Below are 60948 nucleotides of genomic sequence, written 5' to 3' on the forward strand. Positions count from 1 at the left end.
GGAAGCTAGATAACAGGTAATAATGCAGTTATTATTGACTCGTAATCCTAATCCCCGGATTAGTCTGTGAAAACCAGTTGCCGAGTGACAACGTATATATCTTTTATATTCAATTAATATAAACACACCGAAAGTATAAGGTGAAAAGTGAATGAAAATCCACCAAAAAGTACAAGGTGAAATGTGAATATAAGCCCATACAAAAGTAAAAGCTGAAAAGTGATTAAAAATCCACCAAAAGGTATTAGGTGAAAAGTGAAAAAAGTGTGTAACAAAATAATAAAGTATTATTATATTTTTTTCCTTTGGTAAGTATTTCTATAAAGTAAAACAGGATTCATAAATTCGTATCACATAAGTCTCTTGTAGTATGCACTTATATCGAATATCTACTGTACCAAGAGTACTTGAAACAAACACACTGTAACACTTTGTTGCAGTGTTTATATAAACAAAAGGCTCGGTCAAAAACCCTAAGTGGCCGAAACATGAGTCGATCGGCGCGCTCAAAGAAAGTGCAAGTGTCAGCAGTCTGTTGCACACGCCGGCCGCTCAGCCAAACTCAAGTACATACACATACCCTCGCGCTCCAGCCAAAGAGAGCATAATTAAATACACTCTGCCGCCCAACTGTAAGCAGCGCAGCTAATAGAATTAGGCTTACTTAGATCCTAAGGCAAATTGTAAAATCAGAAACAACTTGACGTTGGAAGCGGCATTAACGCTGCTCCTACCATGCAAACCAAATAAATAAAGAATATAATAAAACTACCAAAAAGATGCGTTCTCAATAAATGGATAAAGATTATTAACATTTCCAACACAAGGAGTTTCACACAACATGGCGACCGTGACTTTGGTCCTAGAGGATCTGGACCTGGATCTGGACATGGATCGGGACTTAGAAAAATAAGAAGACAGCAACCAAGGCGACAGCAGCAATCAACAGCAACAAAGACAAAAGCAACAACAAAGGCAACAACAGCAACAACGGCAACAACAACAAGAACAATAGAAGAAACGCAGTGAGTAGAGTGTGATGTGTGCCAAAAGAAGTGGCGTGGTCAAAAGATTAAAAGCCAGAAAGGCTCATCTACTGATGCTGCTTAACCGCGGCAATGCAATACAGTGGAACGACTCGGTAAAAATAAAAATCAGACCACAGCTACAGCCACATCCACCTACCCTGTAATCCAAAATATTTGCAAAAACAAAAACACATTGCCTCCTCCGGAAAAAGTTGCCATCCCAAAACTAAAGAAGACGTGCCCAGATGACTGAGAGGGACCACTGTGCTCCCCGTTCTGCGAGTACACCTGTGTAGCCAGCACCGGTGCCCCACAATGAAGTACACCTGTGCAGCCAGCACCGGTACCAAGGAAGTGTGAACCGACAGCGCTACCAAGAGCGCATAATTTTTTTATCTTTGCACTGCGTTGCAAAAATTTTTTTTTTAATGCACTGCGATGCTTATTTTTTCATTTATTTTATAAAAACAATTGTAAAAATTTTTTTTTTTTTCGTTAATGCTTTGCTATTTATTTATTGAATCTTCTCCCTTTGGATACTAACAATAAGTGTATCAAATCTTAGACTAATTAATCTAACTCACAGTCGTATGACTGATGTTGTGCTAAAGGGGCCCGAAAGTTATAGCTGGCTTGGCAGGTCGTTGCGTTGTAGACGGGATCGGCTGGAAACCCAAGTCAAGCCTCTTGCGAGGCGATTGGGGTGCACAGAGAGTTTTTCGTTGTAGGACGCCTTTTGTTTGTCTATTTCATCTTTATGCAATATACCATGGTGCCCCAGTGATAGTTCGCAGGATTTTCGATTGAGCGCGCTGTATAATGTCTATGTTGCTTCTGCTGGCGTTCCCCCATAGCTGGGAGCCATATGTCCAGATGGGCTTGAGAGTGGAGTTGTAGAGCAAAACCTTGTAGTCCAGACGCAGGGGCGAACGAGCGTTAAGAATCCAGTGGAAGCTGCTGGCCTTTAGTTTTAGATGTACTTTCTTGCGTTCGATGTGTCTTCTCCAGGTTAGTCGTCTGTCAAGGTGGACGCCGAGATACGTTACATCGTTGACTTGGGGAATCTGCGTATTATTCAATAATAGTGGAGGGCATGTTTGCCTGTTGAGAGTAAACGTTATGTGTTTACATTTTTGTTCATTTATTTTAATCCGCCAATCAGTTAGCCACCTCTCTACTACGAGGAGGCTGTTTGCTAGCTGTGTTGTGGCTCGGCCTGGGCACCTCGAGCGACTTAAAATTGCGGTGTCGTCAGCGAACGTAGATGTTGTTAGCTGCTCGTTCGTGGGAATATCCGCTGTGTATAGGAGGAATAGAGTAGGCCCTAGCGCGCTTCTTTGCGGGACTCCAGCTTTGATAATGTAGTCGACGGATGTTGTTGTATTGCACCTTACTGCGAAGGTCCTGTTGTATAGATACAACTCAAGAAGCTTGTGAGTGTAATCAGGTAAGTGTGTTTTGATTTTGTGCATGAGGCCATCTAGGCATACTCGATCGAAGGCTTGAGATACATCGAGGAATATTGCGCTGCAGTATTCCCGATGCTCAAAGGCTGTGCGTATTTCTGATGTTATTCTGTTAACTTGTTCGATTGTTCCATGGTTTTGACGAAATCCAAATTGATGAGCAAGGATAACATTGTGTGCTCCTAGATATGGTGTTATGCGAGTTAGAAGGCATTTTTCGAACAGCTTAGACAGACACGATAATAGACTAATTGGTCTGTAGGATGACGGAATTGTGTGGTCTTTTCCGGGCTTCGGTATCATAATGATAATAGATTTTTTCCATTTTTTCGGATAGTAGCCGAGAGTTATAATCCCATTGAAGAGCTTACAGATAACCTCAATGGCAGAGTTTGGAAGTTCAATTAACCTTTTTGGGGTTATTTGGTCACCGCCAGGGGCCTTTTTTGGTTTCAGTTCCCCAATGACATTCGCGATCTCCTTTGGCTGAAACAATGGTGGTAGGGAAATAGATTCAGATTCGATTTGTGGTAGGAAAAATGAACCAGTGGCAGGGTTCGGCTGGAAGACGTTTCTTAGATGTAACGCAAAAGTTTCGGCTCTATCTTCGTCGCTGCGGGCCCAGATGCCAGATGAGTTTCTTATCGGAGTGACTGTTTCGATTGGAGAGCTCAGATTTGGGTGAGCCCTCCACAGAGGATGTTTTGTACTGGTTGGCGATAGTTTTTTAATGTACTGCAGCTTTTTCTGTTTCTTGCTTTAGAGCTCGATTTAGTGAGCGAGTGGCTTCCTTAAGACGTTGTTTTGATGACGGCGATCTGTTGGTTTGCCAGGCACGTCGCAGGCTCCTCTTTTCTAGGACTAACCGTTCAATTTGCAGATTAGTTTTGAAGTGGTTGGTTTGCGGGTCCGAAAGCGCTTTGGCGCTTATTATATTGCGGGGAATGTTTTTTGTCACCGCAAAGTCTATTAGGTCTGGAACTTTCCTGGGGTCTGTTGGCCAGTATGTGGGGCTGCCAGGGGAAACATAATCTAATTTTTTGTTCGGTTTTATGATTGCATTGTATAATTGCCTTCCTTTGGGAGTCACAAGGCGTGATCCCCAGTGCGTGTGTTTGGCATTATAGTCCCCTGCAGCTATAAAGCGGTCTCCAAGCAAGTTGTAGAAGTCCATGAATTGTCCTTCAGAAATTGTAAAGCGAGGCGGGCAGTAGACAGCGGCTATGGTGAGGTTTCCGTTGCCTGACTGCACTTTGATAGACGTGGCTTGCAGGTAATTTGTTGAAAACCTTTGGTTAAAGTGGTGCTTGATGCGTTCCCTGATTAGGATGCCGGTTCCGCTGTGGGCTTTACCATCTGGATGGTCTGTGCGGTAGAAAGTGTAGCCTCTTATTTGGAAGTTGTATTTGTTTGTGAGGTGCGTCTCTACCAGTAGCATAATGTCGATATGATTTTCATTCAGGAACTGTGTTACTTCAAGGTTGTGCCGTGAAACGCCATTGGCGTTCCACATTTTTATTCGAAGATTTGCCATCTGATTATTTGGACTGCTTAGCTGCATGTAGCTGTAACACCATGTTCTGGTTTTGAACCAGTGTTTGCATGGTCGTTTTCATGAATGACATGAGTTCCATGATACTTTGTTTGCGACTGTTTTTGGATCTGCTGAGCTTTTCCTAGATTAGTCTGGAGTGGGTTTTCCGTCTCCGATCGAAGGGCATCGGCGTATGAGAATCCTTTCTGGGTATTTAGTTGACCAAAGGAGGATCTTGCAGCCGTGCCGAAAAATACTTCCGGCGTCGTACGCGAGTAAGTGTACGCATTTTGGGTATTCTGATGACGCGTTGCTATCACTTTTCGCATGCGGTCCTTCATCTCCTTGTAGACCGGACAGCCCCTGTAGTTTGCCGTGTGGTTACCTTGGCAGTTAACGCATTTTTTCTTTTTGGGTTCTTCTTTGTTGGCAGGGCAGTTAGCCGAATTGTGGAAGTCTCCACAAGCTACACAGACTGTTCGAAGCGAACAGTATGCCCTGGTGTGTCCATACTCCTGACAATTTGTGCATTGCACTGGGCCGTTCCTTTTATGTGGCTCTTCCACGTCAATTCTTCGGTGCAATAAGTATTGCAGATTATAAATGGGGTGCACTTCATTTTTCTTCAAGACCCTGCTGTCTGGCTCCAGCTCGACCCTGAAGAGTGGTTGCGGCTCTTTTTTCCTGTTTATAATGTTACTGACGTTCTTTGCAGAAAACCCTTTTTCCTTGAGAGCATCGATAACTTCCTTGGCGGTTACGTCGGGCTCGATTCCTTTTATTACCACTTGCAGGCCCTTGCTGCTTTTTAGTTGGTACGTGTAGTAGCTTTTCCTAGCTTCCTCCAGGTATTTGGATACTGCTTGGAAATGTTCTTCAGATTTGGTCTGAAGCTTGGTTTCATGGATATCCATTTTTGTGACCGGAACAACATGAAAGTTTCCGTCTCCGGTCAGCGCAACAATTTTGTTGACCAGGGCGTTCGAGATTTTCTCCCTAATGTAAATTGGTGGGGGCTTAGGTTTCGGTTGGGTCTCCTGAGCCCGTCCTGATTCATTTTCTGCTAGAAGCGCAAATCGATTGCTGTCGGATCTCCCGGGTAATATATCTTCTACTTGGACACGGTTTATTTTTGACTTGTTACCTACCGCGGTGTTCTGCGGGCTAAGCTTACGCTTGATATGGATGTAGTCCGGTCTGTATGGGCGGACCCGCTTGCTGAATTTTGTTTTGGTTTTGATTTGTTGTCGTTGTTTTTGTTGCCGTTGTATTAAGAGCTGCGGTTGCAGTCGATTCCGAAATAATAGTCGTAGCTGTGGTTGTCGTTGGTTTTTTTGCCGTAGCTGTAGTTGTTGCTGACAAATTTAGTGCGGATGCAGAAGTTTTACCGTTGCATGTTGTTGGTGCGCCAGGGGTCGAAACTGATGGTGGGGGGGTTTTGCATTGTTGACTCCACGCCATCGGAGTAGGGGTAGCCGTAAGTAAGCATGGTGAGCAAGATCGTGCTCTTTGGCTATCGACCGACAGTAGGGTCGTTTTTTGCACTTCGCTATCACGCGTTGAGACATACGAAAAGTAACCGTCTCTTCGGCTCGCGGATCTGAGTCGCTCTTTATTCTGTTCGTAGCTCATTGAGCTTTTATTAGCGTGGCACTTATTTATTATTATAAGATAAAATAATTATGTGCTAGTTAAAGACATTACACCGATTTTGTGGGTTGAAACCTAAATTTCTTTGGGTTTTAGCGTCTTTTCGCTTATTTGAAATTAACCTGTTTAGTTTTTGTGTTTTGTTTGCATTTAATTTATCAACTTTCTTGCACTTTTCGCGGAGCTCGCACAAGGCACGTCCACTCTCTTCAGCGGACCCAAAAATATTTTGTAAAAATTGAGCGACATAAAAGTTGCCCGATTAGAGTATGGCCTGAAAACCATACACAAAATAGGCAGGAAATTATATGTAAAATATGATAATAATTGGTCAAAAACAAAAAAGTAAAATCAAAATTAATAATATTAAACTAGTTGTTTATGAACAACATTAACAACATTTACGAATTGATTCAAAAATCCAAAGAATTTGACAGACCAAAATATATATTAAGAATACCAACCCCAAAGATGGGTTTAATAGATACAAAAACAGTGGATTCCACTGCAAATGTTATTAATAAGGTAGAGTCAAACCCCATAGACTTAGAATTAATTCATACATTGCTTATAATAATTGTTGTAATAATGTGCGCAAACTGTTTCTATAAACTTTATAAATTGCACAATAAATGTCTTAATAAAAAATATATGAGCCAGGCAAATGATCTGGACAAAATTTAAACATTTTGGCACAAACAACATTATTATAAAAATATTGCTGTATTGAAATTTTAAAAAAATTAAAGAAAATGGAATAAAATACAAATAAATAAATAAAAACAAATTAATTAAAAATGGCTACGCTAAAAGCAATTGCAAACACATATGATAGGGAAATCTATTTTAGAGAAAGAATTCTGCAACTAGTTGCACCAACTTCAGTAAGCATTTACGAGTTAGAAAACTTATATATTGAAACATTTAATTTAGATGCCTCTCAACTAATTCATTGCACAAGCACCCAAAAGGCAATTGTCCTATCAACCATCCCAGGGGTACAGGTTAAATCAGTAGTAGACGAACACCCAATACTAGGTAGAACAATAGTAATGATGGTCTTCAAGAAATAATTCATCTCCACAATATAATGGAAAGGAATGAATTATATAAGCAGCTAAATAACATAAAAGTTGACTTTGACAAATCATATAAGTCACTTACTCAAAACAGGCCAATTCTAAAAAATACCATTAAAAAACATGTGGAAATTCTAGTAAAATGCTTTAATGAAGCACGAATACTAATATATGGCCAGAGGGAAAAATTAAATCAAGATCATTGGTCCCAAGTATCAAAATTTTTAATTTTCAATTAAACAAAAGTTTAAGTTGGACATATCGGTACCAACTATACTTAACACTTTCCTAGAAGTTGAAACTGGTGATGAATCGGAATCAACAAAACAAACTGACAGTGACCAAATAGAATCAGAAGACCTTTCAGAAACAAATCCTAAAATAGAAGAGCAAGATTTAAATAATCTTACTGTACCAGCTGTTTTAATGTCAGATCTAGATAATTCTACAGATTCTGATGATAATTCCATAATAGAAAATAAAATAAGAAACAATATCACAATGGCACAATCTAATATTGATTTCATTAACACAGCATCCAAGCTTATACCAGTTTTCGATGGTAAATCTGAAAACTTAACAAGTTTTATGGATGCATTAGAAATAATAGAATCAATAAAAGGCGAACACGCCAAGGCAGTTTCAATTATGAAAATAAAGCTAAAAGGTGTCGCCAGAAATCTAATCGGAGATGAAACAACAATAGCTGAAGTCATTTCCAGATTAAAAAACAACGTCAAAGGCGAAACTGTAGAAGTGTTGTCAGCAAAACTGATGAGCCTACAACAACGCAATAAAACTGCCAACCAGTACACACAAGAGGTTGAGCAGATGACGAAATCCTTAGAAGGTGCATTTATAACAGATGGCTTATCCCTAGAGTTAGCCAGACGTTATTCCACTCGGCATGCAGTGAAAGCAATGACTAAAAATTGCCAAATAGATAAGGTAAAAACTATAATGCAAGCCGGTACCTTCAATACAATGAATGAAGCCATATCCAAATTTGTAAGCAGTTGCACAGAAGCAACCGGACAGCCAAACACTGTCCTATATTACAAAAATTACCCGCAGCGCGGCGGAAATCGCGGACGAGGTAATAATCGAGGTAATTATAACAATACCAGATATAATCAGAATAACGGATATAATCAAAACAATGGTTATAACAGAAATAACCAAAATAACAATTATAACAGAAACAACAACCGTGGTGGAAACACCAGCGGCGGAAACAGCCGTGGGGGAAACAACAACCACAATAACAATGTTAGAGTGGCGCAAACAAATTCGGGAAACTCCCAAACACCTTTAGATACACGACAGTAAACAACATCAAAATTCACACTTTAAATCTCAGTCAAAATACATTGAAGAAGACAGTGTATTAATTCCGAATCAAGAAATTCAGCATGGTATCTATATCGCAAATACCATAGCAACAGTCCAAAATGCATATATAAGATTACTAAATACTACAAACACAGATCAAGTAGTCTATATCAAAAACATTCATCATGAACCACTTTAAAACTACGACATAGTAAAAACGGACTTAGAAGACAGACAAAAAATTGTATTATCCCAACTTGCAAAAAACTTCCCGCCTCAATTCAATAAACAACTTACAGCATTATGCACCCAGTATAGTGATGTGTTCGGACTAGAAACCGAATCGATCACTACCAATAATTTTTATAAACAAAAGCTGAGATTAATTGATGATGAACCCGTATATATAAAAAACAAGGAAGAACGCTATAGTCGAGTACCTCGACTATCAGATACCCGTTACTCAGCTAAATAGAGATATGCAAGCAGCAAAGCGAGATTAAAATGCGCCACCTACCGGCGGTGTACAGATTTAAGCGTTATGGGCGTTAGAGTGGGCGTGGCAAATTTTTTTTGGATCATTCGATAGGTATTGACGAGACCAATACATTTCAGTTGAAATTTTTTATCTAGCATAAAAATTGTGGGCGTCACACGTTTTCGCGGTTTGTGGGCGTTAAAGTGGGCGTGGCAAACTTTTTTTTAGGTCAATCGATAGGTATTGATGAGAACAATATATGTCAGTTATTTTTATTCTAGCATCAAAACTGTAGGAGCCACAGTTTTGGGCGGTTTGTGGGCGTTAGAGTGGGCGTGGCACTCTGCTGAAACAAACTTGCGCTGCGTAAGAAGCTCAGGAATCTGCACGCCAAATCTCAATAGCCTAGCTCCCATAGTTTCCGAGATCTCAGCGTTCATCCGGACGGACAGACAGACGGACAGACGGACATGGCTAGATCGACTCGGCTAGTGATCCTGATCAAGAATATATATACTTTATGGGGTCGGAAACGCTTCCTTCTGCCTGTTACATACTTTCCGACGAATCTAGTATACCCTTTTACTCTACGAGTAACGGGTATAATTATAGAAATCCTCATAGTCAACAAGACGAAATTCAAAAACAAGTACAAAAACTCATCAGTGATGAAATAGTGGAACCCTCTGTATCACCTTATAATAGCCCACTTTTGTTAGTACCAAAAAAGTCACTTCCAAACTCGGAAAATAAAAAATGGCAATTAGTAATTGACTATCGTCAAATTAATAAAAAACTCTTGTCTGATAAATTTCCACTCCCTAGAATCGATGATATTTTAGATCAACTAGGTAGAGCAAAATATTTCTCATGCCTTGACTTAATGTCAGGTTTTCATCAAATTGAACTGGAAAAAAGTTCACGGGAAGTTCGAGAAATGTAGGAAACACAACTTGAAGTTACATCCTGAAAAATGTTAATTTTTCATGCATGAAGTCACTTTCTTAGGACATAAATGCACAGATAAAGGAATCTTGCCCGACGAACAAAAAATACGACGTCATTCAAAATTATCCAGTCCCACATGACGTGGACAGCGCTAGAAGATTCGTTGCATTTTGCAATTATTACCGACGTTTTATAAAGAATTTTGTTGAATACTCCCGTCACATAACAAGATTATGTAAGAAAGATGTAAAATTCGAATGGACAACACAATGTCAACACGCCTTCGAACATCTTAAATCAGCATTAATAAATCCCACTCTGTTGCAATACCCAGATTTTAGCAAAAAATTTTGCATAATCACAGATGCTAGCAAATACGCTTGTGGAGCAGTCCTAACTCAAAACAAAAATGGACTACAGCTTCCAGTGGCATAAGCATCAAGATCCTTTACGAAAGGTGAACGCAACAAGAGCACCACAGAACAAGAATTAGCAGCCATTCATTGAGCAATAACACACTTCAGACCATATATATATGGTAGACACTTCACTGTCAAAACAGACCATAGGAGCACTGACATACTTATTTTCAATGGTAAATCCAAGTTCCAAACTAACACGAATGAGACTTGAATTAGAGGAATATAATTTGCGGTGGAGTATCTAAAGGGTAAAGACAACTATGTAGCCGATGCGCTCTCCAGAATAACAATCACAGACCTAACAAATATACAAACAAGTAATAAAATTCTGAAAGTCACTACCAGAAACCAAATTAGACAGAAATCCTGCGCAGGAAAAGATCAAATAGAATTGCATAAGCAACCTATAGAAAAAGCTTCAAAGCCCAACGTATATGAAGTCATAAACAATGATGAAGTACGTAAAGTAGTGACCTTGCATGTAAATAATAAAATGTGTTTATTTAAGCATGGAAAGAAAATTACAGCAAGTTATGATGTTTCCGATTTGTATACTAATGGAACCATTGACTTAGGTCAATTCTTTCAAAGGCTTGAAAAGCAGGCCGGTATTCACAAAGTCAGCCAACTCAAAGTGGCAAAAAAATCTTTGAACAAGTTTCAATTGATAATTTTAAAATGATGGGCAATAATATATTGAAATCATTGAGAGTAGCGCTACTCAACCCGGTGACCGTAATCAAAAATAATAAAGAAAAAGAAGCTATCTTGTCTACATTCCATGATGATCCAATACAAGGTGGTCATACCGGCATTACAAAAACCTTGGCCAAGGTCCAGAGACACTATAACTGGAAAAATATGTCCAAAGACATAAAAGAGTACATAAAGAAATGTCCTAAATGCCAAAAGTCGAAAACGACTAAACATACTAAGACCCCACTAACTATAACAGAAACTCCACAAAGAGCTTTTGGTATAGTAATTGTAGATACTATTGGTCCACTTCCAAAATCTAATGATGGAAACGAATACGCAGTAACACTCATCTGCGATTTAACTAAATACTTAGTAGCTATACCTATACCAAATAAAAGTGCAAATACAGTAGCCAAAAGCTATATTTGAAGATTTTATTCAAAAGTACGGTCCCATGAAGACGTTCATGTATGTAAATACTTACATATTAAAAACATAACTTCAACTGCACACCACCACCAGACTGTAGGTACCGTGGAGCGAAGCCACAGAACACTAAATGAGTTCATTCGTTCATACATCTCAGTTGACAAAACAGATTGGGATGTATGGCTACGATACTTCGTATATTGTTTTATTACAAGCCCAACTATGGCACATGACTATTGTCCATATGAGCTAGTTTTTGGTAAAACTTCAAATCTACCAAAACACTTTAATAGCATAGATAAAATAAAACCCCTTTATAATATAGAAGATTATGCTAAGGAATCCAAATTTAGATTGGAACAGGCAATTAAGAGAGCTAGACTAATGCTAGAATCTCATAAGCTAAAACAGAAAATTAGTTACGACAAAACTAGTTTAGATTTCGATTTAAAAATAGGAGATCAGGTTTTATTGAAAAATGAAACAGGACATAAGTTAGATTCGAAATATACAGGTCCTTATAGGGTAGAACAAATAGGAGATAGAGATAACATAACCATAATAAATAACAAAAATAAAAAACAAATAGTACATAAAGATAGATTAAAAATGTTTATTTCATAATTGCATTTAACATGGCCATGTTTAGAAATACTTATGAGTGTTACCATGTTTAGAAATACTTTTACACTCCATGTTTAAAAATACTTTTTCTTTTAATACATATATTATTCCCAATTCCATTCTCTTAAAAAAAAAAAAAATAAGAAATTTAAAAAAAAAAATTAAAAACAAAAAAAAATAAATAATTATTCCTTTAAGTAAAATATACCAACAAAATAACTTCATAATATTATTATTAATAATATTATTTTTCAAAAGGAGGGAGATGTAGTATGCACTTATATCGAATATCTACTGTACCAAGAGTACTTGAAACAAACACACCGTAACACTTTGTTGCAGTGTTTATATAAACAAAAGGCTCGGTCAAAAACCCTAAGTGGCCGAAACATGAGTCGATCGGCGCGCTCAAAGAAAGTGCAAGTGTCAGCATTCTGTTGCACACGCCGGCCGCTCAGCCAAACTCAAGTACATAAACATACCCTCGCGCTCCAGCCAAAGAGAGCCTAATTAAATACACTTTATATACATAAGACATACATAGCCATCTCTCTGCCGCCCAACTGTAAGCAGCGCAGCTACGAGAATTAGGCTTACTTAGATCCTAAGGCAAATTGTAAAATCAGAAACAACTTGACGTTGGAAGCGGCATTAACGCTGCTCCTACCATGCAAACCAAATAAATAAAGAATATAATAAAACTACAAAAAAGATGCGTTCTTAATAAATGGATGAAGATTATTAACATTTCCAACACAAGGACTTTCACACAACACTCTTCTGGTGAAATTCAGGCGGAACATCAATAAATATTTACCAGAATCCCGACCAAAGAGTTTTTGAAAATCTGTGACAAATTATAACCGCTTAACTTAACTTAACTGCGTCACAAATAAGGACTCGTAATGAGCAGCACATTGCCTTGGCACGTACAAGTAATTTGGAGGTAGCAGAATAAGCTCGCTCGCGAAATTCCTCTCGAAATTCCTCTGCTCGCTCTCAGAGAAGGAGAAGCGAAAGAATTCGAGCCAGCGAACGATTGAGGAACACTGACAATCGCGCTACCTGGAGAGCGAACGAGGAAAATCGAGGACTCGAGCGCACACGGAACGCTGAAGCGCACGCAAGCGCCAGGTCGAATCCCGAAGAGCGACGACGACAGCAGGTGCAAAATACTGCTGACCATGCTACGTGGAGATCGATCGAGGAAAATCGAGGACCAGAGCGTGCACGGGATGCTGTAGCGCGCGCAATAGTCAGGTCGGATTCCGAGGAGCGACGACGAGAGCAGTCGCGAAACACTGCTGACCATGATACCTGTAGATCGATCGGGGAAAATCGAGGACTCGAGCGCACACGGGACGCTGCAGCGCGCGCAACGGTCAGGTCGGATTCCGAGGAGCGATGACGAGAGCAGTCGCGAAACACTGCTGATCATGCTACCTGGAGATCGGTCGGGGAAAATCGAGGACCCGAGCGCGCACGGGACGCTGCAGCGCGCGCAATGGTCAGGTCGGATTCCGAGGAGCGACGACGAGAGCAGTCGCGAAACACTGCTGACCATGCTACCTGGAGATCGATCGAGGACTCAAGCGCCAGGTCGAATTCCGAAGAGCGACGACGACAGCAGGTGCAAAAATACTGCTGAACATGCTACGTGGAGATCGATCGAGGAAAATCGAGGACCAGAGCGCGCACGGGACGCTGTAGCGCACGCAATAGTCAGGACGGATTCCGAGGAGCGACGACGAGAGCAGTCGCGAAACACTGCTGATCATGCTACCTGGAGATCGATCGAGGAAAATAGAGGACTCGAGCGTTTACGGGACGCAGCAGCTCATAGGATCACCAGGAACAACCCTATCACTAGGACACAGGAGCAAAGGACCAACACAGTGCATCATCGGAACACAAGACTTCAGCAAAGATTTTGGGAACAACAAATTCAGGAAATGGCTGACGAGCGACTGCAGCAATATTGCTGCAAGAGCACAACTTTTAGAGGATGAACGAGAACGCATGCGACGGAGGAGTCGAGCTACGGCAATGGAACAATATCTTCGTAACGTTAAGGACGGACCAACTAAGTTTTGTACGTGCTGTGGAGGAACGTGGTTTCCATCTTAGGTAAGTGGTTTGTAGTATAATTTGACCCCGTGGAAGCTGTGAAGTAGAGTCCCCGTGAAAGCTGTACATTCCGGAAGCTTTGACGTACACTTTGATCCAGCACACTATGGGAAATTTGACCACTTTTTCTTAGTGCAACACATTCACAATAGATTAATCTCCAGTGTTGCATAACAGAAATATTTATAGATGGCGTCACAACAAAATAATTAGCTGATAAACGCAGCTGTTGAATTTGTAAAGCGCACACGTCTGCAACAATAAGTTTTCTTTGCCAACTTTAAAAGGCCAAAAGTGAAAATCTTTTAAATTAAATAAAAAACGGACGACTCTAACATATAGCTGTCAAAGAACGGTCAGAGAAATAATAAAACAATTATTTTTATTTTGATCGTATTTTCTTTTATTCTGGGTATAGAATATTTTAACATTTCAGGACTACGAAATTAATTTTAAACAAAAATCTGACGACTATAATATTTTGCTGAATGGGGTGGTGTTGGGACACGAATAACATGGATACAGGTGTTCAAACTATAAGGTAGAATAGGTATCCCTATATTATTACCTACCTGGGTAGGCATACCCGTTTTTCCTATTTTAGATTACAGAAATAACCATAACAAGGTTGCCACGAAGCTAGATAACAGGTAATAATGCAGTTATTACGCAATCCTTAAATTAGGTAATCAACTTGGTTTACCCAATTTACCTACGACCTACCTACTTTTTTCCTTTGGTAAGTATTTCTATAAAGTAAAACAGGATTCAAAAATTCGTAACACATAAGTCTCTTCTGGTGAAATTCAGGTGGAATGTATATGAACATCAATAAATATTTACCAGAATCCCGACCAAACAGCAATATAAAGAGAATGCTGTGCATATCTCTTTTATCTCAAGAGCAGCGCCGCCAAGCTGCGCTTACGGCAAGGGAACAATATCTTCGTAACATTAAGGACGGACCAACTAAGTTTTGTACGTGCTGTGGAGGAACGTGGTTTCCATCTCAGGTAAGTGGTTTGAACATACGTACTATTTCTTCTAAATACCCCAATTTTAGTCTAGACAATGCCTTTTATTTAAGCAGAAAGTTTCCGAGTCCGTCCGGCAAATATCAATTTTGCAGTACATGTCGTCAAGGCGTTTCCAAAGGTAGAATACCATCCCTTTGTCTCTCTAATGGCTTCGACTTTCCAGAGATACCTGAATGCCTTAAAAACTTGACATGTCTTGAGGAGCGCCTTATTTCTCCTCGAATTCCCTTCATGCGCATTATATCCCTTGGATATGAAAGGCAATGCGGAATAAGAGGCGCTGTAGTCAATGTTCCAATTTCATTACCTGATACTGTAAGCGTACTCTTGCGCACCTTTGATTCGACCCATGTAATCCAGGTTCATTTAAAAAGAATGTTCCTGAACGGTTGCAGTCTTTAATAACCTCTCATCATTAGGCGCATTATGCCATCTCTATCTTATGTAACAGAATACCGACATACATATATATATATACTTTTTCGATTCTGGCAACGCTGCTACGTTGGCGTCTTTTTGTGAAATTCAGATCAGTATCAAATAGGCTTCGGAACTGGCAAGAATAAAATTACATACAGTCCACATATCCAAGTCGTTTATATTTCTAACCATATTGCTGGTCCATCGTTCCGGATTCTTGGACAGTTGTGAAGTGCTTTGATTCTCATAGTAATTGTTTGCAATGGAACAATTAAATCACGTGTCTTGGCATGGGCTGAACAAACGGAGATTGCTACACACACAGAGATCGACACACGGATAGATCTGACACACCACCCCGGACGTGAGGCAAGACGGTTGTATAGTCGAGTGCGCTCTGAGATTATCTCGTTTTAAAGTCAGTGTAGCGACGGTCGTTACCTAAAAAGTGTACTGTGTATAGTGCGAGACACTCCGGGACTTGAGGTACGTACCAGGGCACTGTTCCGGCGGGGCCTCCGAACGTATCCCCAAGTCTTAAACTGGTAAGGCTGCTGTCGGTTCGTGGGCCAGGGGGGGGATCCTCTCCCGCGCCCATCGAGTGAGAGGCTTTCACCTCGAATTCTCTCTCACGCGCACAGCATCCACAAGCTGCCACCCTTGGCAGAAGGCCAAGGATCGGACTAAATTCCAACCCCTCCGCCGCGGCGGTGTCTATCAAAAGGGGCACTGGGGACCGAAAAGGGGCGGTATATCCCCCATCGTAAGCCTAGGGGAAATCTGTGGCCAGCGCGGGAGCCTCCCTCGAACAAACCGGGTAGCCCGAGATGGAGGAGGCTGAAAACCCTTTCGCGGGCAGACCAGTGGTGGCAAGATCTCCCCGCCAGCCGAGGGAAGATGGGACCGACGGAGTTGCAGCGGCATTTAAGAAGGGCAGCAAGCTCGCCCGCTCGCCGGCACCTTCGACAACCCAAGTCGATGAGCTGTTCGTAGACACCGAGGAAGCTAAGGATACCCCTAAGAGGACGCGTGATCCTGCGAGCCCAGCTAACTCGCAGAGGACAACGCCGGCCAAAAGGAGCAAGGCCTCCCACGAGGCAACCTGTCTGGAGGATCTCTTTGAGCTGGGGAAGCTTCTGCAGGAGGTATCCACCAAGATGATGGACAAGACGGCGCGCCACATAACTGTCGCCACGAGGGAGACGTTCGTGCGCATGAAGGCGCTTCACACGAACATCCTAGAGGCGAACAGAGAGGGCGGCAAGGACGACAGTATCAGGGTGAATGGGCAAGATGCTGCAATTGTGTGCGCGAAATGCTCTCGAAGCCTGCAGAGCGCCGACAAAGAACAGCAGACAACGCCTGTCTGGAGGAGAGATTCTGCAGCGCAAACGGAGCCTTGGCGAAGGATAAGCCAGCCGACTGTGGCTGGAGGAACCGTGGTTCAAGTGGCCCCACCATCCACGCGCCCAATGCAGCAGAAAAGTGCCAAAGCTTCCAGGAGCACCCGAAAGAACCCGCCAAAAGGGCCACAAGAGAGAGATGCGACGCACGCTGGCGCCAGTAAGACTGTGAGCCCCGCAATTCCAGTCGCTGAGTGGGAGGTGGTCAAGAAAAAGCCGAGGGCCACGCGTCGCGCCAGACCCGACGCCGTCGTTGTCCAGGCGAGCGGGAAATCGTACAGCGAGGTGTTAGCCATGGTGACTCGAAGGGAAGATAAACAGCTGTCGGACTTGGGAAGCTGTGTATCCAAGGTACGCCGCACCATTAACGGCAACCTACCGCTCGAGGTGGCCAAAGGCAGCGCAGAAAGTGCAGAAGCCATGAAGGAGAGCATTGCGAGGGTGCTAGGCGACGCAGCGTCAGTGCGAGCCATGTCGGATGAGACCAAACTGCTCGTTCTGGAGATACGAGACATCGACTCCATCGCGACGGAGCAGGAAATCTGCGCTGCGATTGCGAGCCAGTATGGTATCGACGCGGAGCGCATCAGAGTTTGGAGTCTGCGTCGAGGCTACGCGGAGTCGCAGCTAGCTGTGATCAGCTTGCCCTACTCCCTGGGGAAAACCGTCCTCCATCGTGGCGAGGTGCGGATTGGATGGACCATCTGCAGGATCCGCGAAAGAACAGGCCCCCCAAGATGTTTTAAATGCTTGGAATCCGGGCATATTTCAGTTAACTGCAAGAGCCTAGTGGACAGGAGCGATTGCTGCATGAGATGTGGTGAAAAAGGGCACAAGGCAGCCAAGTGCAGCAAGGAGTCTTCATGTTTATTCTGCTCTGCGGCAGGAAGAAAGGAGACCAGGCACCAGGCAGGAAGCAGACTCTGCCCAGCCGCAACCAGCGGGACAGGGAGACCTCGGCCGTCATGCAATTGATTCAGCTAAATCTGAACCATTGTAGGGCCGTGCAGGACCTCCTGAAGCAGACGGTGCGTGAGCTGGGTTCTGAGGTGGCGATACTCAGTGAGCCATACAGAGTGGAAAGCAGCAGCGATTGTGTCACGGATCCCACAGGCAAAGCTGCACTGTGGCTCTGCGGCGTGAGTGTTCCACCAATGCGGGACACGATGGCAGTAGAGGGATTTGTCCGAGCGAACGTAGGCGGCACATGGATCTACAGCTGCTACCTGGCCCCCAGTCTATCACTGACGTCCTTTAGCAGGATCATGGACGAGCTGATCAGCGACCTAAGAGGAAGGAGCAACGTGGTGATCGGAGGCGATTTTAACGCCTGGGCCGAGGAATGGGGCTCCCTCTATACCAACGCCAGGGGGCGCACCATCCTTGAAGCAATCGCGTCTCTGGACATCGTCCTGTTGAACGAGGGCTCCCAGCACACCTTCAACAGAGCTGGGGCCGGTTCAATTATCGATCTATCGTTCGCGAGCAGCTCGTTATCCCGTAGCACACGCTGGAGGATAGGCGAGGTGTTCACGGCCAGCGACCATTAGGCCATCCTGCTGACAGTTGGCGGTCCACCGTGCCAAAGCCAGCCGATGACCGGGCCAAGAAAAGCCTACCGCCAGGACACCTTTAGGACACAGACCTTCGCCAGCGCACTGGAGGGATTGGCTGTATCTGAGCTGGACTCGGCAGATGTAGCAGCGAACAAATTGGCAGCCAGACTGGAGGAAGCCTGTGACCAAAGCATGCAGCAGCGTAAGACCTTTCGGAAGCACCACGCGCCAGTGTACTGGTGGAGCGAGGAAATCGCTAGCTTGCGCAGGACCTGCCTTCGAGCCAGGAGATTAGTCCAAAGGGCGAGAGGCACCGCAAACCTTTCTGCCTGCAACTCTAGCTTTAAGAGTGCAAAGAAGGCACTCAAACTGGCGATTCGGGACAGCAAGAGGGAGAGCTACCTCAAGCTCTGTGACGAGCTGGAAAACGACCCATGGGGAAGAGCCTACAAGACGGTGGTCAAGCGTGTGAGTGCCGGCAACAGGTCGCCTACTGACCCAGCGGTCCTGGAAGGCATTGTCCAAGTGCTGTTTCCAGAGGGTCGCCGCCATTGCATCCCCCGATGGACGCGACAAATTGGGAGCCAGATATGTCCGGTCACGGAGACGGAACTATTGTCTGCGGCAAGGAACCTGAAGAGCAAGAAGGCACCCGGGCCGGATTTGGTCCCGAACAGGGCAGTGAAGACCCTGCTATCCCTCCATCCGGGCGTGGTAGCATCGCTCTACAACACGTGCATGCTGGAAGGGACCTTCCCCGACAGGTGGAAGCGCCAAAAACTTCTGCTCCTGCCGAAGCCAGGGAAACCAGCGGGCGAAGCTTCTTCCTATAGACCCATCTGCCTGCTGGACACTATAGGCAAGGTCTTCGAAAGGGTCATTGCAACAAGACTTAACGCTGCCATGGAGGACGCCGGTGGACTGTCTTCCAACCAGTACGGTTTCCGTAAAGGGAAATCTACACTGGACGCGATAGAGAGGGTCACCAATATTGCTGCTAAAGCCATCGCGGGTACCAGATGGAAAGGTGGGACGAAAAAGTGTTGTCTAGTGGTCACGCTGGACATACGGAACGCGTTCAACACAGCCGATTGGGGGAGGACACTGGAGGCACTACGGTCCTTCAACATCCCGGATTACCTGCTGAATGTGGTGCACAGCTACCTCAGCAAAAGGGAGTTGGTCCTAGATACCTCTGTGGGCCCCAGGACGTACGAGGTGACAGCCGGTGTTCCTCAAGGCTCGGTACTGGGCCCTCTGCTCTGGAACACGATGTATGACGGTGTTTTGAAGCTCCCACTGCCGAGCAGCACCGACATTGTGGGCTTTGCGGATGATGTCGCGCTGGTTGTGGTGGCCAAGGAAGTTGCGGCCGTGGAGGCAGCTGCAAACTGCGCAATTCGAGCAGTGGAGGAGTGGCTCGCAGTGGCGGGCCTAGAGCTGGCCTCTCACAAAACTGAGGCGGTGCTGATTTCAAGCAGGAAAGCAGTGGAGTCGGCGCACATACAGATCGGAGGGTCAACGATAACTTCTCAGCGTGCCATAAGGTACCTGGGAGTCATGCTGGACACCCGCCTCTCCTACCGCGAACACCTGGAGTTCGTAAACAAGAAGGCAAGCGAAACCACAGGATCGCTCTGCAGGATCCTGCTGAATACCAGGGGACCGAAGCAGGACAGACGCAGGCTCCTCGCGACTGTCGTCAAGTCGCAGCTGCTGTACGCGGCTCCAGTGTGGGCTGAGGCCACTGCTGTGAGTAGCTACATGCGAGGTGTTAACGCGACGTACCGCCTGTGCGCCGTTAGAATTTCGAGTGCCTTCAGGACGATCTCGGACGACGCAGCCCTTGTCATCGCAGGCCAAGTTCCCCTGTGTGAACTGGTGCGGGAGGCCAAGGAGATTCGCGCGGCTCTAGCAGGAGAACAGGCGGACCGCAGTACCAAGACCGAGGTGAAGAGAAGAGCCAGGATGCAGAGCGTCGTCAACTGGCAGGCAGCCTGGGACATCTCCAGCAAGGGTCGCTGGACGCACAAGCTCATCCCCAGCATAGAGCCATGGCTAAGTAGGAAGCACGGCCAGGTGGATTTTTACCTCACGCAGGCGCTGAGTGGACACGGCTGCTTCCGAAGCTTCCTTAAGCGCTTCGGGCACGACACGGAGGACGGTTGCCCAGAGTGCGGCAGCGGCATTGTCGAGGACGCTCAGCATGTCCTTTTTGAATGTCGCCGCTTTGGCTATGACCGCCAGATACTCACGGAGACCACCGGGGCAAGAGTTCGGCCAGAAACCTTTGTGCCCCTCATGCTGCTGAAGGAGGCGAATTGGGAAGCGACGGCAGCCTACGCAGCGAGCGTACTGCGAACGCTGCGTCGCACCGATAACGAGAGGAGAGAAGTAACAGTCTAGGTGGCTACCATTGCGCGAAGCAATACCTTGCGGTGATACCGCGCAACCACGGCCCCCTACTCCTGTTCTTGAACTCACTTTTAATGTATATAGTTGTATGAAATAAATGAATATAAAAAAAAAAAAAAACGGATAGATCTTCTCAACGAAGTTTGGAAGGAGTTCAATTAGTTTAGCGATTGCATTGCGCTTCACGAGGAAGTGTAAGGCTATGTCGATCCGGAGATTGACAATGCGGTCTACGAAGCAAAATACCTAAGGGCAAGCGCTATTCTCAAGGAAAGGAGTAATAACCTACAACCGGGGACATCTACAAGCGGTGCGAGTGGCAGCAACGGGCTACACTCGAACAACGATGCAATCTTAAACTTGCTGCAACAAAACCAACAACTATTTGAGCGACTTGCTGTAAGTCAGAGCACACCGAACTCGCCTGATCATGTTGGTGGTGACGTCACATTTGCGAATTCTCGGAACTCGGTACTCACGGCGAATTCAAATCTGAGCGAACTGCCTAAAATTCAAATCAAACGGTTCTCGGGCAACTACACAGAGTGGCCATCCTTTCAAGACATACATATATGAAAACACAATTCATAACAAACAGCATTTGTCCAACACACAGAAGTTCCATCACTTAAAACACTTCTCGTTGATGAGGCTGCCAACTTGGTTCGACACTTGGCAATTACGGACACGGCTTACAACACTGCATGGGAACGTCTTAAGGAAAGATACAATCGTCCACGGCACATTGTAAACTCGTTTTTGGAACAGTTTATGAGCCTGCCAACAACTACAAAGATCGATGCAACAGTTCTACGGAAGGTTTCGGACGGAGCAAACGAAATTGTTCGTGCATTGGATGCGGTGAATCAGACGGGACGCGACTGTTGGATCATCTATCTAGCCCTAGAGAAACTTGACGCTGACACACGGCGCAGGTGGATTGAGCGCAGCATGGAGACAGACTCACCCACTCTAGAGGAATTTTTCAAGTTTCTCGATTCTCGCTGCGAGGAACTGGAGCTGAGCAAAAGGGAGCTTGCGACTGGAAGCAAGACAACAACACATCCTGAAAAGCCAAAACGGATCACACAATCGATGGTTGCGGTTGAAAGTAGTGGCTGCACCAAATGCAGATCTACAGAACACACTCTATATGGCTGTCAGCAGTTTCTGGATATGTCTGGACTGCAGAGGCGATCATTTGTGAAGGAGAAATCACTATTCTACAACTGCTTGCGACCTGGTCATGGGGTCAACAGGTGCAAGTCAACATACAAGTGCAGGCAATGCAAAGGAAATCATCACTCCCTTCTTCACGTCCAATCGAATCCACAGGCTAGTGGGAATCTTGCCCAGATAGCGGAGGCGGGCGAGCAAAACTTTAGCGCGTCTAACACAAACTCAGTGACACTCAGTCATTTGGCCCAAGGAGCGGGCACACAAAAGGTTGTATGAGCACAAGGCACTGCAAAATCTACACATCTAACGGAATTCAAACGAAGCATATTACCAACTGCTATGGTGTATGTTAAAAACGCAAAACGTGACCACGTAACATGCCGTCTTCTATTGGACACAGGATCAGAGCTGTCTTATGTATCTGAGCGTTGCATCCAAGCTCTCGGATTGACACGGTCGGCATCACGCATTTTGGTTACGGGAATCTCTTCCGTAAAAGCAGACACGACAAGGGGATGCAGCACGCTGCAAATCAAGTCTCGCATATCCGATGATCGTTTGGTTGTTTATGCCCTCGTGCTAGGCAAAATCATCTCTGGAACGCAAAAATATCGACGCATCGACACTAGAGTTATTTAAGGATCTGCAGCTGGCGGATACACATTTCAACGCAAACACACCAGTAGATATACTATTGGGAAGCGAACACGTATGGTCAGTGTTCACTGGACGAAAGATGTACGACAACAAGGGTAATCTTATCGCTATTTCCTCGGTATTCGGATGGGTAATCACTTCACTCATCACATCGAATGCAAGCAACGCTATTGCATTAACCACAACAATGGATATCGACAACACGCTTCAGAAGTTTTGGGAACTGGAGAACGTTCAAAGCAACAAGAAATTGGAACCAGAAGACGACCAGGTCGAGAAGCACTTTCTCGCCACCCACAGTCGCGATGAAAACGGGAAGTATATCGTTGAACTTCCATTCAACACGGAAAGTCCTGAATTCGGAGAAACTCTACATGGAGCTCTTAAACGTTTCAAATCGGTGGAGCGTCGACTACAACAAAACGAGCAGCTGCGGACACAGTACGTATACTTTATGCGGGAGTATATCAATCTGGGGCACATGCGTGAGGTGCCGCCAGAGGATATCGCTACTGGGAATCACTTCTTTCTTCCCCACCACCCAGTGCTAGGCCGAAAACTGCGAGTGGTCTTTGATGGATCCTTTCGCGACGCTAACGGTAAGGCGTTAAATGACACTCTTTTCACAGGGCCCAGTATCCAGCGCGAACTATTTGCTGTGTGCCTACGCTTTCGAATGTACAAGTTCGCATTCTCAGCGGACGTCGTTAAAATGTTCCGCCAGATATGGGTAAACGAAAAGCACAGAAACTACCAGAAGATCGTTTGGAGAGAGGATCTATCCGATCCGATCAAGCATTTCCAATTGTGCACTGTAACCTACGGAACGTCATGTGCACCATTCCTGGCGGACCGAGTGCTGGAACAACTCGCCGTGGATCATCAAGACGAATACCCGAATGCTTCAAAAATCCTACTGGAGGATTTTTATGTAAATGATGTTCTTACTGGATCAAACAATGAGGATGAACTACGTCGAAACCGAGACGAGTTGATTCAGCTGATGTCGTGCGCAAATCTTGAACTCGGGAAATGGGTATCCAATACCTCATTTATACAAAAGGATGATACCAACGCACAATCTTCGCCAATCCTAGATAAGACATTCTGACGTACAACATTGGTCTAGCGGCAAATCCTGACTGCACAAAGAGACAAGTCTTGTCCGACGTTTCCAGGATATTTGATCCTCTCGGACTCTTGGCACCCATTGTAATACAGTTTAAGATTATTTTCCAAAAACTCTGGCTCTTAAACTTGGATTGGGATGACCCACTCCCAACTAAACTAGCGGACAACTGGCTGAAGTGGAGAGCAGATCTAGACACTCTACAAAAATTCCAATTACCACGCTTCGTTGCCAACGACGCAGACAATATCGAACTTCACGGATTTTCGGATGCCTCAACCAAGGCGTATGCTGCTGTGGTGTACAGCAGAGTTACAAATGACGACGGATCCATCTCGGTGTCCCTTGTGGCTGCAAAGACAAGGGTGGCTCCACTGAAACAACAATCCTTGCCACGCCTGGAGCTTTGCGCAGCACTTCTTCTAAGCCAACTCATTCGATCGATCTCTTCTAGATTACGCCACAAGAACATAAGTGTTTTTGCCTGGTCCGACTCATCAATAGTGCTCTCCTGGTTATCCTATGCACCAGCCCAACTAAAGACTTTTGTTGGAAACAGAACCTCGGAAATCTTTGATACTCTTCCTAGGAAGGCCTGGCGGCACGTAGACTCCAAATCAAACCCAGCTGACTGTGCTTCCAGGGGTTTGACGGCTGCTGACCTCATCGATTTCCATTTGTGGTGGAATGGACCTTTGTGGTTACGAGACCAGGATCAATACCTGGTAAAGTTGAACGATTCACGTTTTGGTTTATCTCTTTCAGACAAACGCATTCAAGGAGAAGTCAAGTCCAACTGTTTGGCTACAGTGGCTTTTGCAACTCAGGTTCATCCACTCGATGAGCTCGGTCACATTGTCGCCTATGTGAAGCGATTCATTCAACGCACACAAAACCCGTCCTGCGATAGGGCGTCAAGAGCTCTTACATTTGAAGAAATTAAGGCAGCAAGGATCATTTGTATAAAACATGCGCAGCACTGTTTCCACGAGGACTATCAATTGCTCCTTGCCAAGAAACCCCTAAGGAACCGATCGCAGCTGGTCAAACTTGCACCAATGATAGACGAAAACGATTTGCTGAGGGTAGGCGGAAGATTGCACCAATCGCAGTTGTCACGAGAGGCAAAACACCCAGTTTTGCTACCAAAAACGCACCGAATTTCGAAGCTGATCCTGGAACACGAGCACCGAGTAAATCTTCACTCTGGCGTTTCTTCCCTGTTCGTAATCGTTCGGCAGAGATTCTGGATAATTGGAGCACGTAATCTCATTCGCAGAATAACACACGACTGCTTATGCTGCTTTCGTCATCGCCACCACACCGCCCAACAACAAATGGCTGTCACTCAAGCCCTTCCATTTGTCAATACTGGCTGCGACTATGCAGGTCCTGAAGGTCTTTCTGAAGGATGCCAAAGTTCGGAAGCCACGTATCAGCAAGGGCTACATTTGCCTGTTCGTCTGCATGGTCACCTCGGCCATACACCTGGAACTTGTCACAGACCTGACAACAGACCCCTTCTTGGATGCCTTGCAGCGCTTCATATCCCTGCGTGGCAAGTGTAGCAAGGATCTACAGCGACAACGGAACCAACTTTATTGGAGCTAAGCGATCCCTCAACGAAATGCAAGAATTGATTTATCACAACGACATAAGGACATCGTCACATCCACTCTGGCGGATGATGGAATTCAGTGGGTACTCATTCCTCCGAGAGCTCCTGGAGGAAAATGGGAGTCGGAAGTTCGATGTGTAAAACTCCATCTGCGCCGAGTCACCGGCAACTCAACGCTCACCGTCGAAGAAATGCGCACCTTGCTTGCTCAAATCAGCGCAGTAATAAATTCACGCCCCTTATGCTACACATCTGATACCGAAGACAACTACTTATCACCCGCCCACTTCTTAATTGGGCGACCGTTAACCACCGTGCCAGATCCTGACTTAAGCCACATCCCTGTGGGCCGATTAGGATATTGGCAAAGCATCCAGGCTATGCTTCAAGGATTCTGGAAGAAATGGCACCAGGAGTATCTTACTACTCTGCAACAACGTCCTAAATGGACCACTTCAACACCCAACCTCTCGATCGATGATGTAGTTCTCGTTAAGGAGTCTAATACACCACCAGCATCTTGGCACATCGCACGGGTTATGGAAACCTATCCAGGGAAGGACAATTTCGTTCGAGCAGTCAAGCTGAAGACATCAACAGGAGAGATGACCAGGCCAATCACGAAGATTGCCGTTTTGCCCAGTTCAGAAACTGTGTTTCAGGGCGGGCCGGGATGTTCCTGAACGGTTGCAGTCTTTAATAACCTCTCATCATTAGGCGCATTTTGCCATCTCTATCTTATGTAACAGAATACCGACATACATATATATATATACTTTTTCGAACTGGCAACGCTGCTACGTTGGCGTCTTTTTGTGAAATTCAGATCAGTATCAAATAGGCTTCGGAACTGGCAAGAATAAAATTACACACAGTCCACACATCCAAGTCGTTTATATTTCCAAAGAAAGTTAGAATATTCCCATGACGGAAACTATTCGACCCGCTCGGGTTATTCAAGCTGTGCGATACTTGGTTAGCACTGAGCTCTACAGAAAGCACAACATTTGCTTTGCCCGTGATTGGCTTAATCAAATGGGAGCCGAAGAAGAGATACCTTTCATCGCAGATGAATCTGACCGAGAAGTCGTAGAAGAGCTTCTTCGTCAACATTCTCATTCTCAATCAAATGACGCGCAAGAAGGTGATTTAAATCCCGGAGGTCATGAAACCCTATTAGAAATCGATGATATTGGACTTCAGCGTATTGCTATGGCTCCCGGAGAAGGCCGCATTCCAACAAATTTAACCCTTGACGACGACGCAGAAGAACTTTCCTTCCCAACTATTTCTTGCGGCGAAATATTTAAGGGGAATTCGACCTATGCAAAAAAAGCAAGATCGCAAATTCGCTTTTACGGAGGAGGATCTCCTAAAGTCTGTTTCCGAAGAAGAATCGGCCATGTTTAATAATTTTGAATATTTTCTCAGCCATCTTGAAATTTCATATGAGGAGTACAAGTTCGCCATTCGGTCTAGTTTAAAAAAGCCCCAAGTATTTCTTCGACCCCAGTTTTCTGATAGGTTGCTGAATGCTTATAATAGAAATATTTAAGGCTTGCATAGAGCAAACATGGATATTCAATTCATTCTAGATGCTTACGCCTGTTGTAGTTATATAATTAACTACATAAATAAATCCAACCGTGGCGTGTCGCAACTGCTTCGAGAAGCAATGACAGAAATAAGCCATGGAAGTGTTTCCGTCAAAAGAAAATTGCAGCATTTAGGAAGCAAGTTTATTAACGCTACATAAATATCTGCCCAAGAAGCTGCATACAACATTTTAGGTTTACACTTGTCTGAGGCTAGTGAAGGGAATGTTTTTATTAACACTTGCCATACAGATAAAAGGGTCCGGATAGTCCGATCAAACAGAGAATTAAAACAGCTTCCCGCAAACTCAACAGATATTTTTGAGCGAAATTTACTTGATCGATACGTGCAAAGACATGAACAACTAGAATCGTTATGTCTTGCGGAATTTGCGGCTTGGTTCAAATTCTCCAAGCTAAATGCACGGTCAGAGATGTCAAACGAAGAAAATGACGAACCAATCGACTTTGATGCAGATGAAGAAAATAACGTTGCTGCACAAAGTTACCAAATGCTGGATGGGACTGGTAGGGTAAAAAGACGTAATCATGCCCTAATTCTTAGGTGGCTTCGCTTCAGTTTAAGCTCTTCTCCATCAGATTATTTTAGAGAGCATGTTATGCTCTTTTTCCCATGGAGAAGTGAAGATACGGAACTCATTGCAAACGACAATGAAAGCACATTTAGAAATAATTTTGAAATTATTAAACGCAATAAAGAGCAGTATGATGTGTTTGACGACATGGAGTTAGAGAGAGTTCTTCAAGATCTGCAATATGTGGATAGAGAAGAAAACGGCCCCCATCCCGAAGGGCCAGCCTCTCAATACCTTGATGAAGAGTTCTGAGCTTTGGCAGTCCCCGACGTCGGCCAAAACGTAAATGCACTCCAAGATGAAAATGATTGAAATGGCGAACTTCCTCTTATAAGACTTCCTCCGATAGTATCTGACGATAACCTTTGCTCGCTTACCCAGTCTCTCAACTTTAAGGAACGCCAGTATTACGCCCACGTAATGTATAATGTTGCAGCCAAAAAAACATTTTATGAATATGTTGGTGGAGGGGCCGGAGTGGGAAAAAGCAGATTGATTTCTACAACATTTCAGTCTATAACTTGGCGAGCAAATAAACTTCCTGGGGCAACAGATTCCGCAAATGTTTTACTTTGTGCTCCTACTGGAAAAGCAGCTTTTGGGAATGGGGGACTAACGCTTCATTCAGATTTCTCCCTTCCTGTTAATCAAACATCTGGTCCTTTAAGACCCTTAAGCAATGACACTTTAAATACAATGCATTGCAAGTTGCTTGATATCCAATTAATTATTATAGATGAGATCTCTATGGTCGGATCAAAAATGCTTGGATACTTAGATCAAAGACTTTGTCAAATTTTTAGAAGTCAAGATGTAAGTTTTGGGGGCAAGTCTATAATAGTGTTTGGAGATCTGAAGCAGCTTAGTCCAGTTGGAGATCGTTGGATATTCGCAGAATGTAACGGAAATAATGCGGCAACGTGACGGCCACGCTTTTGCTTTGGCTTTGAATAATATGTCTGAAGCCAACATGACAAATGCAGATATTGAGCTTTTCAGGACAAGAGTTCTTCCAGTAACCGATGTTCCTGACGATGCAATTCACTTATTCTGTTCTAATGCTGACGTAAACCATTACAACTCCCAAAAACTTGCCCAAATTAGTACTGAAGAATTTGTGTCAACTGCAGTAGATACAGTTAAGTCAGCTAATATGTCTGAAAGAAATCGAGAATCAACTCTTAGGCATGCCCAAAACATGAAGACCTCTGAAACTCAGGGTCTACCATATATTTTACACCTGAAGACTACTGCAAAATATATGGTTACCGTCAATATTGACACAAATGATGGACTTGTAAATGGGGCAACTGGTCAATTAATGCGAATTGACAACTGTATGGTTAACGGCTCATTATTAGTTACTGGACTGTGGATTAAGTTTACAGATGCCACTGTCGGTACTATAGCTAGGTCAAAAGTTCGAGGAAATCATCACCCAGACTGCACTCCAATTTATAAAACAGCCCGAGTATTCAAACGCGGAAATTCGGGACATTCTTCTATTGATCGAAAACAATTTCCAGTTGTTCCTGCTGAGGCTATTACCATCCATAAGAGCCAAGGAGCAACCTACAGCAAAGTCGCAGTGCACCTTAAAAGAGGCATTAAGCGAGCTTCGTTGTACGTAGGTTGCAGCAGAGCAACTAGCGCATCGGGCCTTTTCCTTTTAGGTGACTTTGTCCCTCCAACTAGATTTGGAGCTACAAATGTTCAAGTAGAACTTGAACGTTTAAAAGGGGAAAAGGCTTTGACTACGCATTATGAATTTATGGTCAATGAAAATGAGGATATCTCTTTATATTACCACAACGTGGAATCTCTTCGCGCTCATCGCGAAGATGTTGCCAACGACAACATTATTTGTTCTGCCAACTTTTTATGTTTTGTTGAAACCTGGACTCTTCCACAAGAAGAGTACACTTTAAGGGATTTCGACATTATAAGAAGAATAGATTGCAATCGTTTGAATGGTATTGGGAAGAACGGAATACTTATTTATGCTAAACAAAACATTTCGCAAAATGTATTATTTCTGTTTGAGACAAAGAAGTCCACAAACACAAGGGCAACGTATCAATCGATTGTATTTAAATATCTTGACACGTCATTTATAATTGTTTATAGGAGTCCCGGATTTCCTATTGCAAGATTTCGAAATGAAATTAAAGCTGATGTGGGAAAAGAATGGATAATACTAAAGTAGTAATATTAGGAGATTTTAATATTTGCAGATCCAAAGGGATATTAATTTATTTATTTCTATCTGTCAACGTAGTTTTCAAAATTGTATATATGCAGGGTCCTCTTTTAGAAAAGATGACGCTGACTTAAATAGTATGATGATATGCTTTATTCACATTCGACTGATTAACTTAGGTTTTACAAAAATATACGTGTGCTTATGAACTGTACTTTGCGAGGTTCTGGCAGCTAGTGAGTATGGCGGTGCGTTGCCACTTTACACTCACGTTGCAACTGGGTATCGAATATTACTTAAGAATATCGAGTGTTACTTAGGAATATCGAGTACAGAAAGGGAAAGACATTAGATCAGTAGGCGAGACCGCTTCTAGTGGTCCTTGTCTCTCCAGTACCGCATCCCACAATCGGCCCTCCTGACGCAGGATTCGTCCCGAATGCCTTCATGTACTCTGCGACGGTTGATGTCTTATAAGGCCCATCCCCTTCTCCTACCCTTTCAACTTCGTATCTTCCATGGTTTCCTACTTTAACTACTTTATACGGCCCTAGGTACTTTCCTTTCAATTTCAAACCAGTACCATACTGGGTGCGTTTGATAGCTACCAAATCGTTTAACTGGAACTTCTTTTCGACCTTTCTTTTTGAATCAAAAGCTTTCTTGTTCTCCGCTTGGATACTCTGAATGTTCTCCCTTGCTTCCTTCCTTAGTTTGTCGCGTTCATCATCTAACTCTGCAATCAAACAATCCTGTATCAACGACTTGAGCTGGACATCTCCTGGGATACGCATATCTAGTCCTGTTAGCAGTTTGAATGGTGAAACTTTGGTACTCCTTGGCTCAGTGTTGTTTATGATCTGCTGTACCTTACCTACATGCTTATACCAGCACCCTGGGCTTTCAAGGGTTAGTTTTGAGAGCATCGGAACAACTATTTTATGCATGCGTTCTACTTGTCCGTTTCCCCTTGGTACGCCTGTTGCAATCAGCAAATGTTGGATCTTCTCCCTATCGCAGTACTCTTTGAACAGGTGGGATGTGAATGCAGCTCCACGATCTGACACTATCCTATACGGATTTCCAAAACAAACAGCCTGGCGCTCCAAACAAGTCACTACTTCATCAACCCCTGTGCTTCGCGTAGGATACAACCATACGTACTTGGAAAAGGCATCTACAATCACGAAAATGTGATTATATCGTTTTTTTGGTAATTCCATCGGACCAACATGATCTACATGGTATGTGACGAGCGGCTTGTCTCCTTTGTCTATCGGTGTAAGGAACCCTTCTTGCCTACCAGCCTTCGCATTCACAAGGATGCACTCTACGCAGCTATCGACCACTCGCGCTACTTTCTCTTTTAGCTTCGGAATGTAGTACGACTTCTCAGTCAAATCCTGAGTTTTCTTGGATGAGAAATGTCCTTGCTTGTGACTGTTCTGGATGATTTCGGTTTCCATGAGTGCAGGAACTACGAGCAACTCTTTGTTAGGATCCTTGAACAGAACTTCGTTCACGATGTAGAAGTCTTCATAGCCCTTGGTGTCAACGACACTTTTGAGCACCTTCGTCCACTCATCTAACAGCTGTGCTTCCCGCAAACGATGAAACAAACTGTCAGTCAACGTATAACATGACACCCTACTCAACGCATCGACATGTCTCATCTTCGAACCTGACCTGTGCTCTATTTCGTAATCGAAATCTTGTAGGTACATCGCCCATCTAGACACTCTGAGCGGAATCTCTTTCTTCTTCATGGTCATGGTAAAAGCGTTACAGTCCGTAATGATTTTAAACTTCTTCCCTAGAACGTACACCCGCCACTTTACCAAGGCTCCGATAACTGCAAGTACTTCCAGTTCATAGGAATGATACTTTTCTTCACACGGCTTGGTTTTACGGCTCATGTAGAAAACTGGATGCCACAAGTTATCACAGGGATCTCGTTGAAGCAAAACGGCTCCAAATCCGAACTTGGATGCATCGGTATGAATTTCTGTGTCCAGCGAATGATTATAGAGCTTCAGAACTGGTCCACTGATCAACGCTTCCTTAAGCTTTTTGAATGCTGCTAACTGCTGGTCTTGAAACTCGAATCTTACCTCCTTGCGTAACATGTCAGACAACGGCTTGGCAATTACGGCGTATCCTTCCACAAACCTACGGAAGTATGACGTCAATCCTAAGAATCTTTGGACTCCTTTCTTGTCGCGCGGAATCGGAAAATCAGCAACTGCTTGAGTTTTCTCATTACCTGGCTTGATGGTACCGTTTTCAACGACATAGCCTAAGAAGTGAACTTTGCGCTTCAACACCTGACATTTACTCCAATTTATGCGCAAGCCATTTCCTTGTGCCACTTCCAAAACTCGCTTCAACTTCTGCACGCCCTCATCGATACTCTTGCTCGAAATGATCACATCGTCCATGTATACAACCGCATCCTCGTTCTTAATCGAATCACGCATAACTGCCATGATAAACCTGGTAAACACTGCTGGAGAGTTTGTTATACCGAAGGGTACAAACAGGAACTCATACTGACCACTCTGAGTTACGAACGATGTATACTTTTGGGATTCTGGCGAAACAGGAACGTGAAAGAAACCATTAGTCAAATCTAGAGTTGTAAAAACTTGTCCACCTTGCAGCTTTTCGATCACACAGTCCATTTGAGCTGTTGGGAAGTTATCTCGGACAATCTTTTCATTTAACTTTCGGTAATCGCAACACAAGCGCTTCTTCCCGTTCTTCTTATCTACAAGCACCACTAGCGAAGCAAACTCGGATGTACTAGGCTTGATTATCCCTTCCTCTAGCCATTCTTGAACCTGGTCATCGACAATTTTCTGATCGCAATAAGCTAATCGTCTCGGATGTTGGAAAACAGGCAACTCGTCCGTCAACAAGATCTTCATCTCGACTGGTGAAGTGAGATTTCTTTTTGGCTTGTAATTTTCGATCAATGACTCCACTTCAGAAGCTACTTCCTGACTCAAGTGCTCTAAATCTACTGCTGAAACTGTCTTAGAGTCTTTCGTGCTGATCATGCACAGACTTTCGAATTCACTAATTAGCTGCATACAAGTACTTTGCCCTGCCTGGTTATCGTCTGATCCTGTCGTTGGTCTTTGCTGAACACTTTGAACTCTTGGCGAAAATATAGTGCCAGACTTGGTTACCATCATGTCTATGCTGTTTAAGATTGTTGTGCCTAAGATTGCGTCAAACTTCATATCGTCATCTGGTATGACATGAAACTCGACCGACATGTCGATTCCATCGATAACGACCTTTGTAACGAAGCTTCCGAATGTTAGCACCTGACTTTCACCGATACCTGTCAAAACTCTCTGACGACCCATCAGACTGCCTACTCCAACGCCTAGCTTCAAGAACACACGCCTACGCATCAAACACAATTCAGCACCTGTGTCCACAAGTCCTTTGAATTCTGAATTCCTACACATCACAGATTTCAATTCCAAGCTTGAAGAAAAGGACTCACGCGATGGTTGTGAAACGACTTTATCGTCCTGGACGACATTGGTTGCTCTCTCTGTTTTGACCTGTACATCTGCTTTGCATTGCGCTGCTCGGTGTCCTGGTTGATCGCATTTAAAACATTTCTCCTTCACGGGACAGTCTTTCTTCATGTGCGACGAATCTCCGCACCGAAAACATTTCCTAACTGATCCACCTACCGCATCTTGTTTTGTGACATGCACAGCCTTGCTACCCTGTAGACCATACTTGTTAACTGGTTTGGATGATCCACGGGATTTTTGATACGCGTCGATTTGTAACTTAAGATCCTTAAGGTTTCTGGCCTGGTATAGCATTGCCTTATTTGATCTAGCATCTGGGATACCCTCAACGAAATACTCGATCAAACTTTCTTCCTCCAAACAAATGGGCTTTGCAATTTCCATAAAAGCATAAAGGAACTCGTGCAAGGATTCACCCTTATGCTGCTGTCGTTTTCCCAACCTGCGATGAACTTCTGCTGAGGATAACTTGATTCCAAACTCCTCCAACAAAGCCGATTTCAAGCTTGCCCAGTCTTTGATATTCCTCTGGCTACGGACAAACATCTTTGCTGCTCCACTAAGCAACTGTTTTGCATACACAAACAACTGTAAAGGGTTCCACTCAACTGTAGCTGCACAATCCTCCAACTCTCCTATCCATTGGTTTATATCTGGAGAACTCGACCCAGAAAACTGCGAAACACTGCCCTCTACATCTTTCAACGTGAACCATGATCTACCCTGCCTTTCATTTCCTAGTCCTTGATGCCAACCTGCTGCGTTTGGCCGATTTATAGTGGTTTCTGCGGACGTTACTGATAGACCATCTTCACCATTATCCTCCGTTTCCGACTCACCATCGTTGTTTAGACCATAGAAGGTCAACAACCTCTCTTGCAATTCCGCTTTTAATCCAGTCGTACCCAATTGCAACTCCGACAACTTCCGACGCAACTCTTCAACTCGCAGTGCCAAGATCTCGTTTTTCTCCATTTTACAACTTGGTCCTGTAGATTATTAAGATTAAACAATGTTTTCTTAAATTTAGTATCAAAAGCAAATTGTAAATAGATTAACCACCCTGTCTCTGGAACTGCTTGATTTCAATGTTACCCCACTACTTTACAAACGACTTGAAATAAACTTTCCGGCAACACTCCTCCAAAAGTTCAGCCACTCGCTCAATGATGTCGCTTTTGGTCGTCGTCGTATTTCTTTGCCACGCTTCCCGCTTTTGTAGCGTCACACATACAATGAAGACTTCCAAACTCAACTGGAACTTTCTGGATGCTTTCGTCTGCTGCCAAGATCTGTGCACCAGCCTTCCGCTTGCACAATCCTGCACGCACGCTCCGATGACCACACCAGATCCAATGTCTTGCTCGTTGTATCTCCACTGCTTCCAGCCCGTGTCTGCTGCTTCCCAGATCTCCAGCCACGATTCGCTGCCTCCTAATCCTTTCAGCACTTCGTCCGCTCGTTCTCCAAGTTCTTGCCTTTGCAAAAGCCACCAACTGTGTCTGCTTTCTGCGCCAGCCTTCTTTGTCACACTCCAGCCAAATTGCTTATGACGATTTGAAGATATCTAGCCGATTTGCTCAATTTCACCAGCTCTCTGCACGCACTCCACGTGTTTTTTGCCAAGGTTAAAGTTCTGTCGAATGGCTACATCTCGGTTGAGCCCCCAAAAATTGCAGGGTCCTCTTTTAGAAAAGATGACGCTGACTTAAATAGTATGATGATATGCTTTATTCACATTCGACTGATTAACTTAGGTTTTACAAAAATATACGTGTGCTTATGAACTGTACTTTGCGAGGTTCTGGCAGCTAGTGAGTATGGCGGTGCGTTGCCACTTTACACTCACGTTGCAACTGGGTATCGAATATTACTTAAGAATATCGAGTGTTACTTAGGAATATCGAGTACAGAAAGGGAAAGATATTAGATCAGTAGGCGAGACCGCTTCTAGTGGTCCTTGTCTCTCCAGTACCGCATCCCACATATATATATATAAATTATAATATTTTCCACCTCGTGGATTGTGACCTTGACGTGGTGTGGGGGCTGAGTACGTGAAATTGTTTTAATATCACTGAAGCTAGCAACCATCCTTAAAATGTAACATAGTGTTACTAACATTGATTATTTCTTATAGCTGCAAGGGTATTCAAACTTCGGCTGGCCGAAGTTAACTTCCTTTCTTGTTTTTTGGCGATAGTAATCAGCTGTACTAGAATAGCGCTGTTATGCTTGGTTTCAAACCACAGATGTTAGTAAGCCCAGCTTACTTAGTATTTATTTTGGGAATGCCAACTGACCAGGGCTGGCATGATCAGCTGTACCAGGGGAGCTCTGGAAAGCTTAATTGCCAACATGGCGTGATTACCGGCTGCGATGCATTTCCGCTGGCAGCCTAGACCGCCTAGACATGGTCCGATGGAGCCGATTTGTGGCTTAGAAACCATGGACAAGTTGCGCTTGGAAATCGAGAAGGCCCAGAAATTTATAGAATTTCTGCACAAGGAAGTCGACAGCGTCAGTTCAGCCAGTGGCGCCAAAGGCCACAATTCGCAGAATTTTAAGAATTTAAGAGCGAGTTGGCGAGGGAAGCCGCGGTTCTGCGAACATGCTACAAGGAAATTTCGAGAACTTGCAACAACTTGGCTGCGCAGATTACGGTGACAACAATGGCAGAGATGCGCATCGAACTTCTGACGAAATCGTGACACAGCGCCCCGTGGAGAGGGCTGAGTTTTCGTCAGCTGGATTTAATCTAGCCAAGGAAATTTTGATGGACTTGGCCGAGAAGATTCCTGTACGATCCTGGACCTCCCAATGGGACAACATATCCACGTTGTATGACCTATCGGACACCCAGCGAAGTTGCTGATCAGCAAACTAAAAGGCAGCGCTTTGAAGTGGATGCATGCGGATCCTTCTCGTTTTGTTAAACCAACGAGTGAGTTGCTGCAGCAATTACAACTTGCTTTTGGTGGTAACGAGTCGAAGGCAGACATAATGCGAAAATCTGTGGCAACCGAATGAAAAATTCGCGATGTACTTTGAAGAGAAGAGCAGGCTGGCCCGAGATGTCAACAAGGAGGAGGACGAGCTACTGGATGGACTAATTGTTGGCATACCGACGATTAACTTACGCACGCAGGCCAAGTTACAGTGCTTTAAGAATCCTGGAAGGATGCTTAGAGCTTTCGCTGACATAATGCTGCCAACAAGGGCTGCTGGGAGCAACAAGGTGCAGTCTTCGAAAACCGATAAAGCGAGCAAGGAGACGCGTTGCTACAACTGCAAAGGTGGAAAGGTGCATTGGGCTAATCAAAAGATGATAAAATACAAGAGATTAGGAACATTTTAGAAAATAGTGAGCACAAATGGTTTGAAATGAGGAATGGTGTTATATACAAGAAAAGTAAAGACAAGAGGATTTTATTTTATGTGCCGAATCGGATGGAGGATCATGTTTTATATAAGTATCACGACGACACAAAACGATAGAAGCAATTGGAAAAAGCTACTGGCTTCCAAACATGAAGAGTAAAGTTTCTGATCATGTTCAAAATTGTTTGAAGTGTATAGCATATTCTCCAAAGGTAGGCAAAGGTGATGGATACTTGCACAGTATCCCAAAGGGCCATAAGCCTTTCGAAATCATTCACATAGATCATTATGGACCTGTGGATAATAGTATATTGAAAAAGCACATATTAGCTGTTGTAGATGGGTTCACAAAATTTGTTAGGCTGTATACGGCCAAAACACTCGGCTGAGGAACTTGTGAGATGGTTCCAAAGTCGCCTAGCTGGGGCAACCGAGCGGGTCGCAGGTTGCGGATAGCGGACGACCTCTCTCGAGGTCAACTGTGAATATGCTGGTGGGATAAGTCAAACACGGTACCGTGGACGGAAACCCCAGTAAATAAACAGTCCCGGACAGCCAGCGGGTATTTTGCAACGAAGCAATACCGACGATGCGAGTTGTTCAGCCGCATCTAAATCAGTGGTCGGCACACACATACCATCACAAGTTTGCCTTGTATTAGTGTGAGTGTAACAAACACGAAGTTTGCGCGCGGCGTGCTGAAGCGAGACGTTTCTCTGCTTTGCACTGAGATCCTCTGCCGCAGCAACAAAAAAGCGAGCCGAAGTTGAGAAAAAAATTACCCGAAGACCCATGCCGAAGTCACACGAACATGTACGTTATACGTGAGCGAGCAGAGGATGGGCAGAACACTTCCCTATGCTCACTAGATAGGCCGCTGCCGACCACTGATCTAAATAGTTGCTTTACACAAACCCACTCCCAACACAACACCTACCCAACTCCCCTCCCAAACAACATCTCACTCCGGGCCGGACTACGGTGTAATACGGACCGTGCCAAGAGTCAGCCTGGCTGGGGGCCCGGATCAAAAATAGCCCAGTCTCAAACGGTGTGCTCAGGGACATGGCGACCCCCTGTTCTAACTATCGCCTTACCCGGGCATCGCGGATCTCTGCCCGGGCGGACTTTTCCCCTTCTCCGCAACTCGTGGGACCAAATTATGGAACATATCAAGAAAACAAACAACACAACACAAAACACAGAGACGGGTACTCTTGAAAAACCCATGGATAAGACGAACACTGGTTCCACCTTCCATACCAGCACGGCCCAGAAAGGGCCGCATCCCAAACTGGGGATGATGGGTGGCAGAAAGCCACCGACGTGCTCATCTGCGCCGAAAGCAACGGTAGGCACTGCCAAGGCGCTCGGGCCACCCGCTGGTGCAAAATATACATACGCAGAAAGGCGGACTGCCGCCCAGACTCTGCGCTCACACACCAGGAGCACCGTTGCCACGCCTTCGCCTGAATGGCTAAAGAAGGTAGAGTGGGCAAGGAAGGTGCTCCCAAACTACGGGCAGGAAAAGCCCACTCAAGAGGCGACTCAGGCGAAAAGGCAGCGATCCCTCGAACTACCCGGGCCATCGGCGAAGAGATCAAAGCTCCAGCCATCGGTCTCTTTCGCCGAAATCACGAAGAATCGTGTACTACTCGGCCTGATTGACAGGGGAAATCCGGAGAGCAGGATCCCTAGAAACAAGTGGAAGGCAGTGGAGTCCCACCTTTCCCTCATTTGCCTGCGCATGGTACGAGAGAAGCCAGGCACCTCGCCCTGTTGCATGGACGCGGGCTGGTACCAGGGCAGCGTCAAGGTGGTAGCATGCGACAGTCAGCGGTCGGCTGACATGTACAAAATGGCGACAAGCAAGCTCGGCGAGGTTTACGAAGGGGCGAACAGTAGACCCCGAGCCAGGATCTGGATTCCAGCAGCGATCAAGACGCCGGAGGACATCCTCTTCATGTTGCAACAATGCAACCCGCACCTCCCCACGAAGGACTGGAAAGTCGTCAAGGTGGAGGAGCATGAAGGGGATGTCAACCAGGCGGTTTTGGTCCTGAACAAGGAGTCAGTAGCTCCGATCGAGACTGCTCGTGGAGTGCTGAACATCGGGTTCAGTGCGATACACATCAAAGTGTATAAGGGCGACTCCAACGCCGCTAGCAGCTCTGCCGGCAACCCAGCCGAGCAGGTGCTTGCTGAGGAGTTGGAGGCACCTGGTGGGCCGGAGGACGGCTACTCTACCGATTCGTCGCTGAGCAGAGAGATGCGTGCGCTCGGACCGGCAATCGAGGACGTGGACCTCAGCGACACAGAGGAGGCCGACGTCACTGTGGTGGAGGTTGAAGCTGTAGATGTCACTAAGACTTCTACAAATAAACCTTCACCACAGTAAAGCAGCATCTGCTGCACTTCTGCTTCGCCTGACAGAAGGCGGAGCCGACCTAGTCCTCGTACAGGAACCTTGGGTGGTAGGAGGCAAGGTTGCTGGACTAGGAACAAAGGAATACAAACTTATGCTTGACCCCAAAGAAGGTAAAATTCGAACCTGCATATTAGCCAAAAGGCATCTTAGTATATTTCTACTTCGCAATTACAGCAACGGAGACAACACCGCAGTAAGCCTGGAGCTGCAGAGTGGCTCTATAAGGGTTCTATCGGCCTATTTGGCCTTTGAGAAGGAAAACCCCCCAGATGCGCTGGTCAGAGGACTAGCAGAGGAATGCGAAAAGCTCAAGTACGGATTGGTAATAGGCTGTGACGCCAACGCCCATCACACCCAGTGGGGTTGCCCTAACAACAACGACAGAGGTGAGTCTCTTTTTGATTTTATTCTAAATTCGAACCTATTTTTATGCAATAGGGGCAATGTCCCTACTTTCATAACTAAAGCTTGCCAAACGATCATAGATCTAACCTTGGTATCAGATTCTCTCGTAGGCGCAGTCAAAAACTGGGCAGTCTCTGACGAGCACTCCTTCTCGGACCATAGATTCATAGAAACCGTAACAGCTTCGCCAACCCCAGACGAGTAGACTGGCACAGGTACAAAGAAGTTCTGACAAATATCCTCCCCATGTAACCGTCAGAAAGCATCACAAACCCACATGAGCTGGACGAAACAGTATACAAGTTCACAGAGGCATGCAACACTGCCTTCAAAGTGGCATGCCCCACAGAGAAACCAAGAGGAAGGAAAAAACCCCCCTGGTGGACCCAACAACTATCTATCCTCAGAACCAACTGCAGATGCCTGTTTAACAGAGCAAAAGCGGGAAATGAGGACACCAATTGGCTGAACTACAAGTATGAACTAGCCTCTTACAAAAAGGCCATTAGAAGAGCAAAACGAACGGCATGGCAGACCTTCTGCTCTGACATAGAATAAACAACTGATGCCGCTAGGCTCAGGAAAATACTTTCTAAGACAGCCGCGCCTTTGGGCTATCTTCAAAAAGCAGATGGATCATGGTCAGACTCCAGTAAAGAGTCCTTGGACCTGCTCCTAGACGCTCACTTCCCGGGGAGCCAACAAGCAGGTCATCCACCTGAAACAGGAACAGGAGAGGGAATCGAAATAGATCCACTCCTATCAGACCGCAACATGAAATGGTCCATTCATAGTTTCAAACCATACAAATCGCCGGGACCAGACGGGATAACACCGGCTCACATCCAGCAAGCAGGACAAATAGCCATAAACTGGTTGAAAAAAATCTTCCAATCCATCCTGGCGGTAGGAGAACTACCAACAGCATGGCAAGAAACAAAGGTGGTTTTCATTCCCAAGGCAGGGAAGGCCACTCACACCACAGCAAAGGATTTTAGGCCAATAAGCCTAACATCATTCCTGCTTAAGAGGTTTGAAAGAATGATAAGCCTACACATAAGGGCCACCGTAGACCCAACACAAATATCAGAAGCACAACACGCTTACACCAAAGGTAAGTCAACCGAATCGGCGCTACACTTGGTGGTAAACAGCATCGAGAAGTCACTCAACATCAAGGAATACACACTGATCGCCTTCCTGGATATAGAGGGAGCCTTCAATAACGTGCTTCCCACCGCTATAACAGAATCTCTCACAGAACTAGGGGTTGAGCCGCCAATGGTGAGACTAATCCATAAATTGCTGATAAGCAGAATGGTCACAGCCACACTAGGGACCTCAACCCAGACTAGACTAGTGAACAGAGGCACCCCGCAAGGAGGTGTACTATCACCCCTCTTGTGGAATATCGCAGTAAATAAACTACTGCGGATTCTGGAGGGAGGAGGTTGTAAGGTCGTGGCATACGCAGACGACGTCGCCATCATCTTTAATGGAAAATATCCACAAACACTTTGCGATCTTATGACCGCTAAACTTAAAATGCTATCGGAATGGACGATAGCGAACGGACTCGGGGTAAATCCCTCGAAAACAGAACTTGTTCTATTTACGAATAGGTACAAAATTCCTCAACTTAACCCACCCATTTTAAACAATTGTAATCTCTCCTTTAGCGATCACGCCAGGTACTTGGGGTTAGTACTAGATAAACGCCTCAAATGGAGCTTAAACAACCAAGAGAGAACCAAAAAAGCGACCATTGCACTTTACTCCTGTAAAAAAGCAATCGGGCTAAGATGGGGCATGTCCCCAAGAATAGTTAACTGGATATACACAGCGGTAGTCAAGCCAATCCTACTGTAAGGAGTGGCTCTGTGGTGGACCGCCTTACACAAACAATGCATACTGACTCCTCTAAACAAAGTACAGCGAATGGCGGCTTTGTGTATTAGTGGAGCCCTTCGAACCACCCCGAATGAAGCGCTGAATGCGATCTTGAACCTCCCTAGCCTGGACTTAGCAGGCATGGAAAGGGCCAAATCGGCAGCTATTCGACTGAGGGACACAGGGCAGTGGAAAGCCCAATTACATGGCCATGCTAGAATTCCGAAAATCACGGATCTATGCAGATCTATTGAATATAGTCACACACCCTTTGAGGCCCTGATTCCTGATAGAGAGGAATGGGAACAGGGCCGACCGGGCACGACGGACGCAATCTGTTTCTATACAGATGGCTCCAAATTAGAAGGACAAGTCGGCGGAGGTGTATACTCCGAACAATTAGATATCAGGAAGACATTCAGGCTCCCCAACCACTGTAGCGTCTTTCAGGCGGAGGTCCACGCTATAAAAGAAGCACTAACCTGTTTAGGGAACCTTAGCCTCCTGAGAGGACATCTAAACATATATAGTGACAGCCAAGCGGCTATTAAGTCGATCTACTCGACAAACACCAACTCTCGTACAATAGCAGACTGTCGCAGATCTCTCCACGAGATGGCAAATCAGTTTACTATCAGCCTAATATGGGTTCCGGGTCACCGGGACATCGTAGGCAACTGCATAGCGGACGAATTAGCCAGGCAGGGCACCACCAAGCCTCTCCTACCAGGAGAGGAAAATGTCGGTATGCCCATGGCTACTTGCAAGCTAAACATAAAAAACCACTTCAACACACTAGCCAACACCCATTGGCAAAACGCACCACAGTGTCGCATCTCTCACCAGACATGGCCTGTGATAGACAACAAGAAAACCTCGGAGTTACTCAAGCTCAGCCGCACAGAGTGTGGCATGTTGATCCGAGCTCTTACAGGCCACTGGCTTGTTGGCGCGCATGCCGGCAGGCTAAAAGCCCCGCAAAATGATTTCTGCAGAAGCTGTAGGGATGAGGAAGAAGTGGAAACGGTAGAACACCTTCTCTGCTTCTGCCCAGCCCTATGCAGACTCAGACTGAAACACTTAGGAAGCCCCTTCATCGACGATCTTACCGAAATATCGGAGATTAATCTCAAAAGCATAAGTGACTTTATTAAATCTTCCGGGTGGAAGACATGCTGATCAGCTTAACACACGCTGAAACTACTAGAAACGGGACCCTAGAGAAGGAAGAAACGAGATCATGCGGTATCACAACGGACCCACTGAGGTCTAAGTGTGTCGGACTATAGTCCGACAGCCGCCCTAACCTAACCTAACCTAACCTACGACCAGAACAATGAATACAAAAGAGGCAGTAAATGCATTGACAGAATACTTTCGAGCTTATAGCAGGCTCAAATGTGTTATTTCAGATCGCGGAAGCTGGTTTACTTCGACAGAATTTGCTAAATTTATGGAGGAAAATAACATAAAGCATATTAAAATTTCAACGGGATCGCAACAGACCAACAGCCAAGTTTAGCGAATCAATAGAAGCTAAGGACCTATGATAGCGAAGTTAGCGGAACCAGAGAATGGTTTACATTGGGATAATGTAATTGAAAAAGTAGGGTATTCGATGAATAATACAATTCACAATAGTATTAAGCAGAGGCCTAGTGAAACGCTGCTTGGAATAACTCAAAGGGGGAAAGTTTGTGATGAGTTAAAAGAAAGAATAGAGGAGAGTAGTTATAAAATAGAGGTTAGGAAAACGTTAGAAGATATTAGGAAAGAAGCTGAAGAAACACAAGCACATTCGCAGAGGAAAAATGAAGCATACTAAAATGCGAGAAAAAACAAGGAAGGACGCTATAGTCGAGTACCTAGACTATCAGATACCCGTTACTCAGCTAAATAGAGAAATGCTAGTAGCAAAGCGAGACTAAAATGCGCCACCTACCGGCGGTATAAAGATTTAAGCGTTATGGGCGTTAGAGTGGGTGTGGCAAATTTTTTTTTGGACCAATCGATAGGTATTGTCGAGACCAATACATTTCAGTTAAAATTAATATCTAGCATAAAAATTGTGGGCGTCACAGGTTTTCGCGGTTTGTGGGCGTTAGAGTGGGCATGGCATATTCGCGTAACAAACTTGCGCTGCGTATAAGGCTACAGAATCTAAATCTGAAATCCCAATTCTCTATCTTTGATAGTTTCCGAGATATCCACGTTCATATTTACGATTTTTTGAAGTTTGTGGGCGGTTTATGGGCGTTAGGGTGGGCGTGGCAAACTTTTTTTTGGGTCAATCCATAGGTGTTGATGAGAACATTACATTTCAGTTACATTTTTATTCTAGCATCAAAACTGTAGGAGCCACAGTTTTGGGCGGTTTGTGGGCGTTAGAATGGGCGTGGCACTCTACTGAAACAAACTTGCGCTGCGTAAGAAGCTCAGAAATCTGCACGCCAAGTCGCAATAGCCTAGCTCCCATATCTCCGAAATCTCAGCGTTCATCCGGACAGACAGACGGACATGGCTAGTTCGACTCGGCTAGTGATCCTGATCAAGAATATATATACTTTATGGGGTCGGAAACGCTTCCTTCTGCCTGTTACATACTTTCCGACGAATCTAGTATACCCTTTTACTCTACGAGTAACGGGTATAAAAACGCAACCGAATTTAGAGAAGGTAATTATGTTATGGCTAAGAACTTTAATAGTACGGCGGGTGTAGCGAGAAAACTTGTTCCAAAGAACAAGGGACCTTATGTAATTGAGAAGATTTTGAAAAATGACAGATATTTGATCAAAGATATTGATGGGTTTTAGTTATCTCGAAACCCATATCAGGGTGTTTGGAGCGTTAATAGCATTTGACATTGGATGAAAAAATAGAAGTATAATATAATAATGAATTGTATACATATGTACGAGTATATGTACTAGATTGTAAGCAATAGATCCCCAAATGTTTCAATTGTAAAATATCAGAGATAGTGAAATATCTCAATGCCAGGACGGCCGAGTTGTAACAGGCTGACTATTATATATTGTAACAGGCGTACTAGTTTATATGCAATACACTAGTTCTAAGTATTATGTTGTTATGCTCAAAGTTATATGAACAGGGCAGGGTATATGAATCTGCTCTGGTCACACTATTCAATCCTCGAGAGAGGATATATGTACGAGTATATGTACTAGATTGTAAGCAATAGATCCGCAAATGTTTCAATTGTAAAATATCAGAGATAGTGAAATATCTCAATGCCAGGACGGCCGAGTTGTAACAGGCTGACTATTATATATTGTAACAGGCGTACTAGTTTATATGCAATACACTAGTTCTAAGTATTATGTTGTTATGCTCAAAGTTATATGAACAGGGCAGGGTATATGAATCTGCTCTGGTCACACTATTCAATCCTCGAGAGAGGAGATGCTCTCTCGAGAGAACCTGAAAACGGGAGTTGAAAAGAGAGTTGCCTGCGAGCAGCGAGTTAGTTCTAACAGAGAGTGCGAATAAAGAAGACGTGGAACTAAAATCCATTTGTGAACTTATTCCTGATACAAACATTATCCGGTTTCGTTCTATTTCTTTTCAATCGAGAAGTCGCGGTGTGCACATGCACAAAAAAAACAAGGAAGAACGCTATAGTCGAGTACCTCGACTATCAGATACCCGTTACTCAGCTAAATGGAGATATGCAAGCAGCAAAGCGAAATTAAAATGCGGCACCTACCGGCGGTAGACAGATTTAAGCGTTATGGGCGTTAGAGTGGGTGTGGCAATTTTTTTTTTGGATCAATCGATAGGTATTGACGAGACCAATACATTTCAGTTAAAATTTTTTATTTAGCATGAAAATTGTGGGCGTCACAGGTTTTCGCGGTTTGTGGGCGTAAAAGTGGGCGTGGCAAACTTTTTTTGGGTCAATCGATAGGTATTGATAAGAACAATACATTTCAGCTAAAACTTTTATTCTAGCATTAAAACTGTAGGAGCCACAGTTTTGGGCGGTTTGTGGGCGTTAGAGTGGGCGTGGCACTGTACTGAAACAAACTTGCGCTGCGTAAGAAGCTCAGGAATCTGCTCGCCAAATCTCAATAGCCTAGCTCTCATAGTTTCCGAGATCTCAGCGTTCATCCGGACAGACAGACGGACAGACGGACAGACGGACAGACGGACATGGCTAGATCGACTCGGCTAGTGATCCTGATCAAGAATATATATACTTTGTGGGGTCGGAAACGCTTCCTTCTGCCTGTTACATACTTTCCGACGAATCTAGTATACCCTTTTACTCTACGAGTAACGGGTATAATTAAGTTCCCAGTCCCAAACAAGTTTGAAACATTAACTCGGGTACGCGTACATCTCGCAAGTGTTGCGATTCGACAGTGAAAAATTTAAATAGACACCCGCCAAAACTTAAACCGAGTAAGTTTCCTGGCGAATTCGTTTTCTTTCTGTGTCTAACCCCCGCCCGTGTCTCAGGCAGCTGAGTGCAAAAAAATAGAGTCGTCCCGGCTACGAGAGTGTGTTCCGGCCAGCAGCAAGTTATATTAAAAACAAGAAAGAAAGTTAGCATCGACAAGCCGAAGCTTATATACCCTTGCAGCTATAATTATTAAATTTAAAAACACAAAAAATTATATTCCCAATAGTATAAGATAATATGTCAAAAAACACCGAAGCTATAATTTGTTTCATATTATTTTCCTACCAATTTTGCGATCGTTCCTATGGCAGCTATATGATATAGTCGTCCGATTTTGATAAAATTAAATTCGAAACTCAGAACTAATTAAAAAATGTTATTTCCAAGCGTTGGAAAAAACACCAAAGATATAATTTGTTTAAATTTTTTTGTCCGATTATTCATATGGGAGCTATAAGATATAGTTGTCCGATCCGGCTGGTTCCGACTTATTTAATACCTGCAAAAGATATAAGACTTTTGGGAAAGTTTCAGCCCGATAGCTTTAAAACTGAGAGACAAGTTTGCGTAGAAACTGACGGACAGACGGACAGACGAACAGACGGACATGGCTAGATCGACTCGTCTAGTCATGCTGATCAAGAATATATATACTTCATGGGGTCGGAAACGTCTCCTTCACTGCGTTGCAAACTTCTGACTGAAATCAATATACCCTCTGCAAGGGTATAAAAAGTCCAAAAACACCCAAAATGTTTTTGGGGCACAATTGTAAGGTAGATATGCTCGAGAATAGTGTATTTTATTAGGTATTTGCTGTAACCGTTCCCCAATCGTCAGGTTGTGCCCAGTTAGCAGTTTGTAAAGTCGACGTGACGAGGAGCATGTAAGCCAGGTATCACCAACGAAAACCCACGTACATGTACCGAGGAGCACCGCCATAGCTGCAAGCGTACATAACCTGCTACCACCGAAAGCCGGCGCCGGTAACGAGGAGAACCCCCATAAACGGCATATGTACCTAACCATCTAACCTTTTTGCACATGCGCGCATTTACGAGCAGCTACTTATACACATGGACGTGTAATCTCTTGGCCGCGCATACACATCAGCAGCAGCCTTACCCCAATGCACATAGGCGCAAATTTTAACGGGGTTTAACCCTCTGCTATTTCTTGGTATTATCTCTGGCAACCAACCCATTCACTTGCCCCAATTGTGAGCATCTTTAACCTGCAACCACAGTGAACCCAATGGGAAAACATCTATGGAAATTTTAAAATATAATGAAGCGAATCTTAATTTGTTTATTATACTCGTATATACTACCTAAACTTAAATAACAATTTTGCGCTTCTAAAGAATCGGGATATAATGGCAAGGAAGTTTATTTTAAATCGTTTTCAAAATATCGAGTGTTAATTATAATGTGTAGATAGTGTCACGGTCACTAGAAAGCGAGACCAACACCCCCAAAGCCGACAAGTTAGTGCCGGACCCTATAGCGTGCCCCTCAAGTACAGATCCTTCGATTCATAACACTTCTGTCGAACGTTACACGCTACACAGGTCCTTCAATCCTTGCCTGCACTTGCTTCTCTATCCACTTCCATTCCCGCTCCTTCTTGAGTAGAGATGTCATCGGCACGACTACATCAGCAAAGTTGGGAACGAAGACAACGGCTGCGACCTTATCAGAGTCCGTTTGTATTTTGATAACGTGGCCTAGGTACTTCAAGCTGGAAAAACTGGCACTTGTCCCGACTCAGACGTAGTCTTGCGTGAATTTCGGACATGCTCCTTGAGTGTGGCTCCGATCATGGTGATCGTCCAAGTATGCGAAAGCATGCGGTTCCATGTCAGGGTCGATGAAGATATCCAGGGCTTGCTAAAAAGTTGCCGGGCAGAGTGTAGGCCAAAAGGACTCACCTTCCAATGAAATAAGCCTCAGCCTGGAACTGTGACCGCGGTGAACTCACGACTGGTTGGCGCTACTGGGATCTGGGTAGGCATCCGGTCCCGAGATCTCGTTCAACTGTCTGTAATCCACGCACATCCGTACGTCTCCGTTCTTCTTCGCTGCTATGACCATCGGCGCACTGTGGGGGCTTTTCAACGGCTCAATACGCTTGTGGGGTAACGCAAGAAATCCATGCCGAGGAGGAGGTCATCTAGTACGTCCGGCATAATGATGACCGGTGCCCTCAGGGCCTGGGTCAGTTTCCTACCGGTTCCATCGGCTAGTTTTACTTGTGAGCGTACGTATCTTTGTAGCGATGCAGCAGGTCCTCGTGAATCCTCGAAGTGATCATTGATGCTTGTTCCTTGTTGATCTCCTAGAACGTATCTCCTTCTAACGACCGATGTAGTAGATTTCATTTTCACTCTTGTAGCGATGGGAATCGAATGATCCTTGTTGATCTCCTTGTTGATCTCCTAGAACGTATCTCCTTCTAACGACCGATGTAGTAGATTTTATTTTCACTCTTGTAGCGATGGGAATCGAATGTTCTCGATGAGTAGGGACGACGGTTTATATGCTTGAAGGTATCCTGCTTGGTAAGAGAAACCATTTGTGCGACAGGGATAGGAAACTTTTATTTTTTCTTAGCGTCGAGTGCTTTTGTCGTCGGGCCGCATAACTTCGTGGCGGGTTAGAGTCAGTTCGGCTTCGTGTCGGGTCCGAATGTACCTCGCGGCTGCTATTTTTTTTCGATTCTCCTTTCTGCTATTCTAAAAATCCGATCCCGTTCCGGGAGGAAAACCACAAAGACGGGAAACAGGCCCCGTCACCCTGGCACGTTCTCTGATCTCGGCGACAAAAATTCCGGAAAAGGGAGGCCAGCCCAGTCACCCATGGGCCAGTTTCCCGATCAGGAAGGAGAACCATTCGCCGGGCGGCCCGAGAAGCGCGCGGGTAATATTCACTGACACTCACAAATTCACTGACACGTGGCTTTCATGTTGGCTATTGGACACACAGGTCCTCCCATTGTTGGGACTTAGGGCCGTTGGCCACCTCACCTTACTCCGGGAACATTCTCCTGGCGGCGGCGGCGATTATATCCACTGCTCACTGATATTTTTTCCTCTGTTGACTTTGGTGATCCACGAACGACTGTCTGGATCAATCAGTCTGGCTACGGTTACTGTCCTCTACCAATAATCTTTTCGCCCGCCGCGCTGTCGTCATAAGGGCAGAGGACTTCTGCTTGAAAATCAACCGTTTTTTCGAGTTTCGGGCGGCCGATCGTTGCGCTTTCGGCAACGTGGTGGCCGGCCTCTCTCTCCTGCTCTCTGTGGGGCTTACTCTGATTTGTTACTGCACTCCGTAGGACTTTTCCTTTTCTAAGCTTATCCTAAACCTTACCTACCAACAATATTTTCATCTACATCTTACATACTAATAATATTTACATCTACATCTGATGTCTACAAACAGTGAAGCTTCCTCACACCAGATTTTCTTAAGTGTTAACAGAGGAATTACATAGAATGGAGGAATGTAAAAACAGAATACGTCTCCTCCATTAATTATGAACGACTAGGATGTTTGGTTTTTCTGAAACCCTTGGCTTGGGTTTTCCTCGGATGCTTGGTAGATAATGTGGAGCTCTGAGGCGGTTCAGGTTCAGCGTTACGTTGTTGAACAGCAGGCGGAGTTTCCTGTTGATCTTGTCGTTGTGTTTGCTGACTGGAAGCGGATTGTTTATTTCAGGGACCCACCCAAACTCTGAAGGTTTTTCGAAGAAGCTTCATGCTGAAAACTTCGGCTTAAGCTGCATTTATCCAATCGATCGACAGTCGATTATGCCTTCAATCATCTTGGTAACTGAACGTACTTGGTAACTGAATGCTTGGCCTCGACAGGATGCTCGAAATTTTGACTTATTAGCACATGCTGCTTGACTGAACCAGGTTTTGAGTGTATAAATTAAATGTAGGCCTCCAAACGTGTTGTATAGTTAATTGCTTCATTCGAACAATGCCCCAATGTCCATCGTGTAATAGCTTCAGAATATGCGCTTGAACATTAAATGGAATTACTACAAGATTAGCATCTGTCTGTAGGCAAAGCTAATTTGTGTTGATCGTGAGGGCAAACTTTCGATTGATGTATGGTAATAATGCTTTCTCGCCTTGCTGAAGTTTTTGTGGCCATCTTTCAGTAACATACCACGATACAGCATCTGCTTTGCCATGATCATGTAAATCGATATTGAGAATGATGGGCCAGCGGTGTAGCCTGTTTGAAGTCAGCAAAGGAAGGTCCTTACTTGGACTTAAAATCGTTACCAGCGGCTTGTGATACGTTATGAGGTTACGTTTTCGGCCTTACAAGTATCGGTGAAAACGTTTCATTCCAAATAGTATAGAAAGGCCCTCTGTTTCAATTTGGTTTTATTTGTCAAGTGTATTGGATTCGAAAATATCATCTCCTTGCAATCTGGTTAGACACGCGAAGACTACACCAAAACTAAGCCAATGGATTATGAATTCGTCGCCAAACCTCATAGTAGATTTTCATCGAACTTACCTAGCTGCGTCGCGTTGATGATATTCATTGACTATTGGCTTTAGATCTATAAATGCTTGTTGCTGCGAGCCATAAAAGTATGCTACATTTTTTTGACAAAGTTGGTTCAAAGGAGAGGCCAACTGAGAACTGTTGCAAATTAGAAGGCTGATGCAACAGTTAAGGAGCCTCCAAGCATGAGTTGTACAAAAGAATACTTTGCGCGCTGATTCTTCTTTTCGATTTCATTTTTGAAAAAGAAGCTGTTTGTGCCTAACCGTAGTAAACACTTGCAGGACGATCGCGTTGCGGCAATGGTAACATTGGTTACTGCAATGCCGGATCACGGGCGATGCCGGATCGAGGTCGAGCTAACGTAGGTTAACTGCGAGTTGAGATAGTGTACTCGAGCCCTATTCCCAGAGGTAGGAAGTAGAACCGCGGAGTTATAAGTTGCGTTGATAACTGATTTGTTCTTCAATTTATACATGTTTATATACTACTTGGAACATGTAAGTTTATTTTTATTTTTATTTATTTGATTGCTTTTATCCCAGCTCTACAAGAATGTAGCATCTTTATAAATTAAAGCGCTAGTCACAAGTGTAAAATTTTAAAGTTGAACTTAATGTTGAACTTATATGCTAACATTTGGGTCGACTCAGATGGCAAATTACAAATTTTAATAAATACAATTTAAATATATATAATCAGTTTCATTGTTACTATTTTGTTTATTTATTATTATACCCGGGTGTACGCCGGGGGGTAGCGGGGTACCGTGGTGGCGCTGATGGAATGGCGTGGGAGGCGACGGCGGGAAACTGGCGGCGTCGGCGGGCTGCTGCGCTGGGCTTCGGCGGTTTGCTGCTGGTACGGTTTGCTGCTGGTGCGGCGGAAGCTGTAGGGGACCACTCGAAACGCGTATTGCCCCTTGATCGAAAAGAATGTACGCACAAAAGTTAACTTGGAAAGTAGGCGGGGGTGCGACCGCGGTTTATTTCAATTTGAACTCCAAAATCGGACTAACTAAGTCTAAGCTCCGCTCTGCGCTATAAAGTGCAGCGGAGACTTCATGGAGGGAGCTAGAAACAGCGCAGGAGAGCGGGAGCGCGAGAGAGCGGTAGAGCGGTGCAGCTGGATAGCGGGGCCGGTCCAGATTCGCCGGACAGTGGGCCTGAACATACCGCCCCTTGCAATCGTTAGCGTTGCAAAAAATAAAGGAGACGGTCGCCTACGCCTCATGCCTGCGTACAGGCGCCGGAGATGATCCACCCGAACACCGTCTTCTGGACTACTGGCAGTCCCAAGTCGACCATATGGAAGCCCGGCTGTATCACCTTCGGGTAGACGTCCGCGCCCAGGATCAATGAAATAGTGGCTGGCCGGTGGAAACGCTCATCCGCGAGCGGTAGCTCCTTAAATTTCTGGACGACGCTCTCACTGAGCGCGCACGGATGGGGGTGCGGATGCGCACGTTCGGCTCGATCTTGAGGACCACCTCCAGCTTGATGGCCTCGTCGACCATCGAACGAATCGTCGCCGTGCATATGCTCTCATCGCCCACGTTTGTTGTCGGCAAACGAAACGCGGCGGCCAGGGGTGCATCGATGGAGCTTGTCGGGGTGCACGGATCGCTGAGTGCGGCGGTGTCGAACGTCTTCTCTCCGGTCTAGACGATCACCAAAGCAGTCGGGAGGACACTGACGCTATGACGCTGGAGAAGTGCGGCGAGCGACGGAGCTGGTGTCGAGGATGCTGAGCGCGGTGGAGGGGCAGGCGTTTGGCGAGTTGGCGGATCTTGCCGGCGCGAACGCTGCGGAGAAGCGGGCTGTTGCTTGGAGCCGGACTTTTTCCGGGAAACAAGGTCGTGCATGTGCAGCAGCGTGTGATGGTTCCGGTTGCACGTTCTGCACCGATCACCGCTACGACAGCTCCCAGAAAAGTGTTCGTGTGCGAGACAGTTCGCGCAGTACTTGTTTATGAGAACTGCCCGCAGCCGCTTCTCTGCGCTCAGCTTTAGGAAGAGGAAGAGACTCGGCATCGGTAGGACTGAGTACCTCTAGTACGTCTGCTATAAAAATCCTGAGCGCTACGTGGACGGGGTGCCATTTTCCTGTTTAGAGTGTGGATAAGGAAAAAACAAACAGGGCTGATTAACAATGACGTGGATAATGGCTACGGACTAAGGTGTGTAAGAAACGCGGCTCGTTACGAGGTAGTTTTGGGCGGCTCTCTTGGAAGAAGAACCACCTTGGTCACTGGACGTTTGACAACGCCGCGTGTCGTACGAATGTCGACTACGCGGACATTGTCATCGGGTCCCGAAAAAAACGGAGTCTATTCTTCCGAGTCGCCACTCATTTGAGGGCAAATTGTCATCCTTAATGACGACCAGATCGCCAACACGCAAATTTTCTGTGGGGACTTGCCACTTGTTGCGCTTGTGGAGCTGCTTAAGGTACTCATCCTTCCATCGAGTGCGGAATTGTTGATGGAGAGACTTTAAGTGCTGCCACCGGTTCACAATGGACTAGGATTCGCCCTTTACTTCAGGTTCCACTATGGACAGAAGAGGTCCACCAACAAGAAAGTGACCTGGTGTCAACGCTAAGAGATCATTTGGATCCTCTGACATGGGAGATAGCGGTCTGTATTTCAGACAAGCTTCGATTCTCGCTAGGAGGGTGGACAGCTCTTCAAAGGTCTACTTCCGTGTAGCGGTGGGCTTGTAAAACAAGGTCCTGAAGCTCTTGACACCAGCTTCCCATAGGCCTCCCATATGGGGTGCCCCAGGAGGAATGAATTGCCAGGTGAGCTGCTGATGACTATACGCATCGGTCACAGACTCCTTAACGGCTTGCAGGAAGTCTCGGGAAAGCACGGTGGAGGCGCCGACGAAGGTCTTTCCATTGTCGGACTGGACTTGACGAGGACACCCACTTCTAGAGACGAATCGAGCGAAAGCGGCAAGATACTTTTCAGTCGTTAAGTCGGATGTATAGGCTCTAGATGGATGGCCTTTGTAGAAAAACAAACGAAAACCAACACATACCCTTTCGTAATAAGACAAGCTCTTCCGGTATAACTTTTTATATCAAACGGGCCGGCGTAGTCCATCCCTGTGTACGTGAACGGACGGGATAAAGACACTAGCTCTTTCGGAAAACTTCCCATCATCTGGACTTTCAATCTCTTTTTGTGGATAACGCAGGCCTTGCAGGAGTTAACCACTGCCTTCACCAAGTTCTTTATTCTCGGAACCCAGTATCTGGACCGAGTGAGACGCACCACTAACTGGTTGCCACCATGTAACGTAATGAGATGCGTGAATTTGACCAGAAGCCGCGAGAGTGCACATTCGTACGGCAGGATTATCGGATGTCGTTCATCATACCGCAAACTGATTAACCCTTTCTTATCTAGAAAGGGGTTCAGGGAGACTCGAACTTGCCGCGGGCACAGGACGTTTCTGACTCAAGCAGCGGTATTCTTCAGAAAAATACCTGCGCTGAGTGCAAATTGTCATGAGTTCTTCCGCGGCGGCAACGTCCTGGGCCTCTAGACGGACCCCGGAAAGCGGTGATCGTCTTCGACATAGTTGGACAAATCGATGGACATACACGAGGACCCGCAAAGCTCTATCTAAATTGGAAAAGCGATCTAGGAAATCTACTGTCGGCATAGAAGCCACATGGACTTTAACGGCACGCTTTTCGATCTCAGTCACCGGCAGGTCGGTTCCCTGGCTGGTCCAATGAACGCGTGGACGTTGCAGCCAAGTGGGTCCATGCCACCAAAGCGGGTTATCCACCAGCTCTTGAAGGGGAACTCCTCGACTAGCCAAATCAGCAGGATTATGTTCGGATTGAACGTGCGACCAATTGGCCGTTTTAGTGGACTCGGTGATCTTCGTCACCCTGTTGGCAACGAACGTTGTCCAATGGCACGCTGGTTTGGCTAACCATGCTAGCACAATCGTGGAATCGGTCCAACAATGGAATTTTGAGGTCAGCCTCGGCATATTAGGAAGAATTGCTTCGGCCATCTCTGACAAAAGGAGAGCCCCACATAACTCCAGCCTGGGAAGGGACACCGTTTTGACTGGCGCCACACGCGTCTTGGCCGTGAGCAAGTGCACCACCGTCTTGTGGCCCATTCCTACGCGCACTTAGATCGCAGCACCGTATGCCTTTTGCGAGGCGTCACAGAATCCGTGATGCTCTACGCGGAACTCTGGACGGAAGGAAAGCCATCTGGGTATTCTGACCTGGTCTAGGACCGAATAGCTCTGGAGAAAGCTGTTCCACCTTTGGCACAGCCCAATTGGAAGTTTATCGTCCCAGCCTAGATCCTGAAGCCAAATTTCTTGCATAAAGATTTTAGCACACACAACAAATGGAGCGAGCCAGCCTGCTGCATCAAACAGCTTGGTAATTTGGGAAAGGCCTTGGCGTTTCGTGTGGGAGATTTCCGTTGCTAAATCTGGTGGGACGAAAAAGAACTCATCGGACGTCGCCTTCCATCGTACGCCGAGAGTTTTGGCTGTGCTCTCAGTGTCAATCTCTAGGAAGTCGGTTAATATTTCTTTGTGGTTGGAGGTTGGAAACCCCGCGGAATCTAGAGCACTTTGTAGCTCGCGAACAATGAAGTTAGCGTCCTCGGCGGAGTCAGCTCCCGAAAGGACATCGTCTACATACATATGATTTCGAATGAGGTTGCTCGCTCTTGGATGGCTGAGCTGCACGTCAGCTGCCAACTGTTGCAGGACTCGAATGGCCAGAAATGGCGCGCAATTGACTCTAAAAGATACCGTCTGTAATTTGAAATCTCGAATGTGCCCCTCGCTGTTGCGAAATAAGATGCGCTGGAACGGGGAATGCTTCGGATCTACCCATATCTGCCAATACATTTTCTCGATATCGGCACTGTAGACGTATCGGAAATATCGCCACTTCAGGATCTGGATAGTTAGATCGGACTGTAAGACTGGGCCAGCATGAAGGATATCATTTAAACTGACCCCATTCTCTGAAGGGCTGGAGGCATTGAAAACCACACGTAACTTAGTGGTTGTACTTTCCGGCTTGAGCACGGCATGATGCGGAAGGTAATAACTGGCAGAATTATGGGTAGGACGGACTTCTTTCATGTGATGGAGGTCGAGATACTCTTGAATCACGGAGTCGTGTTTGGCTTTCAGCTGACTGTCCCTCTTTAGGCGTTGCTCGGTTCATAGGAACTGCGACAACGCGGAGGATCTGGAGGGACCGAGGGAGGATTTTACGTTTTGGGGATCACGAAACGGAAGACTTACGACATACCTGCCGTTATCGTCTCTCGTAGTCGTTCGGAGAAAATTTTCCTCCCATGTCAAATCGGAAGATTTTGTCACTTTTACTGGCAGATCCTCCACCTCCCAAAATTTGGTGAGAAGCCTATCCAGGGACGTGTCAACTGTGTGGGAGATTCGTGTGGAAAAAACGGAAATCTGATTTTCCCTTGGAGCAGGAACGGGTCCTGTTAGGATCCACCCGAAAATGGTTTCTTGACCGAGGAGAGAGCCAGAAGTATTCGGCCGGGTGCCGCTTAGGAGAATGGAATATCTATCTGTGCGCTCTCGTAGAACTTTGGATCCGCTAGTGGCAGCTCGGGAAGACCCGTAGAAACTGTTGCGGAATCGGACAAGATGGGAGGTTTCCAGCTAATTGAGGAAGAACATAGGCCGTCGTGCTTATTTGCAGGCCAGGCCTGGTCGGAGAACGGATGGTAAACTGACAGAGCTTTTTGGATTCAGCGGATACTGTCTGGTTTAAGCCTAATACTTGGGATCGGATTACCTGATGAGGCAACTTAATTAGTTTGAGAAGCCGCTCAGAAATAAAGGTTGCCTCTGATCCTGAACATATCAAGGCACGAGCTTTAAAATTCGACCCCAGGTGACATATGTCAATTATTGCGGTGCCCAGCAAGACGGATCTATACCCCGTCACGAAGTAATTTTGGACTGTGGAGTCCGTGGACCCGGAAGCGGTGGCAACTGTCGTATTTGGTCTTGACCTGTTTCTCTGGGAGGGATTCGAAGGCGATTGGGAGGAGTTGCCTCTGTGCAGTAAGGTGTGATGGCGGCCGCGGCACGTAAAGCAACTATGAGTGCTTTCACAATCACGCAGCTGATGCCGTCGTGCGAATCAGATCAGACACAGCTGCTTCCTCTTTATGTATGCCGACCGCTCGTCGACCGTCATCTGGAGCAACCGTGCAAATGTGCGGACAGGATGGTTTTCCTTCTTACAAAGGTCACATCCTTTTAGCTTGGGTGCTACCATTGTCTCGTAAGAATTTATTCTTCGAGGCGCTGCATTGGGGGCGGATGTTTTTGGCAGAGATTGACTCGATCCTGACGGCCGTACGTCGTCTACGGCTTCTAAGGTCCGGTGACGGACGTTCAGTTCCTGCCACGTCGGAATCTCTGCCTTATTGTGCAGGGACTGTTCCCACAAGGATAGCGTGAGCTTAGGAAGTTTGGAGGAGCACATGTACACTAAGAGCAATCCCAATTTTCGGTTTCAATTCCGGACATTTCTAAAGCCGTAAGGCAACCCTGGATGGTTCGTTGAAGTTCACGGATAGCTGACCCAGATTCCTGGTTAACGGACTGCACATTGAAAAGTATTTTTAATTATCTATTTACTAACAACCGCTTGTTTTCGAAACGCTCAGTTAGGTTAGCCCAAGCTGAGCGAAAACCGTCGTTAGTAAGGGGGGGAGTTTGACACTATCGTGTGTGCATCGCCGCTTGTTTTGGCATTTAGGTGAAACAATTTTTCGACTGGCGGCAGCCTTGGATTGTTTATATAAATGGCCGTAAACAAGTCCCTACAGGTCGGCCACCGCAGATAATCTCCGGTGAAAACCTCGGTATCGCACGGAGGCAGCCGACATCCAGAGGAAATGTAAGTCTGGGTAGGAACAGCTTGAACTTGGGGAGCCTGGGCTATCATATCCGCGATCTGAGCCCCACATCTCTGGTAAACGGAACATCAGTAGCCGTATTTAGCCTTGAGAACTGGCAAACTATCAGCTGCACTGTCTCCGGCTTCTGCTATGCACCCGGTGCATTAATCGTATTCTGCCTTTATGCGGTCCCATAACGCGCGGATTTCTTCGCGTCGGATGTTCAGCATGGACAGAGTAGGAGGGATCTGCGAAGGAGTGTTTGCTCTGGATTCAAACTCACTCAGCCGATCTGAGACCTCAGTAAATTTGCTTAGAGCCATCTGGGAAGGTGTTAGTCCATTTTGACGTTTGCACGGGTGACCCTTTTTCGGGGCGACGAGGTCTTGGCTGTTAGTTCGGGTGTGGGCGGATCTACGGATATGCCTGGGACTACGGCAGGTGGAATAGACAACTTGTTGATATCACTTCCAGCGGACATTTAAAGAGAAATGACTTTTTTTTTGGGTCAAAATCTGCTCGCCTTTGTTTTTGCCGGATAAATAGGAAACCTGGCCCACTTCTGGAACAGTGGAACGAGGTGTCGACAAAAAAAGTAGTGGATCGGAGAAAAAGAAATTGGAAGCAAGTACCGACCTGTTTACTTTGCGGAATTAAACCCAATAATACGGATTAGGAACGGTGAGTGATGAGTTCGTATATCACCAGTGGAGAAATAATACTATAATATTTAACCTTTTTGGTATATGTATATTGTAATTGGGATCAAGTTTGGTATATTTGTTTTTTTAGTGCTGGTATTTTTTGCGTTTGAAATAAATTGAGGGGGAAAAATACCAAATATGTGTTTATCTGTAGTCCCCGGTGAAGTAATTGTAATATTTCGCTTTTATTTAAACTTCTGAATGAAAAAAAAAACCAAATTATGCCAATAAGTTGTTGGCCGGAGGATGCGATCGGTTGATTATTTAATATTGGAGTATTGCTTAAATTTGATATTCCGAGGGAAAAATACTAAAAATATACCAAAAAAATTGGTGGACGGAGGATGCTATGCATGCGGTGGAAAAAAATACTAAAAAGTTTGATGATAAATAAAACACAATGACTAAACAAATTTTCACGTCGGTTGGTGTAACTTTTATACCCGTTACTCGTAGAGTAAAAGGATATACTAGATTCGTCGGAAAGTATGTAACAGGCAGAAGGAAGCGTTTCCGACCCCATAAAGTATATATATTCTTGATCAGGATCACTAGCCGAGTCGATCTAGCCATGTCCGTCTGTCCGTCTGTCTGTCCGGATGAACGCTGAGATCTCGGAAACTATGGGAGCTACGCTATTGAGTTTTGGTGTAGACCGGCAAACTTTTTTTGGGTCAATCGATAGGTATTGCTAAGAACAATACATTTCAGTTAAAATTTTTATTCTAGCATCAAAACTGTAGGAGCCACAGTTTTGGGCGGTTTGTGGGCGTTAGAATGGGCGTGGCACTCTGCTGAAACAAACTTGCGCTGCGTAAGAAGCTCAGGAATCTGCACGACAAATCTTAATAGCCTACCTCTTATAGTTTCCGAGATCTCAGCGTTCATCCGGACGGACAGACAGACGGACAGACGAACAGACGGACATGGCTAGATCGACTCGGCTAGTGATCCTGATCAAGAATATATATACTTTATGGGGTCGGAAACGCTTCCTTCTGCCAGTTACATACTTTCCGACGATTCTAGTATACCCTTTTACTCTACGAGTAACGGGTATAAAAAGGAGTCGGAAGAAATTGGCAATATATATTGCCGTTGTCGGATTTAATCGGACTAGGATTTTGGACAAATCGTACAAAAAGTCAAACGAATTATATTTTCGAGTGGCTGACTGCAGACCGGCAATTAATAAGACGAAAAGCCCTACTTATCTTATCGGCTCGAATGGATCAAAATGTACGCCGGGGGGTAGCGGGGTACCGTGGTGGCGCTGATGGAATGGCGTGGGAGGCGACGGCGGGAAACTGGCGGCGTCGGCGGGCTGCTGCGCTGTGCTTCGGCGGTTTGCTGCTGGTGCGGCGGAAGCTGTAGGGGAGAAACCACTCGAAACGCGTATTGCCCCTTGATCGAAAAGAATGTACGCACAAAAGTTAACTTAGAAAGTAGGCGGGGGTGCGACCGCGGTTTATTTCAATTTGAACTCCAGAATCGAACTAACTAAGTCTAAGTTCCGCTCTGCGCTACAAAGCGCAGCGGAGACTTCATGGAGGGAGCTAAGAACAGCGCAGGAGAGCGGGAGCGCGAGAGAGCGGGAGAGCGGCGGAGCGGTAGAGCGGTGCAGCTGGATAGCGGGGCCGGTCCAGATTCGCCGGACAGTGGGCCTGAACACCGGGTATATATATCCTCTATGGGGTCCAAAATGAGATATTCTCTGGTTTTTTTAACTTCTAAATTAAATTATATTACCTTCTGCAAGTGTAAGGAATAACGAATAAAGGTTTTTTTTGTATGAAAAGCAATTGATATTTTTCATTTTTTTCTGCTTACGTACGTCGTACTAACGACCGTATATGGTCACAAACAATATTGTTCCTGAAAAAAACATAGTAATGGCTTCAATTTTTATTTTTAAATAAAGTAAAAGTAGTAAGTAAACCACAAAGTTAGTTTGCTAAAGTTAGTAAAATTGCGGTACTTCGTTTTATCCAATGGTCAGCTTTTTTAATGCCAGACTTTAAATCGACCGCTAGTACAAATGAACCATATCTTATAGGATAATAATAGGCGGGACACTGGTACACACCCCGAGACCGTTTTTTCAAATTGTCTACAGGTCTGAAGTGTACTACTGGAAGTGGGCAAATAAGCTCCATAGGAAGAGGATCCTGAAGGCATTGGTTCTTGCGTAACCATCCTGCACCCTCCAAAAATAAATTTAGAGTGTAAACACCACCTCCTTCTCTTATTATACGAGCTGCGGCCGAATCTTCCTCAACAAACACATAGAACTCCCAGGACAATTCATCAATTGGTGTCTTGGTAGCTCGGGCAGAAGTTTGGAATACTGCAGTAACAAATCCGGTAGGATATGTATAAGCAGCAAGCCAAAATAATGTTGGCGAGCCCAACCATTAAAGTGTGCTACACGAAGTACTAGGTCACGAGCCCAAGCAGCTAAGGGTTTCAGCGAATTATAAGCTATAAAAAAATGAATTTTTATATTAATGTAGTTCTTAAACTATTTATTTACCTTTCAACCATTGTAAGGGTACCCGCCCTTCAGAAACCGCCACATAGATATCCTCCAAGTCCGAGCTCATTACGACCAGTCCCTGTATTCCTCGTCTTAAGTCGCGCAAATGATTACACATTTCCACAAGAAGTTTATTATAGCGTTCAATTTCTTGAAGTAATACAACTTCCAAAGGAGTTCGATTGATTCCAATGATTTTCGCAGTTTGTTCATAATTTAGTTCTTCCGGGGTACTTATCAATATTTCTTTAGCTGTCAAATACTTTTGACTCTGTGTTTTCAGTACCACCCATGCTGTTAGTCTGAACTTGCATGGACAGTAAAGTCTCAAAAAGCATTCTGGTTTCACCTATAAGTGAAGCTATATCAGCATTTGAGTGTTGACCAAAAGCATCAGGCTTATCAAAATTAGGAACCATTTGTATTTGGTTTAAATATGATTGAACATCACCATCATCGGAAATAAAGTAATTTGGAAGGGATAATAGCCTTAGGGTTAAAAGGAAATTGTTAGTTTTACCTT

At 45.1% G+C, this 60948-nt stretch overlaps 2 protein-coding genes and 2 pseudogenes across 2 annotated transcripts; 3 read left to right on the top strand and 1 right to left on the bottom strand.

Annotated features, from left to right (window-relative positions):
- Positions 1-17539: 17539 nt before the first annotated feature.
- Positions 17540-18226, top strand: LOC139353697 (uncharacterized). The gene has a single exon (XM_070998025.1). It carries the CDS (start codon positions 17540-17542, stop codon positions 18224-18226), a length of 687 nt encoding a protein of 228 aa, XP_070854126.1.
- Positions 18227-22562: 4336 nt separating this feature from the next.
- LOC139353698 (uncharacterized) lies at positions 22563-23594 on the top strand. Its single transcript, XM_070998026.1, has one exon. It carries the CDS (start codon positions 22563-22565, stop codon positions 23592-23594), a length of 1032 nt encoding a protein of 343 aa, XP_070854127.1.
- Positions 23595-36218: 12624 nt separating this feature from the next.
- On the top strand, positions 36219-42443 carry LOC139353699 (uncharacterized; annotated as a pseudogene).
- Positions 42444-52846: 10403 nt separating this feature from the next.
- LOC139353700 (uncharacterized) lies at positions 52847-60492 on the bottom strand (annotated as a pseudogene).
- Between the last annotated feature and the right edge of the window lie 456 nt (positions 60493-60948).

This window comes from Drosophila suzukii, chromosome Y (genome assembly GCF_043229965.1).
Source record: "Drosophila suzukii chromosome Y, CBGP_Dsuzu_IsoJpt1.0, whole genome shotgun sequence".
Taxonomy (NCBI): domain Eukaryota; kingdom Metazoa; phylum Arthropoda; class Insecta; order Diptera; family Drosophilidae; genus Drosophila; species Drosophila suzukii.

What these genes read in the sequence shown, in the direction of transcription:
- LOC139353697 (XM_070998025.1), top strand. Translation starts at nt 17,540, where the DNA reads ATGTTTATTCTGCTCTGCGGCAGGAAGAAAGGAGACCAGGCACCAGGC.
- LOC139353698 (XM_070998026.1), top strand. Translation starts at nt 22,563, where the DNA reads ATGTACGACAACAAGGGTAATCTTATCGCTATTTCCTCGGTATTCGGA.